Raw genomic sequence first — 72089 nt, 5'->3', positions numbered from 1 at the left:
GTGTCTCAGATTCCCAGATTCTTTATGTTAGGGTTTTTTCCAGATTTAACACTTTTGTACTAATGTATCAATTTCTTCTATCATATCTTCTATGCCTGAGATTCTCTCTGCCATCTCTTATATTCTGTTGATAATGACTGTATCTACAGTTCCTGTTCACTTACCTAGATTTTTCTTCTTCAGGATTCCCTCAGTTTATGATTCTTTTATTGCTTCTTGAACAGTTTTACTAATTTCCTTCAACTATTTATGGGAATTTTTCCCTTGGATTTCTTGAACTTCTTTAAGAGATTTATTCATTTTTAAGGACCTCTACAATCTTCATTAAGTTGATTTTAGGGTCATTTTCTCATGCTTCAACTGTGTTGGAATATCCAGGTGTTTCTATAGTAGAATATCTGGGCTCTGGTGATGACATATTGCCCTGTCTGTTGTTGGTTGTGTTTTTACACTAGCGTCTAAGCATCTGTGTTTGGGATAAACATAGGTCTAGGTGTCAAATTTTGAGTTTCTCTTTTCCTGATTAGAAAAACCAACAACAACACAGAATACTTCAGGAAAGTAATGGATTGTTATAAACAACTGTTCGTATATTTATATAACTCGCGATAGAGCTCGTCAGGTGAAGGTGCCGTTAACAAGCCCCACAGTCTGAGTTCAATCCTGAGAACCCACATGGTGGAAGGAGAGAACTGATTCCTTCAAGTTGTCCTCCGACTTCACTGGTGCTCTGTGGTATGTGCCCATGTATGTTCACATATATACATGAATACATAAAAAAGTAAATAAATATGTAGCAAAAGCATTTAAAATCATTCATAAATATTTGTAATATAATATATAATGTTTGTGGTACTGTAATATTTAAATAAAAGCCTTAACACTCTATGGATGCTAGGAACCCAAGTAAATATTCATAGAAGGAAGCACCTCGAAAAGCTATTATGGGTGATTTCTTTCTCCTATTCTCTTTCCACATAATGTCCAATGTACCTCTACTGGTTTTTAAATCAAAGAAAAGTTTAAAGGGAAAAATGAAGACTATTATCGTCCAGAAAAATTACAGAGAAAAAAAGTAAGTTCCTCAAAATTATTTAGCCAACTTCCTAGTGGGAGGGGCACTGCAACCACCCTGCCTGGCAGTCCTCTGTTAACTGCCTCCAAGGTACCACCCAGGTGGTTCTCGTGGATGGAAATCAGCCATTTCCCTGTTTGTTGACCACTAGGATGTTTCTCTGCCTCTAGGCTTTAACACACATACTTCCTTCTGGAAATCATTCTAGCATAACCTTAAGTTATCATGTGACATTTGATATTCATTTCTATAGCCACTCCCTACATGGACTCTTCCAATTTGTCCAACCAAACATAGATGTTTTCCTTATCTATCCTCCCTTCTCTGTTAGAGCCCACTTTGCCTTTTTGATTGTACATTTCCCTTCTGCCTTACCTCACCTCAACACACACTTGATGTCACGACATGGGCAATGATTTTTACCCTAGAAACAAGCTACCACAAAAGCAGTTTGGAAATACGATTTCTTCATTAGTTTTTAAGATGTCCCATTTTGTTAAGAGCTAATACATTTGCTGGGGGAAAGACATGTTGGAGTAAGTGGGAAAGGTTTCCACAGTGGAAGTGTTGCAGCTCTGAGGGGAAGGTTATCCAGGAAGTTGGGAGCCAAGTCACACTGCACTCTGTTTGGGGGAGAAATAGTAAAGAACTACGCAGGAAGCAGGCTTATATAGGATTTCATGGGGGGTGGAGTTTTCCAGGGTGAAGATTGCCAGGGGATTGGTAGTGTCTTAGTTTGGGTTTCATTGCTCAGGAGACACACCATGACTCGGGCAACTATTATAAGGGACAACATTTCATTGAGACTGGCTTATAGTTTCAGAGATCCAGTCTATTAACATGGCCAGAAGTATGGTAGCCTGCAGGCAGACATGGTGCTGAAGAGGGAGCTGAGAGCTCTACATCTTGATCTCGAAGAGCCTCAAAACCCACCCCCACAGTGACGCACTTCCTCTAACCAAGACACACCTCTTCCAATAAGGCCACACCTCCTAATAGTGCCACTTCCCATGGACCTAGCATATTCAAACCACCACAAGTGGGATTTGAAGTCCTGAGTTTAGGGCAATCTTGGGGACTGGTGGGTTTTCAAGCTTCGAGATTGGTAGGTTTTCAAGCTCAAGGACTGGTGGATTTTCAAAACTCAGAATTGAGCTCAGACTTTTTATCCTACAGCTAGAATAAAATGAGTGACTACCAAAATGAAGAGTATTCTCAATCGAGGCTGCACACCAAAAAGCAAATGTCTTTGAGCCTCATTAGCACACCACACCCCAAAGTTCTTCACGTTTCATCCTTCAAATCACTCTGATGTGTGCCCCACTCTCTCCAGTACGTCTCCACCGTCACGGCGCTTTGTGTCTGTTGGCTGTTTCCAGTTCTCCTTCATCTCTTCCTTTAGTCTGATCAGATGCCAGCTTCATTTGTTCTAACGGCCTCAGCTCCTTGTCTCACCTCAGTGGGGGAGGATACACCTAGCCCTGCAGGGTCAGGAGTGATACTTGAGGAGGGCCTCCACCCTCACAGAGGAGGGAGGGACTGCGAGAGGAGGAACAGGGACAGGGGACAGTGATCAGGATGTAAAGTGAAATTAATAATAATAATAATAATAATAATGATAATAAATAATAATAATAATAATAATAGTTAAGTGCATTTAATGGACCTTTAAAAAAGGAAAATAGCCTGAGGCTTACCTACAGCCCAATCTTATGGAGGAATGTTCTCAATTGAGGTTCCCTCTTCTCCAGTGACTGTAGCTTGTGTGAAGTTGACATAAAACTAGCCAGCATAAATGAATATCCTAGTAAGAGCACCAGTGGAAGGGGAAGCCCTTGGTCCTGCTAAGACTGAACCCCCAGTGAACGTGATTGTTGGGGGAAGGGCGGTAATGGGGGGAGGATGGGGAGGGGAACACCCATATAGAAGGGGAGGGGGAGGGGCTAGGGGAATGTTGGCCCGGAAACCGGGAAAGGGAATAACATTCGAAATGTAAATAAGAAATACTCAAGTTAATAAAGAAAAAAAGGAAAAAAAAAAAAACTAGCCAGCATAGACACCAACTGCCCTAATAAGAGATAGCCCCCACCATGGGGCTCCCCGAAAGTTCTGTAACACTAATTTATAAAGTAAAGAAACAGAGGACAAGAATCAGATTGTCTAGTCCCGGTTTAGTGTTCAGTGGTTGAGTTGCAAATGGGTATTTCATGAAAAGGGGGGGATGGGGGCACTTGTCAAATACCCAATAATCCAACATAAAAATCCAGTGACAATGTCTTCTCACTAGTATCCGACTCCACGTAAATAACCTTGATTTTTTTCAAGCTCCGAGGAAAAAGCTCATCATACCTGACATAGATATATAAATTTGTGCTGACCTTGACATTTTTATAGTACAAACCAACAATGATTTTCGCATATTTTCTGACTCGAAGTGAAATACACGGTTCAGCAGTAATCGAAATGCTATGAAAATTGGTAGCAAACACTATGGAACTTCTTAATTAATGATTTATTGATGCCTGTCAATATCAACGTGCTTTTTCAGCCATTACTTTAAAACTGCTGTTCAGTGTACCAAACTGGCAAAGGTATTCAATATATTTAATTTGGACAGACACCGTTCTGAAAATCATGGCCTCTGTTTTCCAAAAGTCAAACCAATTCTAACGCAGCTAGGCTGCTCTCATGCATATGGATGGTGTGCTCTTTTGGACCGTGCAGACGCAGTAGGCTGAAGAGCGGGAATGACCAAGCTGATTCCACTGCACACATCATGCACTGCACTCTCCTACTGCAGAGCAGACAGTTTTTAACTTGGTCTTTGCACGTTTATGAAAACTTATCATATGCTGACTCTCAAAGCAGTTTATATAATTTTTAAAGATGAAGATTACCTGAAGTGCATTCTAAAGCATGGGGACATTCACAATAATGAAAGAAGCAACAGAAATGTCCAATGCCAATGTAATGCTAGAGCACTTGGAAAATGCAGTGCTAGATGTGTCTTGTGTGATCCTTAGAGCAGGAAGTGTGAAAATACAAATCTACATATGAGAAATTATATCAAAGGAAAATATAGCACCCAAGTAATTTATAAATCCACAAATATGAAAACAGTGTATACTTGAAAAGTGACAAAGTTGTGCCTTTTTTCCCCCTAGAAAAAAACTTCAAGAGAATTTTTTTAAGTTTTATTGTACTTACTGGTGTGTGTGTGTGTGTGTGTGTGTGTGTGTGTGTGTGTGTGTGTAGATCACATGTAGAAATCAGAAAACAGTTTGTGGGAGCCAGTTCTCTCTTTTCACCATATGCATTCCAGTGATCAAAAACCAGGTCAGCAGGCTCGGCAGCAAGCACTTTTACCAGCTTGGCCATCTTGCTGTCCTACTTAGAGGGGTTTTTTAGATGTTATTTTCAAAGGCGATTGTTAAAGAATACTTTTCATGTGCTTCTTGTTAACTTTAAAATGCAGACTTTCATCCTAATAATATTTCTTGAATTACAAAAGGTAGACAAGCCCTGAACCTAGGTGAGTAGTGAAGTATTAAACCCGCTGGGTGGATTTTTCGAACTCCACGGATTTGTAACTCACAGGGTCATTCAGCAACATTTATAGACACACACACAGAACAGGACCTTCTCACCATGTAAGTGAAATACTAGGACTTTTTGTAAGATATCCTTTAATGGAGTAACTATTATGATTAATAGACGTAAACATATTTCCTTTACTTTCTGAATAATGGAAAGAAATTGCCCTTTTGCCTCTCTCTCTCTCTCTCTCTCTCTCTCTCTCTCTCTCTGTTGGTTTTTTTAGGAAGATAAAATAGAAACTAATTTTAGAGGGAGGATAATGAACACCTCAGGTTACTTGGGTTCAATACAGGAAGAAATAGGATGAGAAATAAGCCATTATAGACACTGACACTCAGTGTCACATTTGCACACTTGGTTCTTGTTTTTGCAAGGACCAAGAATGTGTGAATATTGCCCACTTGTTGGCTGATTTAAAAATACTGTGCTCGCAACATCCCCAGGAGCTTCAACTTTTAATTGGATGCTAAAAAAATAAAAAATCACTTGCAGTCTTCAGAAAGTTCAATATTATAAGTAAAAAGATAATAAGCAAGGAGCTTCAGAAAGCTATATTTACTTAAAGAGCGAAGGCTAAATTGGCTTGCCAGGGAGAGGAAAGTGAATTACCTTCCTCAGAGTACCATGTTCCCAATAAATTTGTTTCAAGTCAGAAATTGAAGTACAAGCTACATAACGCCTTTGTCTGTCTGCCTGCCTGTTTGTCTGTCTTTCTCTCCAAAGTGACACCTCTCCTTAGCTTTAGGAAGGTCAAGAAAAAAGATTCCTCTGTCTTTTCCATCTGAGCTTAATATTTCTATAAATGTTTGTCCTGGCCTTACTATGGCTAAAAGGTATTTTGTTGCCTTTTTAAGCTGCCCTGTCTTTTGGAAGTCAGCGTGATCATCTGCAAAAATATCTAGCTTTCAAAGTGAAGCTTAAACTGACATTGTATTACCCAGTGTACCCATAACACAACCTGTGAGGTCTATCTCAGTGTAACACGACCTATTTCAGGGGTCTATTTCAACATAACACAACCTGCAAAGTCTATCTCAGGGTAACACAACCTGTGAGATCTATCTCAAAATATCACAACCTGTGAGGTCTCTCTCAGCACCGCCTTGCCCAGGATCCTGGAATAACACTATATGCTATGAGTTCATCAGAATAGTTTTCCTGCAGGAATAACTGTCACTTTCCTCTTGGTTAGATTCATTTGCTTGCCATTCACAAATGTTGGAGGTTTGTCTGAAAGCCATGGTGAGGGTTTGCCTGCACTGGCCTCTTTCCTGACACTATATGTCCCACTCCTGCCCCTTGCTGCCAGGGTAATCATAGGGTGGAGCCCTGTGAATTATCGATCACCACAGGGAGATGAGGGGACCTGGAAACCAAAGGCCAAAGAACCAGCAAGGCATAGAACATTACTCTGCTTATAAGCACCTCAGAGGACAAACTGAATCAAGTGTCCACTGCCATACGAGGTGGAGGGAGCAGAGAAAATGGTCATTACTGTTGACTTTGAGTCAGGAGATAGTTATTGGAAATGGGTGTTGCAGTAAAAAATGTGGAGAGGTCATAGAAATGCCATGGGAGTGCTTTGTGAACAGCCTCCATTTGTACTAGAGCAGTAACAATGTGGTGAGCAATGACAGTGTCATGTCCCTTCATGATAAAAACCTAATTAAGCAAATCTGAGTCTTTTTGTTAGAATCGTGTACTTAGTCACCCTAATAACTCTGTGCTCTACGACTAAGATTTCTATATATACCTTTTCTGAGTGTTTCATGCAGAGTATAGAAGAGAGAGTTTTTTTTTACAAAATTTAATTCCATTGTTTTTTTATTTCATCTTAATTTATGGTTATGTGTAAATTGAGAGGGCTGCACACACATGTGTATGAGCTTGAAGAGTCCAGAAGAAGCCATTTGATCCCCTGGAGCTGTAAATACAGAAGGTTGTGAACCACCCAACATGGGTCAGTGGGAACCAAACTTCAGTCCTCTGCAGAACTGAAATCTTAAGCAACAGAAATCTTAAAGGCTGAGCCATCTCCAGCTTGTCAAGCCACTCTTTATGACCTCTAATCAGCTAAAATGTGTAGTGTGATTTATTTTAAAGAATCTGCACTGACTAGCCAACTAAATCTTTGGGAATGCTTAGCTGTTAGAACTGCTTGACTGTATGACCTTCAGTGCCAGTTGCCCCTTGGGCTTCTGGTAACAGGAGAGAATATAAAAAGCCAGCAGAGGCTGTCAACAGAAAAGTGGTGTAGTCACTAAGCAGTGTATGCCACAAAAGCTGTCAAAGTGGTGGCCAGCCTCTCCTTCCAGACCCAGCCTACAGCTTTGGTAAGATGTCCCCACAGGAGCTGTCCAAATGATGGCTCCTGTCAAAATGGCAGCATCAAGACACCTCAGCCAGAAGGCATTATAGGAGCTGTCCATGGTGGCACATCTCATTTCCTGTCTCAGCCTACACTGGGAAATAACACTGCAGAAGCTGTCCACAGTAGCCACACTCCTCTCCAGCATCCCCAAGCAGTTCCACAGGGATGGCATCTCAGCCAAAGCTGCCTGGAGCTGGGAAGGACTTCCCCTTTTAGCCCATTGGCCCAATGCAGGGAAAGGGGGCAGGAGAAAAGCCACCAATTCTTGAGCTCCCCAAGCTCAGGAATTGAAATCCATTAATCCTCAATCTGAAAAGCTCTGCCCTGAAAAGCTCTACCCTCTATGAAATCCTATATAAGCCCTACCCTTTGTCCAATCCCCTGTGGGCATTGGAAGAGGAAGAGAGGGCAGCCGTCCCAGGATTTGTCCCTCCACACCGTGGACCCTGCAAAAAGTCTTTTATGAGATTTGGTGCCTGGCGTGACTCTTTCATCAGAAGAAGTCAAGAAGCAATGAAGAGAAGAAGAGAAGAAGCAGGGCTGAGGCTCCAGATCTCCTCAGCTCAGCTGGGGACCCTCCCCTGGGAGCCGCAATGTCTCTGCTGAAGAGGCTTCCTTTCAGAGCTGTGTGATTGCTGAACTCCTATGTCTCAGGATGCCTTTCTTTCGGAGCATTGTCCCACTTCAGAGGTGTTAGGTTCCTGAGCTCTTGTGTCTCAGGGTGCCCTTCTTTCAGAACATTGTCCCACTTCAGAGCTGTGTGATTCCTGAGATCCTGTGTCTTGGGATTCCTTTCCATCGAGATACCTTCTCCTCTCAGACCTGTGCAATTCCTAGGACTCAGAAGCCTTTCATCCAAGCAGAAACTCTTACAGAGAACCAACAAGAAACTTATGGATACCAGCAAAATCTAGTTTGGTGAACCAATGAGGAGTTACAGGAGCAGACATTATTTAAAGACAGCTGCATCACCGAAGCTTATTGTACCACTGTAACGTCTCATGAAAGTTGAAAACCTGAAACACAGTGTACAACCTGCAGGAAGATCAATGGGTTGAAGCATGCCCTTTGCAGGTAGCTCACTTAGTCTGAGGATCCTCCAGGAAGCTTGGATTATCCCTCTCTTCCATGTCAGTCATCTTTACTACTTATATATGCATGGGGAGGGAAGAGCCTAGTGAACCTGGTCAGTTTCAGGAACTTCCTGAAGCTATTTTTGGTTACTTCCTAAGCTTAAGTTTTCCTAAAGTTCTAAATTTCCCCTTAGATGTTCCCTTAGCACATTAGTATTAGCCAAAATCTTAAAATAGCCTTTTCTGCATCCTCAGTTCAAGGGAAATGCTTTAAATTTTTGGTGTTCCTTCTCTACCTTGTCACTCAAATTTGGTCCTGGTAGCACTTACCATTTCTTTGACATACAAACAAGATACAGGACTCAGTTCTGCGAAAAGCATTATGAGGAAAATGAAGCAGATCCTGTCTTGGGGCATTTTTATTTACAAGTTCTGACTCATTTGATTCAGGTAAGTCTGGGTTTAAATTAGACATTCTCTGTTGGGCAAGTTATACTGATCCAAAAATGGAACAGGGAGAAGGGAGGTGTGACAGGCATGTACAATGATTCATCTCTGGCCACAATTAGACTTTCTCCATCACCCACCAAGCATTGACAGTCCTGAGTGTGGATCTGCACGGCCTCTGTTATAGGCTTCGTTGACTTCTGGTAATCTTCCTCAGTTACTGAACATTATTGATCCTATTTCCACACATCTCAATGTAATCGGCTTCTCCTCCACCGTCCCCATGGACACCAGAGACCAACCTGACCTGTTAAATAAGCAGAGTTGATTCCTGTTAATATTTTCTCTCTGCTAAGTTGAAGAGTTAGACACCACCAACTGAGGCAACTTTTAATTTGTTCTTAAAATAGGACACATGAATTTAGATGGCCTACCCCTATGGTTCCATATCATTGACAGTCAATCAGCAGTATAATTGGTTTCAAGAGGGATTATGGGACAGAGAGACTAGAGAAAAACTAGGCCAAAGGGCTCTAATATCATTGAATTTAAAGCCTTCAACTATCCCTTGTTAGGTACTTGGAATTGCCAACAAAAACAGGAGTACAAAGCACAAATATTCAGCCCTTTGTATATCCCTAATATGGACATATAAAAATACTATTTTTGGACATTAGTGGTCCTGCTTGTAGTGTTTACATAAGCCTCATTTAAAAATAAATTTACAATCCAAAATGCCTATAGGAAGATAACACAAAGAAATAACTCAGTTTACATGGTCTCACTTCCTAAGATGGTAGGAAAATCAAATTCTAGGTTGATAGAAGGTAAATTTCAACATTGTCCTTTCTCCCCTGGCATGCCATTGTATTCATATTAAATATGTCTTGTTGTTTTTCAACTGAGTCTCCTGCAAGTGCACAGACTGCACCCAGATTTCAGTAGAAACCCAAGGAATATCTACTGGTGAGAACAAACTCCAGAGTGTGCTGTCCCTAGGTGCCTTTAATATTTCTCGTGACAACAATATAAACTTTTCTTCTCTTTCTAGCAATGTATCTCCAGCAATGAGAATCAGATATTCTCCCTCTATGGCAATGTAGCACTGCTTGTATTTATATTCCATTCTTCTATATCCTGGGAACAAGGAAGTACCTTCAGATTTCACTGCTATAAACAGACACACAATCGGCACCATGTCTACAGCTACAAAAAACCTTCAAAAGACATCAGCAAAAGAAAATAGGTGGAAAGAACATTCTTGGGGTTATCCTTTGCCCTCCCAGAGTGGTGAGAAAAAAATTGCATAGTTATATATAAACACACCTTCCCTTAACAAGAATATTCCATTCCCCACATTCAAATTCCAGAACTGCTGACCTAAAACACACATCTCACCTAAAAGGGAATAACAGATACTTTATTCTGAACCACAAATGTCTACCCAGGAATACAGAATCAGGTTGGCCCAAATGAAAGGTTCCCACAAGTCCATAAATTCTTAAATCTCCTTTTTAGTCCTGGCATCCTCGATGTTGATGGTGCACTGGCTAACATACAGTAAGTCCTTTGTAAGTCCCTGTGTTAGCTAGGGTTTTATTGCTGTGAATAGACACCATGACCAAGGCAACGCTTTATAAAGGACATTTAATTGGGGCTGGCTTACAGTTTCAGAGGCTCAGTCCATTATCATCATGGAAGGAAGCATGGCAGCTTGCAGTTAGACAAGGTGCTGAAGGAGCCAAGAGTTCTACATCTTGATCTAAAGGTATCCAGGACAAGACTAACTTTCTCAGGCAACCGGGGGATGGGGGATGTTTCTTCCATACTGGGAGAAACTTGAGCACTAGGAGCTCTCGGAGCCCAGAGCCTGCCTATACAGTGACACCTCCTCCAACAAGACCACACCTCCTCCAACAAGACCACACCTCCTCCAACAAGACCACACCTCCTCCAACAAGACCACACCTATTCCAACAAGGCCACACCTCCTAACAGTGCCACTTCCCATGGGTCAAGCATATTCAATGCACCACAGTCCCCTTCATGCCCTGATCCTTCTTGTTTTAAAAACCACAAACTCCACTAATCCAATTCATCACATTCACCTTCAATCTCTTTAAATAAATATGTACCACAAAATGAAATAGCCTCTTTCTATTGCCCAGTCTCCAAAATGAGCACTTCAAACCTCACCTAGTAGAACGAACCTGTAATCTTGATTACTTAAAAGACTGAAGCAAAAGGATGACAAAGTTGAGACCATCTTGGGCAACCTCATGAGAGCCTGTCTCAAAACTAAAAGGCAACTGGAATGGATGTGTCTCAGTGGCGAAGCACTTGCCTAATTTGTCCCAGTACCTGTGTTTGATCTCCAATAACTAACACCCCCACACACACCAAAAAATTCTCTAATATCCTATTTGTCCCCCAGCCTGTCTTAACCAATGAGTTTTAATTCTATTTCTTTAAGACAACAGAAGCTACCAGGAGCAAACTTTCAAAGACTTGCCACCATCTCTACCCACCCACCGCACCAATCCTAAGTTGGCTCTGTCTTTCTACCTATTTCCATAGCTGAGAAAGTGTGAAGTCGGCCTTTACTGGGTGTTAGCTCAGAGCTCTAGGCAGCTGTTTCTTATTGCAAAGAGCTTGAAGAACTTGATAACAATGTGGTGACACAAAAGATTTTTCCCTCACTCATTAAAGACAAGCCTAAAAAAGAAGGAAAGATCTGTACAGCATCTACTACTGGAATCAGTTCTATGACCATGTGACTTAAGGATTCACGGTGAAGCATTGCCTCCTATACATGATACCATTGATCATACACTGTATTGAAGTCTGGATATCCAGTATCATGTAAAACATGTCTGGCATGAATTCTCCTCATGCTTCTTTGCTTGTTCTCCCTTTCAGATTTGTTCATTTTACATGGGGGAAAGGGATAAATCAGGGATTGTAAAGTGGCTTAATGGATAAAGGCACTTGCTGCCAAGCCTGAGTACCTGGGTCCCTTCCCCCGGGCCCACATAGTTAAGGGAGATTTTAAAAAGAGACGCCCACAAGTTATCCTCTGACGCCAATATGTGCTTCATGACACATGTGTGACTGAGAGAGGGAGGGAGAGAGAGAGAATATATATTTAGAAAATTAAGAAGGAAATAAATTGCATCAGTTCTCCTCTATGAGAGGTAGAAAAATATCAACCTCCACACCATCCCTAAAATATTCATGCTTTATTCCGAGAAACTGTAAGTATGTTCCTTTTCTGGAAGGGAAGGCTGTTTTATCAGATTCGATTAAAGAATCTGATAGGGAGCAATTGTTCTGGGTGTTCTGGTTGGCCTTGTGTAATCACAAGATCCTTCAGGAAGAAAGAGGAGTCAGGAAAGTGTATCTGCAGAAGAAGTCACGGTGACCGAGTGTGGGACAGACTCAACCCATGCCGGGACTTAAAGATAGTGGACCAATAACAATGACACTGGGCCGACTCTGTAAGCCAGGGGAAGGGGGATGGGGAATGAGTTCTCCCCTACAGCCTCAAGTACAGGAGCTCAGGTCTGCTGACCCCTTGATCGTGTATTGAAATAATACATTTGTAGTGTTCCAACCTATTCAATGCATGGCAATCTAACACCTATAAAGGAACTGAGAGACATACCTCCTACCCATAGCCACATGCCGTACCACAGCCTTGCCTGCTCCCGTCATAACCAAATAGCCACTTTCCACTTTAATCCTCCCATGGATTACAATAAGTTATAATTTTTTAACTTATTTATAATAAGTTATTATTTATTAATTTATTATGAAATTTTTGTATATTTATATATTATAATCTACTGTGAAATATTCTAATTTAGCATAAAATAATTGTAAAATTATAATTTATTAATTATTTGAGAAGACATTCCCCATTAAAATTCAATTGAAACTCTTCACAGAAATTGAAAAAATATAAATTTTATATGGAAACAAAAATGGCCCAGGATTGCCAAACTAATCTTAAACAACAATAGTAATAATTTTAAAAAAACAACTTCAGGAGATGTAAACATACCAGATTTCAACGTATACTATGGAGCTACAGCAATGAAATCTGTGTGGTATCAACTTTAAAACAGACACATTGATCAATGGAATTGAATTCATAACCCAAATATAAACCCACACTCCTACAACCTCCTGGTACTTTTTTGACAAAGAGGCTTATAATATAGTATTGGGGAAAAGGCATTTTCAAAAAATGGCGCTGGTCAAACTGAATAGCTTCATGCAGAAGAATGAAACTGAATCCTTAGCTCTCACCTTGCACAAAACTCAACTCCAAATGATCAGGTACCTCACCGTAGTCAGATACCCTGAATCTGATAGATGTGCAAGTAGGGGATGGGCTTGAACTCACCGGCACAAGCAAAAACTTGCTGACAGGAGCCGACACAGCTCATAAATAGGATATCATGAACTAAAAAATTTCTGTTTAGCAAAGGACCCCATCACTTGAGTGAAAAGGCAGCTACAGAATGGGCAATCATCTTTACCAGCTATGTATCCCACAGGGGATAAGCATCTGGCATAGGGAAAAAACAAAACAAAACGAAGTATAAACGAATTTTAAAATAGAGCAATGAACCGAAAAAGAAAATTTCCTACTTACGTAGAGTGTATTTTAGTTACACGCAGTCCCTACTCGCATGGCTTGCCCACTCCCTGAGTGAAGACTGTGATCACCAGTGGCCACTGAGGACCTGGGGCTGTGATTTCATTCTTCACAGCCTTAGCAGCCTGCAAAGGATATGAACTAGTAGTTTGCTACTGATGGCCACCTAGCCTGAGATATCCCTTTCCTTGTGACAAAGCCTTTGAGGGGTTTGGGGTTCTTGTTAGTGGTGGTTTATTGTTGTGGTTGTTGTTGATGTAAAAGTTGGTTCTATAGAACCTAGCGTGACCTCAAACATCGAGAGAGAGAGAGAGAGAGAGAGAGAGAGAGAGAGAGAGAGAGAGAGAGAGAGAGAGAGAGAGAGAGAGAAAATCTTCACCAATATATTGACACAGAGACGTTCAGGCTCTCAGTAGTTTCCCCTTCTACTTAGCAAAGAGTAACATTAACGCTTTACTATAAAAGTAACATTCTTGGTGTCTGGCCATCTGCCTGGAAAAGTAGGCAAAGGTCCATTTTTCACAAAGATTTGGGGGAAGCGTTCTCGGGAGAGAACAGAGGCACCAGTTAGTTGGTGGAGGAGGGGACAGGAGGAACCAGCCATGCAGCAGCGAACCAGCCATTCAACAGCGAACCAGCTACGCAGCCGCGGAACAGTAGCATCCACTGATCCCATGGGAGACTCCATGGTCATGTGGTCCTTCAGAAATGTAGCAGACTGAGCAAGCCCCTTATTTTCCATTTCAGTCCGTCATTTCTTAGCAAGTGATCATTTGCCTACGGAAAGAGGCAGTGTCCTTCGGCCCCTGGAGGACAAAGCAAAGCGATCAGATCAGGTGTGTGGGCCATCAGCGTCAGCCTCCATCTTCACTCCCTATAACCGGGAGAACATAATCGAGGCTACATCGCTGCGTTCCCAGCTACTATACAGCGTGGGGTTGTGGTTTGTCTGTCTACTTCTACTGCACTAGCCTTTCTGACGGGTTTGAAAACAGTAAATAATTGGAACAAAAATCTGCCCTAGTACTGACATTTTTAAAAATATGAATTAAAGAATGTAAAGTGACGCTGGCACCAACCTTTCAGCGCCTGCCAGGGATCTCATGAGTAAAGGCCTCTGCTGCTTGAGAATCTGGCTTCCGTCTCAAAACTCCGCAATGGAGAAAGGAGAAAGCTGGCTTCTACAAGTTCTCTTTCAATATGGGGGAGGAGCGGTGTTAAGAAAGGGAGGAGATAGGAGAGGGGAGACTGGGAGAGGGGGGAAGAGAGGAGAGGGAGGAGAAAGGCATACAAAGTAAGTAAACACGATGTTTAAAACATTAACAATAGCAAGCTGAGCACCAGTATTCACCTCTCTCACCTTCCTGACCACAAATGAATCGTGACCAATTAGCTTCCTGCTCCTGCCTTAGTGACACCTCCACCAGGATGGTGGTCAGTACCTTCAAACTCTGACCCAAAATAAACCCTCCCTTCCTGTAGCTGCTTCTGTCGAGTATATTGTCAAGCAGCACACTAGAGAGCAGACTTGATCCCAGCAGCCAACGCTTCCATGATGGATCCACTAGCAAGTAAGTACTAGGGTCCAGACTGCTTTTCTTTTCACTCTTAGAACACTGGGACCGTTGTCCACTTTAATATCCTGTGACCAGGCCAGAACACTAGAAGGCTATTTAGAGACCATCCCTATCCCCAGTTAGCAAGAGCTCATGGGCCTAATCAAATTGCTTATATGGGCAAAGATTAAAACAGACACAGAAGGAACACCCATTCAGAGCCTGCCCCACAGGTGGCCCATACATATACAGCCATCCAATTAGACAAGGTGGATGAAGCAAAGAAGTGCAGGCCGACAGGAACCGGATGTAGATCGATCCTGAGAGACACAGCCAGAATACAGCAAATACAGAGGTGAATGCCAGCAGCAAACCACTGAACTGAGAACGGGACCCCCATTGAAGGAATCAGAGAAAGAACTGGAAGAGCTTGAAGGGGCTCGAGACTCCATATGAACAACAATGCCAAGCAACCAGAGCTTCCAGGGACTAAGCCACTACCTAAAGACTATACATGGACTGACCCTGGGGCTCTGACCTCATAGGTAGCAATGAATATCCTAGTAAGAGCACCAGTGGAAGGGGAAGCCCTGGGTCCTGCTAAGACTGAACCCCCAGTGAACTAGACTGTCGGGGGGAGGGCGGCAATGGGGGGAGGATGGGGAGGGGAACACCCATAAGGAAGGGGGGGAGGGAAGGGGATGTTTGCCCGGAAACCGGGAAAGGGAATAACACTCGAAATGTAAATAAGAAATACTCAAGTTACTAAAAAAAGAAATTGCTTATATGAAAATTATCAATTTCCTTTCTCTCGTTTCCACGACTGGAGCCGGGGGTGTGGATAAAACACATCTCGGCATGTCCATGACCCAGAGTTCAACCCTCAGCAATGTAAAAGGAAAGCAAGGGAGGGAGGGAGGAGGAGAGAGAGAGAGTAGAGAGGGTGCTCCAATTACCATCTTACTTGCTATGCAAAGCCAACACCTCCACACAAACGAGGGTGGGGAAAGATAACATTGCTGAAACAGGGGCAGGCATTTTCATAACCATACCCTTCCTCACCTTCCTACACTCTAACAAGGCATCTGAATATTCGCTTTGTAGGAGAATAAAATAGTAGACACAAGTAGATCAATAGCATCAGAGACTCGACACGGTCACCTGCATAGCTCCAAATCTCGCTTCTTTTCTCTTGGTTCATGTTGTTTGATTGGTCCGTACTCTCTCCCAAATTCCCTGGACCCAGAAGCTTAGGGATTCAATTCGTTCTCCGCTTTTCCTACCTCATTTATGCCATTGTCTTGAGACACCTTTGCACGCAAAGTAAGGTGATAGATTCTATTCTGTGCACAGCTGATCATCTCCTGAGTACTGAGTTTCAGCATCCATTGTTTATCAGCTGCAATCGTTCTGTGTCAACTCACCACATCTACACAGAGATCTCGTATATCTTAAGAGGCCTTTGCCCCAAGGAAGTTGTGGGTCCTAGCAGGGTGTGAGCATCGCACCCTGATTGCATAGGTCAGGGGAGCTCTCCACTTGGACTGCTGTTCTAAGTCTGTGGAAACCAGTGCCCACGCCCTGGGCAGAACGCTATGCAATCTCTCGAAGAGCTGGGTGGAAAACCAAACACTGATTAAAGTCTATCCCCTGTTTTTCATGTTTGTGCTGCAAACCTTCAACCACACCCCTTAAAGAAAAATGATAATAAAATGTGGAAATGGGAGGTGATGACACACTTGGCTGCGATAGGTGGATTAAGTAGATCTGGTCTTCAAGAGTTGGAATGGAGCCATATCCACTCCACCACTGACTTGTGCATAGATAGGACAACTTCCTGGAGGGAGACACTCCTGGGAGGAAAGATGTGAACTGGATTGATCAGAGATGAGCTATGTCTGTCTTAAGCTTGCCCCTAGATGCTAGACTCGAGGCAAGGTATTTATTCAAAAGCTTGTGTGGCACACTCCTGACAAGTGTCCACTCCAGTCCACCTTGTTAGCCCCTCCACCATTTTCTGCTTAGTTATATATTGGGGTTCTCTAGAAAAATGGAACTTAGAGAATGGAGGTCCAAGATTCCAGAAGTTGTTCTGGCCAGGAGGCTGGATGTCTCAGCTGGTCTTCATTATATGCCAGAATCCTGAAGAGGTAGGCTCGAGTGCCAGCGCTGGGGTAGGCTTGCTAGTGAGACCTAGGGCAAGCAGGCAGAGAGCAAGCAAGTTTCCTTCTTCCATGTCCTTCACAGAGACTGCATGCAAGGCGTGACCCAGATTAAAGATGGATCTTCCCATCTCAAAAAAAAAAAAAATATATATATATATATATATATATTCTGGATATATATATATATATATATATATATTCTGGATATATATATATATCCAGAATAAAGGTGAGTCTTCCCACTCAAGATGATTTGATTAAGAAAAAGCCCCTCACAGGTGTGCCCAGGTGCTTGGGTTTCAGTTCATTCCAGATGTCATCAAGCTGACCTCGAAGAATAGCCCTCACAGTTATACTTGATCAGCCATTTTTCTCTAAGACAGAAATTAGTCCTGTACTCGTCACTATCTGTCCTGGGATGTATAAGACCAAGACCAAATGTTACCAGAAAAATTTGGGGTCCCCTTTCATGATTCCTTGGCCTCATTAATAAAAGAATTTAGAAAAGGACTTGGAAGGAAGCCTGAGGACAATTTTTCTTAGAGGGGAAAAAAAACAGAACAGGAAATTTGAAGTGTCAGATCCAAAAGAAACGAAGGGCAAATAGCTAACTGGTACTTTTTAGAATAGCACTCATGACCTGTCTCCTCTCAGCTCTCCTCACCCCACCCCTATACTAAACTTCTCCAGCCTGCGGGCTTCCTTTTCCCCGGTTCTTCATTCCTACACAACCCTGCCATTCTGCCCACACGCTCTCTCGGCCCCCTTTCTTTTGGTTCCCCTCTCTGGCTACCCCACCGCCACCTCCTCTCGTGGTCCGTTTTACTCTAGTAGCTGTGTTCAGCGAACTACTTTCTCTCCTTGCTCTGAACGATTCCAGACGCCCATAGCTGAACTCTCCTCCGTGTCTATAATAAAAACCTTTTCCTCAACCGTGCTTGACAGCACCTACCGAGGGGAAGGACATGGAGGCAAAGAGAGAAAGCCTATGGAATCAGGGTCTGGGAACGATGCCATATTCCGCAAAGGATATCAGCAAACTGTTTAGGGTGGAAGGGGGCGGGGTTTTAGAGAAAGATTGAGAAAGCTGAGAGTGTCATGCAAATGTCTTAGACTTTGACCACTATCAGAAAGAAAAAGAGATAGAGAAGGCAAAAAAGACAAGTTATGGGGTTGGGGATTTAACTCAGTGGTAGAGCGCTTGCCTAGCAAGCGCAAGGCCCTGGGTTCGGTCCCCAGCTCCGAAAAAAGGAAAAGAAAAAAAAAAAAAAAAAGACAAGTTATGCTTCTCTGAGTTTAGGGGGAGGGGAAGTGAGCGAGCTGAACGGCAGTAAATGGCGTCGTAGAAGATGGGCTTCTGGGAAGGATTAGTACAGATCTCATCAAAGGGATTCATTATCTTCCCCACCTATTTAGAATGTCGTTAGAGTAATCTTTAGGAGCAGACTCCTGGCCAGGTCAGGAGCAGATCAAAATGTCTTTCTCCACCAGGAGCATAGATTGCATTCTTTTGAACCCTGAGGAGGGGCAGTTAGAATGTTTTCTTTCTAGGGTTAGGAGAGAAGCAAAAGCCAATATCCAAAGACAGCCTCAAAAGAGAACCCAATTCTCAATGCCCCCAATGCTCCCAATCTCTGTCTAGACGGTTAATACAATCCCCACTTCCCCAGGCAATCTTGGTTTTTCCACAGTCTGCCACGTTCTCCACAACAAACAGGGCTCTCCACGTAGGCCAGGCTGTTCCATTCTTAGTCACCCACAAGTGATTGCTGAGTCTCACTTCCCTTCCTGAAGAGTTCGCATGTTCCTCCCTGTCTAAAACAAGCGCCAACCACATCTGTTCAAATCCTTTCCAGCCATTAGACCGAGGCTGGTGGCCCCTCTCTGGCTGCATTGTGCCCAGGCATCTCTGACCTCATCGGTTTCTTAGAGTGTTCTCTGGTGCACAGTACACCCCTTACAAGCAAGCAGCCACGCAGTGGCTCAACGTGGGCCCAGTTTCCCCTGTCTTGTTTTGTTTTGTTGTTGTTGTCGTTTTGTTTTGTTTCCTGGTTTTTGTTTGGTCACAAAACAAAGACTGATAAGAGATCGATGGCTTTAGAAACTCTGGAAAAAGAAAGAAGGATTTAAGAGTTTCAGAAGCATTCCCAGTGGTATTCAGCAACCATGGTGCTATTGTTTGTGGTGGTCCACCCTGACATAGGCTCAGTTTTGCTAAACCACTCTCAAAAACTAAAATTCGTTCTAGCTGGATGGATACTTCTGATTAATTTGAGTGTAATGTGAATTTTTCTTCATGAGGTTGTGTTAATTATCTAGACAGAGTTTTGTAGCCTTGGAAACTATAAGGAACACTGGGTAAATAGAAAACTACACATACATAAACAGAGCCATTGAGGAAAATATAAAGCACATACATAAATACACGCATACATATACATTATACATATACATGTATACACATATACCACCCAAATCATGCACATACATACATTCATACATATACCCACAAAATACAAATACAAACATGCATACACAGGTTTATCTATATACGTATGTACATTTACACATGCATAGTTATAGACACATATGCACAAATACCTATATACATATAATTCACACATACATATATACAGGAGAATACATACATGTACCTATACATAAACACACATATTCACATATACACATGCATATATATACTACGTACACACATACATACAAATACATATGCATACCCAAGTGCACACACATACTACATACACATATTTTTACATATACATACACATAGACACACATGTGTACATATATGTATATGACATACCTATTTTAAAATATACCTACACAAAGGCACACACATACATATGAACATATAATGTCCATATATATCTACACACACACACACAGTAAGTGCGGCCCCTTCTTTTGTTATAGATCTGGGGTTTGCTTTAGGGAGTGGCTGTTAAATGTCATTATTGTGAAGGAAGGTTATGGACATTGAAGGTCATTAGATAACAACAGAAATGAATGAGTAGTATGGCTTAGAGTGGGTGCTGAAATGAGTGATCTTCTAAATGATTAAAATTTGTGTGTGTGTGTGCGACTCTGTGTGTGTGTGTGCACACGTGACACACGTGTGTATGTTCATGTACACGCATGCTCTCATATGTGAAGGCCAGAGAACAACTTGTTAGAACTGGTTCTCTCTTACCCCATGTGAGGTCTGGGGACCAAATTCAGGTGGCCAAGTATGCACTGAGCTATCTCCCCAGCCTCCTTCAAGGAATATTTGAATAATACCAGAAAGTAATGATTTTTAATTTATCATACCATTTGGTTTGAATCCAATTTTTGTTTCTAAACCCAAAGTAAAGTTTGAGCCAATAGTTACTTTTGGGTCCAAAGATGCTCCCAAAATGGCACTGCTGGTGACAGTGTCCTATACCTCTCTTAAAGCCCCAGGTCAAACCCAATAAAGTGTATCTGCTCAAAGACCTTACTGACTGTCACATAAAATCTCGATTCTCCACCATTTTGCTCCTCTCTCTGACCTTGCGAGGGACATCCTTAGCAGTTTGATCCTCAATATCCTTTCTTTCTAACAAAGGAGTGGTCCATTGTAGATTCACTGTGCCTTTAAACACACTAAGTATTTTTGTTTTATGGGGAAAAAAAATGTCTCCCAAATGCCTCACGCTTAGGGCCATCTCTAGTTCTAACAATGGCATGAGTCTGAAGGTCAGTCCACGGGAATGTCATTTACCTAACCTTTGCCAGTTTGAACTTCGAGTGCACATGGCAGGACCATCTTCCCAAGACTTAGACCCTGAGCTGTGGCAACAAGGTTGCTGATATCCAAGAAGGTCGTGTTGTCATCAGAGAAGCCGGTCTTGAGAGACAACTCGCATGGCCAAGTTCAGGAAACTAAATGTATCATATTTTTATTTCTAAAATAACACCCCAGAACGTCTTTATTTACAGTTGTTTAAAAAGAAACAGTCATAAACACATAAATTGGAAGACCTGGAACAGCATCGTGTCTGTCTCACGAGTAAAGAAGCTAAGTCCCTACAAGCCAGGTGGGTTTACTCTAGGATTAAAATAGTAAGTGCACTGAACATCTGCCCATTGCTCATTCCCGATCTCTGGGAAACCTACCATGAACAAACAGCAAAGAAGATACAGGATCTCTCACATTTGACCACCAACGCCACCACTGACACCGAATCTAACCTGATACTCCGCCCCAAACCCCCAGGATCCCTTGGGCAGGGGCATGTCTGGATCCAGAGCCACAGAGAAGCCTGGGGGTGGGGGTTGCTCTGAAAGTGGACGACCCCACAAGCCGCCCACCAGCCATGGGCTAGCCAAGGAAACAGTACGATGATTTGCAACTGGATCGTGAAACTTGCTGAGGTAAACGAAAAGTCAGCCTTTCTGAGGTGAGAGGTTGCAGGTCAGTCTTTTTTAAAAGCCCGTTCATATCCACTTCCTGCATCGGCTAGTTTTCCAGCTTAGGGGCTGCTCTTGGTGGGAAGAGGATGTTACTTCATTCCAGGGACCTTTGTGCATCCTTCTCTCGGAGCCCTCTCCATCCCAGCAAGCAAGGCATGTCTGCAAAAATAAGCATCCAGGACAAGAAGGCCAGAACACCTGTTAGTGCAAAGAATGACTGCGACCATTTCTTGACAATTTAGTTTGAACCACACAATAGTCAAGGGCAGTGAGTGATTCTCAACCTGCCGGTAGAGACCCCCTTTAGAGCTGGACGACCCTTTCACAGGGGTCACTTAGATATCATGCACATTAAATAATTATATAGTTCATATCAGTAGCAAAATTACAGTTCTGAAATTTCAGTGCAATAATTTTATGATTGGGAGTCACCACAACATGTGAAATTGTATTAAAGGTCCGCAGCATTAGGAAGGTTGAAAAACCACTCTTCTAGAAGAATTATTTTCTTTATTCCTTACACCATCCTGGGAGGGATGCGCTATTATATCCTGATTTACAAAGGTGGAATTGCTTGAATACCACACAGTAGGAAGGCTGCTCCCTGACCTGTGTCATCCTGATTCCTGAATCCTAAAATGAGCTAAGAAACCCGCTCTGCTCTTCCGGGTTGGCAATTAAGTCTTCAGAATAACCCCAGTGCTCTGAATTTATGTTTATGTTGTTTTCTTCGATTGCTTGCTCAATAATCTTATTTCCATTATTGAATGAAACCTGTCTCCTTTTAAGTGCGCTGTCAAGGTTTTAACAAAGATACCCTGGAGGAAATCTCACTTAGGTCAAACGCCTTCTGTGTCCTAAGGCCTGCTTCAAGTGTGACCAGCAGAGGGCGCTATTCCGCTGCGCCCTCCATAAGAATGAGGTCCACCTGTTAGTCTTGCCCTGATGGGGTCTGTGGATCAGAACCCTGCCTGAAACAAAGCATCCAGGTTACCCATCTCTGTTCCCTCGCCGTGAGTCTCATGATAGAGCTCAGTTCTGTATTTAAACCCAATTTTTACCTGAGATGACGAGTAAAAAGAGCTTCCATGAAGTTGTGGGAGTCTATCCCATGCTGAATCCAGTCTTAATTCACTGACCACTGGAGCTCAGCTCACAGTTTAGTCTATAACCTTGCAAGTCCTTTGAGAGCTACAGTACTGCCTTTTCTGCATGGTTTCACCATGCTCCATTCTGGACTTCAAAATGTCAACTACTGTGACTTCCACATCCCTCTAGATCGATGCTTGCTTATTTGATCCCTAACTTTTTCTGCCATGGTGCCAACTACTCTTCCAGAGCCCTCCTGATACCATGCATGTCTAGGCGTAAATTCACAGGCCCCAATTACTGAGAAAATTCAATATGGACAAAGACACCTGCGGAGCATTCACCAGGAAAGATTCGAAACTCAGTTCGCCATCTACCTCATACGTTCAAAAATAGAACTGAAAAATCAAAGAACAATATAGAGTGGACCTCGTGGGCAGGTACACTCCCCAACCTCCCAGCCTTTCTCTAGTACAGATCTGAAATTTCCTGAACTCTGGCACAGTGCATTCCTTGTCTCATAGGCTGCCACTTTCTCACGACTAAGTAAGTGTACCCCAACAACTGGAGAAGGGGCCTCAACAACAGTCGTCCTCTCCAGAATGGCTGGAAAGTATTCCCAGATGTCTCCTCCTGTGGACAGGCTCTAAGAGGGTCACTGTCAACTGAGACCTTGCTAGAAAGGCCAGCTCTGATTTTCTATTAGGACAGATTAATTATATGTAATGGAGTTCGCTATGCCATTTTTCACCTGCATACAATATATTTTGGTCACATTCAACCATTCCCTTTTACTATCGTTTGACCCTCTCCTACGTCTTTTTGTTTATTGTTGGGCTTTTGTTCTTGAATTTGGGCTTCTTTGTTGTTTTGTTGTTTGTTTGAGACACAGTCTCACTATGTAGTGGTAACTAGACTGGAACTAACTCTGTAAACCAGGCTGGCCTTGAACTCCCAGAGATCTGACTTCCTCTGCCTCCTGAGTGCTGGGATCAAGGGCATGAGCCACCACACCTGACACCCCTCTTCCTCTCTGCTGATCGCTCCAACTAACGCTCCTTTCACCACTTCTCTTTTTCCGAGGTTCGTCTGAATTAGTGACAGGTTGCAAACCGTTCTACCACAGGTAAATCAAAGAATGACCAGAGTCAGTAAAAGTCAGCTTTTTAGATATTACATCCAAACAGAAGATTGAGAATTCAAGCACTGTTTGCCAGTCGTCTTACTTAGCTGTGCCCCGTTGTGACACAACCTAGGAGCAATCACCTGAGAAGAGCCTTAATTACCTAGATCAGATTGGCCTGTGGGCATCTCTGTGAGGCCTTGTTTTGATGGTTAATTGGTGTGAGAGTACTCAGCCCTTTGTGGACTGCACCATTCTGTAGGCAGAAGATCCTGAATGCTATAAGAGAGGAGAAAGCAAGCTGACAGCAAGCAAGCATCCATGTGTTTTCTCTCTCTGCTCTTGACTGTGTAATGATTCTTTAAGATCCTGTCTTGGCTTCCTAAAAAGAGTGAACGGTAACCTAACTCTGGAAACCTATAAACCACTTTCCCCTAAGCTGTGTCCTTATTGGTTTGCTTTATCACAGCAAGAATCTCTCTCTCTCTCTCTCTCTCTCTCTCTCTCTCTCTCTCTCTCTCTCCCTCTGTGTGTGTGTCTGTGAATCTGTCTCTGTCTCTCTGTCTCCGTGTCTCTCTTTGTGTCTCTCTCTATGTCTCTCTCTGTGTCTGTCTGTATCTCTGTCTCTCTGTCTCTCTCTGTCTGTCTGTGTCTCCATCTGTCTCTGTCTGTTTCTCTGTCTCTGTCTCTCTCTGTGTCTCTGTGTCTGTCTTTCTCTCTCTGTCTGTCTCTCTCTTTGTGTCTCTCTCTGTGTCTTCTCTCTGTCTCTCTGTCTCTCTCTCTGTGTGTCTCTGTCTGGCTCTCTGGCTCTCTCTGTCTGTCTGTGTCTCTGGCTCTGTCTGTCTCTGGCTCTGGCTCTCTGGCTCTCTCTGTCTGTCTGTATCTCTGTCTCTCTGTCTCTCTCTGTCTCTGTCTGTGTCTTCATCTTTCTCTGTCTCTCTCTGTGTCTCTGTGTCTGTCTCTGCGTGCCTCTCTCTCTCTCTCTCTCTCTCTCTCTCTCTCTCTCTCTCTCTCTCTCTCTCTCTCTCTCTGTCCTTTTCCCGGGACCTTATGCCAAAATCCTACACCAGCATGTCAAGTGTGTGGAATTTGTAGTGCAGGAAACTTTACAAGATTCTCTGGACTCTTGTTCAAAGTGGAGTAACTTTGCTCCCTCCACCAAACTGTTTCAAACCATTCCCTGGGCCATGCCTCAAAAAGGAAAAAAAAAGTAAAAGAAGTCAAGGCAAATGCCAGATGACGGAATAATGAGTCACACTCGGCTGTGTACGTGTGGAAGGGCCATGGAAACTTTTCCAAGACAAGGTCGGATACCACAGTGTTCATCCTGCACCTGCTGTAATTACTAGTGTCCCAGTTTCTGGCTGCTGCTTTGTAACTTAATCACCTCTTCAGGGTCGCCTAACATTTCTTTCCACCCAATTTTACCAGTGTAGAAAACGGTCTCAGGGGTCAACTGTGAATAAGAGGTAGTTGCCACATGTCCGCCCATACCTCTTAGGAATGATTCTTAGGCCCCACCTCACACGGGCGAAACGGGCCTGCCTGTTGTTTTGCGACTTTAATCAATCAATGCTTTGTGTCAGCTTTGGAGCTGCTGTAAGTGGCAAAATCAGTTCCCAAGAAGGAACTGTGCCATGCTTCAACAATGCACAGCCGTGAATATGGAGACTCACAGCTGCCCAGGCTGCAGAAAAGAAGCAACAGTAGTAGGCTCAGCTCTCAGTAAGACATCGACACCATCCTCTCTCAGTCTTGGGGAAGACTGTGGAAGAGTGGGTGAGGGTCTTCAAAATGTCATTCTCTAGGGTCTACACTAAACTCCACCAACTGCAATCATCGGCTCAGAGACCTGCACTTGGATAGGCCCTATCAACCATCAGTCATGGGAAGGGGAGGGATTCGTGATGCCCTACCCTTTGCCTCTGAACTACTGGCTATTAATAGATTCTGGGAGAGAGGGAATCATTGTCTTTAGTGACTGACATGGTCAGTATTCATTGCTCACATGTCCAGAACTGTCAAAGAACAGACTTAACTAGCAAGGAAAATAAGTGATTTTAAAGGGAATCAAAGTGTGAGAGCCTAGCAGATGGCTCAGTGCACTGTACCTCAGCACAAGTAAGGGCGCAGCATCTCTTCACCAAGGCCACAACAAGAGGTCTGGTCCTAGACACTCCACTGACACAGCTATCAGTTGTTTTCCATTTTCTTTTTTGCGCCGAACTACAGAGAAGAGTCTGGCTTCTGATAGATAGTCCTGCTATTCTGTTCCCTCTCATCCAGTCCCTGTAACCTGGAGTGGTCACCAGCATGCTCCCAAGAGGTTCAGTGACACATGCAAGTAAAGTTCCTACTGGAGTTTTCAATACTCACATTTTAGTCTCAGCGATTCAGTATTCTGGATCCATTGGCTGGACTCAATGATACCTTCTAAATGGAGCGAAAGTAACAGAGTTGACAATGGGTAGTGACATTGGCAAAAAAAAAAATCTATGGCTATTTATAGATCAATGTGCAAGCGGCCTAAAGATAATAGTGAGAAAATGAAACTGTAAAGAGGAATATCCAAATTGATACAGCCACAAAGGGTTGAATTGCTGTATTTCACTGAATGTGAGTGACCTCATTGTCTTCGCTTTGCTTTTTTAATAAAGACTAGTCAGTTAAGATGCCACCCATCTTGAAACTGATGGGCTGTGGTACTAAAGTCTGGCTTTAAAATAGTCATAGTCCTGAGAGACACAGCCAGAATACAGCAAACACAGAGGCGAATGCCAGCAGCAAACCACTGAACTGAGAACAGGACCCCCATTGAAGGAATCAGAGAAAGAACTGGAAGAGCTCCAAAGGGCTTGAGACCCCATATGAACAACAATGCCAAGCAACCAGAGCTTCCAGGGACTAAGCCACTACCCAAAGACTATATATGGACTGACCCTGGCTCCAACCTCATAGGTAGCAATGAATAGCCTAGTAAGAGCACCAGTGGAAGGGGAAGCCCTGGGTCCTGCTAAGACTGAACCCCAGTGAACTAGATTGTTGGGGGGGGCGGCAATGGGGAGGGTGGGGAGGGGAACACCCATAAAGAAGGGGAAGTGGTAAGGATTAGGAAGATGTTTGCCCGGAAACCGGGAAAGGGAATAACACTCAAAATGTAAATAAGAAATACTTAAGTTAATTAAATAAATAAATAAATAAATAAATAAATAAATAAATAAATAAAAATAAAATAGTCATAGATGGTGCTTCTCAATATATCCAGAGAGGCTATTCTCAAAGCTCTGAGGGATAATCTACTGGTTGAACAAGGAATTCTTAACAGATGTGGAAATTTTGGCACTCTACTTGTGGCCTGCAAAGACATAGTGCCCCCTTCAAAGTCTTTGTTACAGTCAGTAAGTGTGTTGTTATTCTGGTCCGAGGAAATGTGTTCTACTGGAAAGAGACCTAGATGTGGAGGATGGGCAGACTCTGGTTGGCATTCGTTCTGCTTCTAATGAGATGGATGGCATTGCGCGTGGATGGCATTGCACGCAAGTCACTAAATTCTCAGCTAAACCCCTCACCTGTAAAATGAGTAGGCTAAACCAAAATCTTATTTTTAACTCAACTCTCATTTCCCAGCTCCCACCTCTTATAAATCTCTGGGTACATCTCAGTGGTCCCATGTCATGCTACAATGTATGCGTGCAAATCCAAAATTCCCTCCGAAGGTAGCTTCTGCTGCCTTTCCATTTCAGTGCGATTCCTCACGTTTGTGAAATGAGAAGAGGGAGATTCATTTTGCTAAAAAATTCTGAGTGCTGGACTAGGGCATCCATCTTGGCGTGAGCAGAGACCCTGACCCTCCAGTGGCTACTAGAACGGACCTTACCTCTGCTGCCCTTGATTTCCCCTTCAGTGAAGATACCCTCATCCTCAGAGCATCCCTTATCTGAAAAGGAATGATGTGCAGTTAGTGGTCAATGGCATCCCAAAGAACAGACACATGGACCAGAACTCTGTGCCAAGCAACATGAGGTGACTCAGCACAGAACCCAGCCAGCAACCAGACAGACAAAAGTTGAAATGCGCTAACAGTGGTCCACAAGACCGTTTTCAAATTGTGGCCGTGGTTTCTGTTACTTTTACGAACATCTCTACTTCTCTGATCTCTTGGTCCTCTGCGAGCACAGAGAGTGTGGACTTCTTTTCTTTCTTCCTCATAGCTGATACCCTGAGCTGCGCTCACAAGCTCAGCAACCCTAGACTCACTCCAGTTAAAGTGATTTCACACACACACACACACACACACACACACACACACACACACACACGCCCTCCCGCTTGCCTCGGCCACACGGAATTGGAAGGAGCAATGAATGAAGAAAATTTAATTTACCTTGTGATCCATGATGGTACCAAACAGCAAGATGAAAAAGCCCTGTGGTAAATGCAACAGTACATGAGGTACAGCTTCTCAAATAGTATCCCAGTTTCATTGTAACCCTCCTCCCCCTACCCTTGCCCTTGCCGCAGCTAATTTGTGTGAGAGGTCATTGCTGTGTCTGTTTGCTTGCTTTAAAAGGTTGCTCTGTCCTGCCCGTCTGGTCTGACACAGTTTGGATCTGAACCCAAGCGCTTCACTGTTACATCAGTTGTATCAGTGAATAAAGATACTTTTGTGGGCTCAAACTTGGTTTTTGTAGTGGAGCATTTTCCACACTCTCAGACCCTACCAGAGAGAATGGAATCATTAGCTACCGGAATAACTTTCAGAGTGGGAAAACTAAGCATGATGAGTAGCTCGCACTTATAATCCCATCACTCAGGAGGCTGGGGCAAGAGAATCATTACGAGTTTAAGGGTAGCCTGGGCTAAAGAGTAAGATCTTTTCTCAATTTTTTTAAAATGAAACAGAGGGCCAGAGATATGGATCAGCAGTTCAGAGTGCTGGTTACTCTTGCAAAGGACTTGGGCACAGTTCCCACTGCCCACATAGCAGTTTCCAACCATAGGTAACTCTAATCCTGGGGATCTCATGCCCTCTTCTGGTCTTTTTGTGTACTGCGTAAATGCAGGCAAAATATCCATACACATAAAATAAAAAATAAAGGGAAAAAACTCTTTACTAATAGAACTATGAGGCATGCAGAGTATGCACATGATAGATAGATAGATAGATAGATAGATAGATAGATAGATAGATAGATAGATAGATAGATAGATAGATAGATAGATGCATGCATGCATACATATATAGATACATAGATAGATGATAGATAGATAGATAGATAGATACATAGATACATAGATAGATATATAGATACATAGATACATAGATAGATACAAAAATAGATACATAGATACATACATACATACATACATACATATATAGATATATAGATACATAGATAGATACATACATACAGAAATAGATAGATAGATAGATAGATAGATAGATAGATAGATAGATAGATAGATAGATAGATAGATGATAGATATTAAGTGGTGAAACATTACCAGTGCAAGTGGGAGAAACTATACTCAGACAGCCTGAAATATAGGAAGAATATTTGGTACCTTTTAATGATAATAAATCATAACCATCCTTTGATGTCTAGCCAGAAATACAAAGCAAATCCCCCTCCTAGTACTTACCTGGAAAGCATTGAGCAAGGCGAAGATTATGTGGAATACCAGGTGAGTGCCTTCTAGCAGGGTTGTTAGACCGAAACCCCAGGTCAGTCCCAGAAGTGGGGTGAGGATGGCAACATTTTTGCTGATTCTGAAAACGATGGCCATATCCTGAGATTTTGAACTGCCAATCAAGGGCCTCTGTGTGTTGATGGCAACTGTCAGAACCACAAGGAGATTCACAGCCACAATGGCCAAGGCTGGGATGGCAAAAGCAAAAAGGGCTTTGGTTTGGTTCCAATTAAGCCAGCAGGCATCTCGTCTGGTGTAGCCTTCCCCAGGCTCTGTAACACTGACCGTGATGACGGCGATCACAAGGGGACACCCGTAGCCAATGGCAAAGCCAATGGCCATCATACGAGACTTCATCATCCTGCGGAAAACGACCAGTATTCCATAGACTATGAGCAGGGCTTTGAAGAGCATCCAGAAGAACAGGGAGAGGAAGAAGAAGTGACAGAAAAACGTCACGGCCACACACCACTTGTGATCCTCCTGAGCATTCGCACTGAAGTTGGAGCCAATGATGAACCACACATTGGCGGTCAGGAGGGACACTGCAATGTTCACGATGCACACGTGGCGCATGTAGGATATCTCTGTCACAACCACCCGGGACCAGACGATGGCTTCGATGACCAGGCAGAGCACCAAGCTAAAGATGGAGACGCTGAGTCCGATGAAGGTGATACGGTTCAGAATCGTGTCCTTCACCGGCTTAGAAGACATGAGAATGGAGAAGGACATGACAGCTTTGTTGTGTCTGCACCGGCATTTCACTGTGCTGTTGATGTCTGACATCACTGTGCATGAGCTCTCGTCCCACTGCCTTTCCTCAGCATCCCAGCTGACGCACTGGCCGCTGGCGCTCTGGGATTTGTTGATTTTATCAAAGGTGAGTATGATTTCGTTCAGACCTTCTGGCAAAACCAGTGATAGGATCAGATCATTTATGGGCTTTTGGAAACTGCTATTTGGCTGGTGGACTTCTTTTAGAATGGCCCCCAAGGTTGGAAACGCTACGGCAATGGCTTGGGACGTATTGGACGACAGCTCCTGTAATGCTTGCCTGGGAATTTCGATCAGCACTAAGACGTCTTCTGTAGCATTGTACCTAGGTACGGAGAGACTCAGGCTGTTCTCTGAGGTACTGTGAGAGATACGGGAGCCTTTGGTCTGAATGAAGAGTTCATCTACAACGCTTTCAGATTTACCGTGGATTTGGAGTTTCTTGGCGAAAGAGTTCACTGAATCCAACAGATCTGAGCTGGCATTTTTGTTGGAAATGAAAGCCCAATTTGAAATGGCAGTGGGGCCAAGGATGTGGTTGGCCATTTTTCCATAGTTCTGCAATGGAAGCAAGCCTGTTAGTGAAAAAGGTCAATTTCTAAACTCTGAAACTTGGGCAGATCTCATTATTTCATCTTATTTGATACCTGCCTCTTTAAATTCGCTATTTACAGCAAATATGTTTCAGTCAGGCTAATGGAAGAAAATTAAAAGGCTATAAAGGATATGTTGTCCTAGTCAGTGTTATGTCAACCGGACACAAGGTAGAATCATCTGAAAGGAGGGCACCTCAATTGAAAACTGTTCCCGTAAATCCAGCTCTTAGTTAGTGATTTATATAGGAGGGCCTAGCCCATTGTGGGTGGGGCCATCCCTGGACTGGTGGTCCTAGGTCGTATAGGAAATAAGGCTGAGAAAGTCATGATGAACAAGCCAATAGGCGGCATCGCTTCATGGCCTCTGCATTAGTTCCTGACTCCAGGGTCCTACCCTGTTTCCATTCCTGTCCTGGCTTTCTTCAAACGATGGACTCTGATGTGGATGTGTAAGTCCAATAAACCCTTTCCTCCCCAAATTGATTTTTGATCATGGTATTTCATTACAGAAATAGAAATCCCAACGAGGGCAGCAGTTGAGGGCATCGTCTGCTCTTGCAGAGGTCCCAGGATCAGTACATATAATATATACATGCATATTATACATACATGTATATGAAACATATAAGATAGTGTATCATATATTATGTATACATACGTTCATCTCGTTGTTATTTTTGCATCTGAGAAAGATCTTCACAGTACAGAATGTAGAACTCGAGTATCATAAAATGTGAATGATTGTCTTAATGGAAGAAAGTGTCTGTGTATTTCATGATGAGTTTAAGAAATACTACATACATACCATATCTCTACATCCCTCCATTTAGTAATAAACTCTAATGCTCTCGAGTATTCTCAAGTCTCTGCGAAGCTGACCCGGATCATGCTGGAATAGCTCTCAACTAGGAGTGCTTTACTAACATACATGTACTTCGGGGTTTCATTCCTAATGCTGCAAAGACCAGATGGAGTAATGCATGTCTGAAATCCCAGTACAGGGAAGGTGGAAGCAGGAGGATCAGAAGTGCAAAGTCAGCCTCAGCTATAGAGGAAGTCTGAAGGTAACCTGGGCTACATGAGACCCTGTCTCAAAAATTGACACCAAAGGACCCATCCTAGGGGAACACAGTTAACTTTAAACACACAGCTTCTAACTACTGTAATGATAGACAACTCCCTTCTAAAAATGAAAGTCAAACAACGTGATCTCTAGGGTAGACCTGGTCTGTGGCCATTGCTCTGTATTCAAGTATCTTACATTCATAAGGAATGCTGAACAGAAATGTCTGCTGCTGTTGTTGTGGTTGTTGTACATTTTACCCTGAAATCCGAAACTGTTAAAAATTGATAATTTAAGAAAAGTCCTTTCTGTGTTTAGTGAGATCAATTTTTTTAAGTACCTTCATTTTCTTCCAAGTCACACTAGCATGCATTCCATAAGTTTGCAAGTCTGAAGAGATATTTTTTAATAACTCTACTACGAATGCGATATTTCCAGATGTAACTGCAGAGGATTTCACAGCATCGACAATGCAGAAGTAGTCCTCGGGGCAGTACTTTCGAATTCCTTCAGATACATTCCCAATATGAACTGGTGCCGTATTGCCAATTAAGTTCATGGGGAAAACAGAAGATGACGCCAAGGATAGGCCATTTGCAGGATGTGTGCGCTGTGTAAAAAATAAAATATTATAAACCAACATGCATTAGATGAAAGGAACTAAACAACACAACCCCCATGGGAAAAGCAGGTAGCCAAGGAGGAGGCCCTAAAAGGCATTCACTTGCTGGTAATAATTTAAGGCAGTCACAGAAGGCCTGGCTATCGCCGAAATTCCCAGAGCTCAGACTAGTGACCTAGTGACCCTCTTTAGAATTTGCTTTCAGAATAATGGTTTAAACTGAAGTGTGTGTGTGTGTGTATGTGTGTGTGGTGAGTGTGTGTGTGTGTATGTGTGTGTGGTGAGTGTGTGTGTGTGTGTGTGTGTATGTGTGCATGCTCATACTCTCGAACACATGCAAGTGTTATGTATATATGGACATGTTCATGTGTATGCAGGTCACAAGGTGAAGTTTGCCATCACGTATGTATGCACATACGGACATCAAGAGTCAACATCAGGTTTGTTCCTCAATCAACCCCACTTAATAAATTTTTAAGATTTATTTTATTTTTAATGATGTATACCTATGTACATTTTTGTGTGGGTAGGCACACATAAGTGCAGGTGCCTGGGGAGGCCAAAAGAGAACACGGGCTAGAGTCACAGGCAGTCATGGGCCTTCTGACCTGGGTGCTGGGAACCAAAACCTGGGCCTCGCTGAAAGGGTGGTGAGATTTCTTAACCTCTGAGTCGTCTCTCTAGCTCTTTGTTTTTTTAAGAAGAGGTCTCTCGATGAACCTGGAGCTCCTTTGTTTACTAGGCTGACTGAGAAGCAGACACAGATCTCCCCAGCACCTGAGTTACAGGTAAGGAGGGCATTTACAGAGGTGCTGGCTTCTGAAACTACACCCTCGTGGTTGCTGGCATGGTGAGTACTTTACCCACTGGCATGGGAAGCACTTTCTCCCCAGCCCTTTAAGACAAATTCTACAGAAGTCGGGGAAGGAAGATGCAGCTGGAATTTCGAAGGAATGTTGTTTGGGAAGGTTAGCTGTTCGAACACCACATACTAAAAAATTGCAATTTCTAAAAAAGAAAAAGGACATTTTTTTTCCAATTGTAAGGTAGTTGGCCATTTGCCTAAACTCCTTCAGAAAGTGACTTTGAATAAGCAAGTGCTTCCATTCCCTCATGCCTATCTCTGTAGTTACAGGGGCTTCCCCATGATTGCCTATGCTGTGAAAGCCATACTATCGGCAATCCTTTTATAAAGCCATCACTAAATACGAAGTGAGGAGATCCATCTCCTTCAGTGGGATAGGAGAGAAAGAGAGAAAACTGGGTGCAGAGGAGAAGAAGTATAAGTATATGAGATAAATTTTTATCCTAACTAAGAAAAGTAGGGGCCATTGAGTTCTTATTCCTTCTGCATTGTTTTAATTAAAGGATTGAAAGCATTAGAAAAGAAGCCATGTTTGATTTAATCCAAGACAGACATAGTTGACTAATTAACACAAAGGGCACATAAAGCTAAGCTGACAGTTCTGAGCCATCATGGGCAGGTAGTTTAAGAAACTGTTACTTGATTTGTTTAACCTCTCCTTTCCAAGGTTTGGCCACAATCTCATTTCCTGGCTGAACTTCTCACCCAAGGCTAGAACTGATTCTTTATGAGAGGAAGAGGAAGAATGTCAGGAGAGAGGTGAATACATCAGTGTGTAGGTAAGGGAAGACGCCATGGGCGCCACCAGATAGCTTTCTCCAAGTCCAAGCCTGAGATTTATTGCCATTCAGAACAGATAGAAATCAAAGAGCACCTCCCCCACCCCCACAACTCTGGAAGGGGTCACGCCTGTCAGAGCATCACCTGAAACAAGGCCTCCACAGAGAGACTTGTGCATGTCTCAATTGTTTTCTGCCATTTGTTTTGCTTACAGGTGAATACAATTTCTCCACGGAAGTTCCAAGCACAGCTCTGGTTACAGCTGGAAGAGGAGCTGCATGGTCCATCACATTTACCTGAAAACAGGAAGAAAAGAAAAGAGGAAAAAAAAACAGCAAGTCAGAGGTAAAATTACCATTTCCACACTCTGACAAATGCATCTAGTTCATTCTGGGACCTTATGAAGAGTTGGCCAAGAAGATGACGTCAAGTTGCCTTTTCAGACACAAGACAAAGCTCTGTGATCAATGGTGAAGCTAGTGTCCAGACAGAGTGAGCAGGAAGCAGAAAGGGGGATGACCTCAGGGACTTCCAAGTCCCTATTGAGAACCCCCTTGCCTGGCAGGAAAGGAAGAGACAATGGGGAAGAGCACCAAACTAAATACTACAGTGGCTAATTGAGAAATGTTCCCCAGTGAGCTCATGTGTTTGAACTTGGTCCTTAGTTGGTTGCATTGTTTGGGGACATTATGGAATTTTTAGGATGCTAAGTGTTACTGGCATGGAGGGCAGGCATTGAGAGTGCATAGCCTTGCCCGATTCCACGTTGCCTTCTCTGATTGAAATTGTGACCTCTCAGCTCCCTGCCTCCATACCTCCACCACCATTATGGACTCTCCCTCTGGAACTGAAAGTCCAGATAAACTCTCTCTTGTATCTGTGTGTTTCCTGCTCCTGGAATAATGTCTCGAAGACTCAAATCTATTTACAGATACCTAGGCCAAAAGCGTTGGCTGTTCCACGACTAGCTCATGAGTTAATCATCCCATTATTCTAAGTTCTGCCACATGGATGGTTAGTGATCCTCAGGTTTTGGCTGTTGTCTCTCCATCAGCATTCCAAGACCAAGCTCTCACTGTCTCTATCCAGAATCCTCCCCCACTTCTCTCTCTCTCTCTCTCTCTCTCTCTCTCTCTCTCTCTCTCTCTCTCGCTCTCGCTCTCGCTCTCGCTCTCGCTCTCTCTCTCTCTGCCAAAACTCCCACCTTCTAACTTCCTGCCTAAGCTCATTGGCCAATCAGCTTTTTATTGACAGGTAAATGCTTTTACACAGTACACAGGAGATGATACCTACACTTACACTCTCTTCCAGAAGTTGCCATTGGCCATGGTTTTTTTATCACAGCAACAAATGGTAACTAATGCCAACACTGAACAGAAAACATGATTGTATTTGTAACTGAAAGAGAATTGATGGTTGCACAGAGCAAGCATCAGTGAACTTTTCTGTGCAAAGCTATACAAGTAGAACTGGTAGGCAGGCAACGCTCATGGTCTTAATTATCCTTTAGGAGCAGTCACTTGTCATTAGTCATTGAGGTTACTTTCTAGATATTCACCATGAATACTGAATTAGCAAGTACTGATCTACTGTTCTAGAGGAAGATGGGTCCTCTGGAAAAGCACCCAGACCTCTTAACCACTGAACCATCTCTCTAGCACCTGCAGAGTAAATATTTGCAGCTTTCCAGCTCTTGGTCTCTGTGTCATCTACTCAACTATTGTTTTTATTGTGAAAGCAACTAAAGACAACAGGAAAGTGAGTGGACATTGCCATGTTCTGATAAAACTTCATATTTATGAAAATTTGTGGTATGTCAACTTGGCTCATGGGTCAGTATGGGTTATAAGCTTCAGAGTTGAATGGCAAAGTCATCGACGGACTTCTAGAAGAATTTCCAAAGGACAGTGCTCATAGAACAGAAAGAGGAACATGAGAGCCCTACATGGTGATGTACCCTTGCAATTTCAGTACTTGGGATGGAGAAATCAAGAGAATAGTCCTGAGTTCAGGGCCAGCCTGAGCTACATAGTAAGTTTAACTTCCAAGCTACATACCAAAAGCCTGTCTCCAAAGAAAAAAGAAAAGGAGATCGGGGAGAAGTAGTGTTGAGAACTATTACAGTGTTGAAATCAGTAAAAAATGGGAAAACAATTTGTAGAGAATTAAAGTGTACCACCATGTTCATAACCTGGACATCTCTAGCTATAATCTACTCCCTGGCAAAGGAAGTAAGTGGGTTTGTATTTTTCCTTGACATCTGCCCAGGATACTTATTTTGTCCAGTTCATAAACTAGAACAGTACTTAATTTCTTCATCCACTGGTTGGAGATGGTGCCAGGGTATTGTTGCAGACATGTAATGGGGCAACATCTTGCAAAGCACTTAATGTTTGAATACCTAGCAATCGTTAGCTTCCTTTCTGTCCCCCTTCCCTTCCCAAGACCACATTTCTATCAATAGATGTACCACTGGACTTAAAGACGATGCAGAATAGAATGACCCAAAGTGTTTGGGTGGAGTCACATGACATTACGATGTTAGTAATGAGAATGTTCTCATTCCTCTACTTCAGGAGTGTGACCAGTCTTACCACCACCAAATTGCTTTGTTTTCTTTTGCTCCATGTTGCTTTACCAGAACTCAGCGCAAAACTGCTGCATACATTTAAGAACGCTGACTATACCTTTGTTGAAGGAAAGAACGGTGCCCTCTTGTCCTGTTTTGAGTTGAGCCAACTTATTTCCCCTCTAAGTTCCTAAATGGAAATTTGTCTACTGTTTTAGAGCATGTATGAATATTTGTCAATTTGTTTGATTGGTTTTTGTGATGGAAGAAAATCTACCAATGCTGGTGAACACGGAGAATTTATGAGGTGTTCTTATTGCACTGGAGAGCCTGAGATCTGGAGACATTCATCTCTTTGCTTGCTCCATTTCTAAATAAATGAGGGCTATTGTATAGCTATACATACCTTGTGTTGGCCTAAACTCATGCTTCTGTAGAGATATCTGAAATTTATCTTCATCCTGAAAAATATAAATTCCCAGAACAGTGTACTGTGAGACGTTCTCTCTCAGCGCAACTTAAAGGATCTATGTACACGTAAAGAGGAAAGGCATTCAAGACTAGGAAGGAAACTATGGCAGACTCGTGGGATGGTTCTAAGAGAAGTTGCTAAAGAGAGCACAGGTGAGGACGCACTAACCCCTAATGATAGCTAACCTGGAAATCACTTGAACCAAGAAGGTCAAGTTAGTGATGGGGTACATCTCTTGTAGTTTTAAGGATCCCAAGAGAATACAGAAATGGTGATTACACTATCAAGTCTCTGCCCGTCTTTACTGCACGGATGGAATACAACCAAGGAGAAACCCTGAACACTATAAATACATCCTTAGAGGGATGAAAGGAATAAAAACTTAGAACATCCATTGGGTTACAATAATCAAATCATGAATCTTTTACACAAGTAAAGGAGTATAAGTCGCACCTTGAAGTATAAACTTTTGATAAGATTTTAAAAATTACATACATACCTCTGGGAGGTATGTATAACTCCCAGAGTCAGCAAGCCGTAAAGTAAGATCTGAATCTAAATCATTCTGCTGCCAGTTTTGGTCTTTCTCCTCTGGACAACTACCTGTATGCAATCTCTGTGACTTCCAAAGTGATTGCCACACTGAACTGCTGCCTCCTGGACCATTTCCTGTCACCTCTTAACTTTTGCTGTTGCTTTTCTTTGTTTTGTTTTGTTTTGTTTTGAGACTTGTTTTGAAAATTACTATCAACAGGAGTAAAGTTAGGATCATCTAAAAATGTATTTTAATTGTCATGTTAGATACTTATCAGATATCTAGGCATCTCAGGGAACTGGGGGTTTCTCTTGGAATCACAAAGGGAGAGATTAAAACTTACTTTTCTGTGAGTCTTGGATTTGGAATGAGAACATTCAGTTGTCAGAAAAAACACTAAACAGCAAAGCATGGCAATCCAGGGCTTCATTTTTCACACACGGGGATCTTAACCTGCAACAGAAAAGGAAGAAGGTAGATCTGGCTGAGAGTGACAAACTCACTTGGCCTACTGAGCACACGGCCCAGGGTGAACCACTTTCTAAATGTGTCAGAGTCACACTGGTGTGGTCAGAGTCTCGGGGAACAGGAAAGTCAACTGAGAAAATGACTCCATCAGGTTGGCCAATGGACAGGTCTGTGGCGTTTTCATGATTGATGATTGATAGAAGACGTCCCAGGCCATGGTGAACAGCTCCACCCCTGGGCAGATCCTTGGTTTTATAAGAAAGCAGGCTCAGTAAGCCATGGAGAACAAGCCAGAAATCAACCTTCCTCCTGGCCTCTGCTTCACTTCCTTTCCTTGCCTTTTATCCCCCGCCCAGGTTGTGGTAGACTGTGGTTGGGAAGTGAAAGGCAGATAAACCTTCCCATCCTCAGTTGCTTTTGTCCAGAACATTTATCAAAACAATTGAAAGTAAACTGGGACATAGGTCAAATCAGCACTCCCTAGGAGAGGAGTCATACCCATTTGCAATTTAATTAAAATGCAAAATTATGTAGCAGATGAGCAGCTTGGTCTTCCTGTGGGCCTCCCAACAACTGCGGCAGGGCTGTCCCTGAATCAGTTGCCTGCCTGTGGATCCCTTTCCCCTAACTGGGCCACCTATTTAGGCCTGCAATGACATGATGTGCCAGGGTGGGGTGATACCCAGGGGACCTCCCCATTCTCACAGGAAAGAGGGAGGGAGATGAGGGAGGAACTTCTGAGGGAGGAACAGGGAGAGAGGGTGCTGCAACTGGGATGTAAATAAATAAATAAATAAATAAATAAATGGAAAAAAACTTTTCTCTCTCAATGATCTTTCTACTGCAATAGACAAAGGAAGCGTCTAAAAAAAAAAAAATGCACTGAACTGAGAATAGGACCCCGTTGAAGGAATCAGAGAAAGAACTGGAAGAGCTTGAAGGGCTCGAGACCCCATATGTACAACAATGCCAAGCAACCAGAGCTTCCAGGGACTAAGCCACTACCTAAAAGACTATACATGGACTGACCCTGGACTCTGACCTCATAGGTAGCAATGAATATCCTAGTAAGAGCACCAGTGGAAGGGAAGCCCTGGGTCCTGCTAAGACTGAACCCCAGTGAACTAGACTGTTGGGGGAGGGCAGCAATGGGGGAGGGTGGGGAGGGAACACCCATAAGGAAGGGGGGGGGAGGGGATGTTTGCCCGAAACCAGGAAAGGGAATAACACCGAAATGTATATAAGAAATACTCAAGTTAATAAAAAAAAATAAATTAATTAATTAATTAAAAAAAGAGTAAGTGATACACCATAAAAAAAATGCATGCTCAGCAAAGCTCCCATCCACAGATTCCTTTAAAACAATATTTATCAAGTTTTCTAGGAAGTCTAGGAAGATGGCTTGGTCACACCTGTAATCCCCAACCACCGGAAGGCTTACGGGCCAGTCTATCAAATCAGCAAGTTCCTGGTTATCGAGAGACCCTGTCTCGAAGATAAAGTACAAAGTGACAAACAGAAAACCAGTATCATCCTCAGGCCTACACACACTCACACAGAGAGAGAAAGAGAGAGAGAGAGAGAGAGAGAGAGAGAGAGAGAGAGAGAGAGAGAGAGAGAGATATCCAACTACTGTACACAAGATCTCTACTCACTTGGAGGCATAACTTGAGGTAAATTAGAGTACAGACTTATCAGCTACTAGGTCAAGTGCTGGGACTTGCTCTAGCTAGTGAATAAGCTACTGTACACACAGACTGAAAGCCCCAGAAAGTAGTTATCTCTTCTGTGGCCATGTCTGCACTTCTTGCCTTTTCCTTAGCAACCTTTCAAAGTCATATCCCCAACAAAGTAGCAACACAGCTTTGAAGTTTTCCCACAACACTTCCATGAGGCAATTCAGACCCCCTCACTTTCAGAAATTTTTCCTTAGAATTTTTCTCTTGGAGGTGCAGACACAGAAGAGCAGAAAACCAGCCTGGATTTGGGAGCAAGAACTGGGTTCCAATTTCCCGTGTACTGTTTCTAAGCTGACCTTACCTAGCCTGTTCTCCCATTCATCTGTTTTAAGGTAGTGTAGATTCATCCTACCAACCATCACTTAACCTATTTGCCAGAATCTGCACCAGATGTGAGAGAGTAAAAACAAAAGAGACTATCTGTATTGGCTACCTTTCTGCTGTTATGAAAATACGTAACGACCAAGGCAATAGAAGAAGGAATTTAGTTGGTCTTTGGTCTCATAGGGAGGAGTCTATCATGGCAGAGAAGTGTGACAAAAAGCATTTGGCATTGGAGTAGGAACAGGAGCTGGAATCTCATGTCTCAATTGCAAGCAAGAAGCAGAGAGAATTAACAGGAAGTAGGGCGATACTACAAACACTCAAACCCAGTCAGGTACTTCCATTATCAAGGCCACACCTACATAAACCTCCCTAAACAGTGTCACTAACTGGGAACTAAGTGTTCAAATGTTGTAGCCAATGGGGATGGGAGAGACAACTCTCATTCAAGCCACTATACTGATTGTCCTTTCCTTAAAGGATGCAGTGGGGACTACAGTCAAGACAAGACGAGAGTAAGATCATGTACATCCTACAAATCTGGGTAGATACAAGCTCTTGGCAAGTATCAGAGCCTTTATGCTCGGCTGCAGCTCTGATCCATTGGTGTTCTTGAGGCAGTCCATAGCCTGGGAGCTGACGAAACCCAGTAATCTGGTTTCGAACTTGCCTGTGGAGATTGAGCCCAGCATAGGCTTTTAGAAATCCTGGGATGGGATTTCTAAATCCCATCAATGGAAAGAAATCTCAGGTACTTACAGACATGTTTCCACATTCTTACAGTTTAAAATTCCAAACCAGGAAAGGGAAAAGTACTTTGGCTTATAACATCATCTTGGAAAGCAAGTCTGACTTGTGTGGTAAAAACTTTAAGAAAAAAATAATGGAGAAAAATATCAGAAGATAGAATGATCTTCCAGGCTCATGGATTGGTAGAATTTATTGTAAAAATGGCCATCCTACCAAAAGGAATCTACAGATTCAATGGAATCCCCATCCAAACTCTAACACAAATCTTTATAGATCTGGAAAGGACAACTTTCAGCTTCATATGAAAACACAAAAAACCCAGGAGAGCGAAACAACCCCAAATAACAATAGAACAGTGGGAGGTATCACCATCCCCAATTCTGAGATGCTCTACACAGCATTGAAAACACAGCATGGGATTGGAACCAAAACAGACACATCAATCAGTGGAATTGAATTGAAGACCCAGACACACCCATGGATACCTGATTATTTTTATAAAGAAGAAGAAATAGATACTGGGGGAAAGAAAGCATCTTCAGCAGATAGTGTTGGTCAAACTTGATGTCTGCAGGTAGATGAATCCAAAAAGATCCATACCTGTCACCCTGCACAAAACTCAACTCCAAATAGATCAAAGACATATATACATATACATACATATATATATATATATATATATATATATATATATATATTGAACCTGATAGAAAAGAAAATGTGGAATAGTCTTGAACTCATTGTCACAGAATGTGACTTTTTGAAAAGAACACTGTTCGTTGAAGGAATCAGAGAATGAACTGGAAGTGCTTGAAGGGGCTTGAGACTCCATATGTACAACAATGCCAAGCAACCAGAGCTTCCAGGGACTAAGCCACTACCTAAAGACTATACATGGACTGACCCTGGACTCTGACCTCATAGGTAGCAATGAATATCCTAGTAAGAGCACCAGTGGAAGGAGAAGCCCTGGGTCCTGCTAAGACTGAACCCCCAGTGAACTAGACTGTCGGGGGAGGGCGGCAATGGGGGAGGGTGGGGAGGGAACACCCATAAGGAAGGGGGAGGGAAGGGGATGTTTGCCAAATGTACATAAGAAATACTCAAGTTAAAAAAAAAATAAAAAAAAAAAAATAAATGGCCACATGCCAAAAAAAATATAAGCTTAAATAATTTCAAGCAAAATGATACATATGTCTCAATTGCATAGATATAATGAGCAAGGGCTTAAAATCATCATAATGATTTTAAAATAGCTTTGGATTTCTCCATTTTACTCACTGAAACATTTTCATTAGTTAAAGGCAGCCATCAGACTAGGAAACAAAGAAGAAAGACCCGTGCATTTATTTTATAGATGGACTACTGATACAATTGAGACTGTTAAAATCATGTTACAGAAATGCGAACAGGGAGGATTTTAAAATTGGATTTAAATATATCTACAAGCGAAATGTTCCTTTAATGAAAATGAGAGATCCTTGCAGGTCAAGCTGACTCAACCTTCCAAATACCCAAATGATACTGCAACTAGCAACCAAATCATTTATCGTTGGACAGCAAGGTACAGATTTGAAATCCTCAATATCTTTCATTGCTACTGCACAGGCGTCTTTGTCTTTGTCTTAAGGACACACATGAGGAGAAAAATCATCGAATTTTTGGTACTTAGGAGACGAGACCAATACAATTACTGAAGAACTGAGTATTTATAATAGCCTCTTCAACAAAGACTGAGAATGGGCTGGTTAATAAAATGTGACAATCTAGAAAAAAAAAAAAAAAAAAAAAAAAGAAAAGAACACTGTTAACACAGGCACTAAGATCAACAATTAATAAATGTGACTGGGGTTGGGGATTTAGCTCAGTGGTAAAACGCTTGCCTAGCAAGCTCGAGGCCCTGGGTTCGGTCCCCAGCTCCTAAAAAAAGAAAAGAAAAGAAATAAATAAATAAATGTGACTGACTGAAACTGAAAAGCTTCTGCATGGCAAAGGACACTGTCATTCAGACAAAGCAGAAGCCTACAAACCAGGAAAGGATTTCTTACCAATTACACATCCAATAGAGGACATGTGCGTGCGTGCGTGCGTGTGTGTGTGTGTGTGTGTGTGTGTGTGTGTGTGTGTGTGTGTGTATGCATGTACATGTGTGTCCAAAATATATAAAGAACTCAAGAACTTAGATAGGAAAACAACCCAGACAAAATTTGGGAACAGTAATAAACAGATAATTCTCAAAAGAGGAATTCAAATGGCTAAGAAGACATGTTCTCCTTAGCTATCAAAGAAATGCAGGTAAAAACTACTTTGCAATTTCGTCTTACACACATCAGAATGGCTCTTATCAATAGAAACAGGTGACATCTCATGCTGGCAAGAGTGTTGAGTAAACGGAACACTCGTTCATTACTGATGGGAGTGAAAACTCAACCAGCCACTATGGAAATCGGTGTGGCGGCTCCTCAGGAAGATGGGAATCGGTCTACCACAAGATCCAGCTATACCACTCTTGGGCAAATACTCAAACGACGTTTCATCCTACCAGAGATGCTTGCTCAACCATGTCATTACTGCCCTATTCATAACAGCCAGAAATTGAAAACAACAAAAAAAAAAAAAAAAAAAAAACCCAACTAGATGTCCCTCACTAGAAGAATGGATAATTTGCACAGTGGACTATTAATCGGCCATTAAAAAGAGTGAAATCATGAAATTCACAAGTAAATAGAACTAGAAATAAATTATCCTGAGTGAGGTAACTCAAACCCAGAAAGACAAATATTGTATTATTTACCTATATGGATATTAACTGCTAAGTCAATAATAAACAAACCATAGTCTAGAGAACTGCACAGGTCAGGTATAGAGTAAGAAACTGAGGTGGACAGATAAATCTTCTTAGGAAAGGGACATAGAATAGATAGGTATGGATGGATATGGGGATGCTGGGAAGGTGAAGGGGGGAGTTGGAGAGGAGAAGGGGATGGAAAAGAGAATATGAGGAGAGACAACTAAAATTAAGACGCAATTGAGGGGTAGTGTGGAATACACTGCCTAATACCTAATACAGCAGACGCTTCCTAAAATAGATACATGTGTGCAGGTGACCTAAATGAAATTACCACATAACTGGGGAGACCAAGCCCCAACTGGACATCTCTTGTCACCAAATAAAGCTTCCAAGATTGCCATTGAGTTACATCTAATTGCATTGCTGGCCAAAGGGGTCCACAGGAATCCTCAAACAACCCAGACTGTAGGCAAAACTATAGGTTGCTCTCCACAAACTGACAGCAAGTCCCCACTGCTGAAGACAACGCCTACACAACTCATCGAACATGGAGAAGTAGGGCTGGCATCTACATAGAGTCTTTACCCCTACAGGACGGTGTCTCTGGTACAGGAAGTTTGCATACTCTGCATGCTCTCAAAAGAGAAGCATAAACACCAACTCAACTACAAGCAATGCTATCCTACCTGCAAGATCTCCGAGGGCAACGGTGGTACGAAGCTTGTGGATGTAACCAACCAGTGTCTGACTTGACTTGAGGCTCACTCCCCAAGATAGAATCCATACCCAATACATCTTGGGTGGCCAAGAATCTGAGACTAGAAAGCTCAGGAACCTAGGGTAAAGCTAAGTGCTAGTGTTCTTTAAAAAAGGGGGGACACTAAAATGACTCCTAATGACATTCTGCTGCAGTCATAGATCAGTGCCTTGCTCATCCATCATCAGAGAAGCTTCCTCCTGCAGCAGATGGGAACAAATACAGAGACCCACAAGCAGACATTATGCAGAGGGCGAAAGAGTATGTAACACTCAGCCCTCAAGAGAATTTCTCCATCAAATCCCTCCCCCTCAGGGCTCCTGAAACCCTGTGCAAAAGAGTGTAAGAAACAGAGGGGATGGAAGGCGCCAAGAAAACAAGGCCTTCTAAATCAACATGACCAAAGCTCATATGGACTCACAGGGCCTGGGGCAGCCCGCACAGCCTGAGATGCCTGCAAGGCTCTGCCCCAGGGGCTCTGTGTTTGTGTCATGGCTTCCGGCTTGGTGTTCTTAATGGACTCCTGAGTGTATGAACAACAGTCTCTGACTCCTGTGCCTTGTCTTGGGCTCCTTTCATTCCATTGGTTTGTTTTGTCCAATTCCAATGTGTTCGTGTTATTTCTTAACCTTATTATATTTAGTATTATTGTCTATTTTATTTTTATCCCCTAGAAGACTGTTTACTTTCTACTGAGAAACAGAAAGGAGATGGATCTGGATGGGAGGGAAGGTGAAGAAGAACTGAGAAGAATGGACGGGGCAGAAACCATAGTTGATTATGGAGAAGCATAGTTCATTATGTGAGGGAAAAATTATTTTCAGTAAGAGAAAAAATAAAGTCTGATCAGGGACACAGAAACAGGAAGAACAGCAGCAGAGGAGGAGTAAAGGATTTGCCAGGGCCCTGGAAATATGTGTGCAGAATTCTCCACTTTAAAATGTGGATCGAAAGGAGCCCCCATGTCCGATTGGGTGTGACGCACTAAGCAGGGCCATAGTAGACATTGTGGTGATGTCAACCACCGCGAAACAAAATTCCAGAAGAAGCTGGATAAGTCATCCTAAAGTGCCCACACATTTCACAGACACACCTCTGACTTTCAGATTGTGTTACCGTGACACAATAAGAAACAGCATACATTAGGAGTCATTATGCACATGCAAATCTAAATATGCCCACAGATTTCTAAATACAAAGCTAAAGAAGAGTATTTATTTTTTGCGTTAGACATTTTGTATAAAAACATTCTACACACATATACACACAAACATACACTGCCAGGTACCCTGACGTATCCAGTAGGGTACATAGGCTACTTTAGTCTACCAGACACCTTCTCAAGCACTGGTTGTGACCCACGATAGCAAATTCATAAGCTTCCAACACAGCTTTTACCTGACTCCTGTCAGATGAAAAACAGACAGTTTTTTGTCTGTCAGGTTGATTGCCATTGTCAGGGTCCCCTTCCACTGGCGTGGTCATTTCTTTTTTTTTTTGGTTCTTTTTTTCGGAGCTGGGAACCGAACCCAGGGCCTTGCGCTTCCTAGGCAAGCGCTCTACCACTGAGCTAAATCCCCAACCCCGGCGTGGTCATTTCTAATTCTTCCTCTTTTACTCTTCTTCGTGGCTAGTCTGAAACCTCCCTCCCAGGGTATGTGTATCAGAGACAAGATACTGCCACTCGGGACCAAATGTGTACGACAAGTTCTGAAGATGAAACAAAGTCTCCTCCCGTAGGAACAAAGAACGAGAAATGTATGAATAGGCAAAATGCTCAAAGGGACATTTGCATATCGTGGCACCAGCATCTGAGCCATCATGACAAGGGCGCTTTCCCTACACCATATAGGAATTTTGCCGAAAGCTAACCATGCTTCCCGGGCCTGGTGCTGCACACCTGCGTTCCTGACACCGGGTCTGCTGAAGCAGGAGGATTGTGAGTTTGAGGATATTACACAGGAAGTTCCTGGAAGAAAGGAGGGAGGGAAAGAGGGAGAGAAGAAGAATGAAGAGGGGGAAAGGGAGAGGGAGGTAGGGAAGGAGGAGACAGGGAGGGAGGCAGGGGGAGGCAAGGAGGAAAGGAGGAAGGGGGGGGGAGGGAGGGAGGGAGAGAGATTGAACTCCTGGAAGAAACTTAGGACAGTGATATGATTTATAGGCTCAGCAGAAGTCAGGCTTCTGCATTCACAGAGCTCGTAAGAGTATTGGGGTCAATAACAACAGATTTAATGGTACAAATCATCAAGGTCTTTGAGAAACACTGAGAGGTAATGATATATGTTCTATATTCCTGTCAACTACACAACTACACTCTCTCTCTCTCTCTCTCTCTCTCTCTCTCTCTGTGTGTGTGTGTGTGTGTGTCTGTGTGTGTGTGTCTGTGTGAGTGTGTGTCTGTGTGAGTGTGCGTGTACATGAATCCATAAGCATGACTATAAGGCTATAAGAAACATGAACTTTGAGCTCAGCGCGATCAACTGGGCGGTTTCAATCATTGTGTTGTTGTAGCCTGAGACATATGGTGGCTTATCATTTGGTATGATAATTATATGTTAGGTTTTCCAGTTACATCAAATACTGGAAGAGAATTTGGAAGCTATCATGCAACAGAAGCTATAGCATTCTAATTTTTGCCTGCCCTGGTTGGCAAGGATGAACCATCTTGATGCTATCAGTTTGATCTCCATGGGGTTGGTTTCGGGTCTTAAGCTTACCTCCCTGTAAAGCAGTGAATAAGCTGCTAGAACGGGGATTAAAAGATAAAAAGAAGTGTTGTCCACAAAGCTCACATCCAGAAGTCAATATTTTAGGCAATGGGGTGGGAGAGCATTTAGATGTATTTGCAATTTATACCTTCTTAGATTTACTATGGATAAATACTTAAAGTAAATTAAGAGCTAGTAGTGGCTCACCAGATAAAAGCCTACATTTCCAAACCTAATGACCAGGTTGAATCACCAGCACCCATTTAAAGAAAAGAAAGAGGGAACCACTCCACAAAGTGGTTCTCTGACCTCACATGAACACTGTGACATGTATACACACACACACACACACACACACACACACACATACACACCATAAACACATGAGAAGTGTATAACACTTAAAGTGAAGTTTATACTTTGCATGATTCCAAACTGAAACGCTTCTACAAATGCCTTAAACCAACCACCTCTCCAGTCCTCAACGACATCTTATAGGCTGTAGGTTATCTCTTAATAAGATATTTAAAAAAAAAAAAACTAAGTAGTACATTAAACGCAACCAAAAGAAATAAACAGTTCAAAAGAGCAAATCACATGAAAACCAAATGAAACCTTTGGACACGGCTGTGTCACCTGGCTGGATGGTTTGGGGATTCTCGGTGATGACTGAGCATCAGACCTTGCTTTATGTGAATACTAAGGGTTGCTGCACATAAACAATGTTCAGCTCTGATCAGCAATGTGTACAGCTTGCCGGCAAGGTTGTGTGCATTCTTAACTCTATTGCTATCAACCATGGTCATGGTAACAGAGAAACTCCCAGTAGGAAGATAGGTCACAGGCTACTTAAATAAAGACCCTAAGCTAGGGATGGGTGTATAGTTCCGTGGACAAAACACCCACTTAGCTTAGGAAAAGCCTTGGCTTCAAGCCCCAGTGTATGACTGAGAGACAGAGACAAAAAGCCAGAGACAGAATGAGACCCTAGTACCCTGTGGGAGAAAACAGAATAAGCAGGGTTCTAACTGAACGGTACCATAAGAGTATTTATGTATATCTGGGACAACTGCATATTATCCACCAATTATTTCCCAACCATTTGCAATGGGCACTAAGTGTGAAAGAAAATAAAAATCCTTAAATTTTCTTTGACATTTGCTGCCTGCTTTCCTTTGGTAGGCAGTGTAGGTTTTGTTGTCTATTGGATCAAGTGCTTTAAACTAGGATTCTGTGAAACATTATTAGCTTCATGATATATAAAGATGTTCTACCATCAAGTCCATTTAGGGAACAATATATACTACCCCAGACTCCCTTTTGCCCTCAACATATACAGGGGCACGCACACGTACACACACACACACACACACACACACACACACACACGACCCCAAAATTCTTTCAGTAAAAGCATTGACTCGCCCAAATTTTACCAAAACTACTTCAGCATCATTCAAAAATAAATGCTTCTGGGGCTGATGAGAGGCTCAGGTTTTAACTCAAAGGCTAAAAGCCCTGGCTGCTCTTTCAGAAGACCCAGGTTCGATTCCCAGCACCCACATGGCAGCTCACAAGCCTTCTGTGGCTCAGGTCTCAGGGATTCTCTCTTGGCCTCTGCAGATACGATGCACACGTGGTGCACAGACATGTGTACAGGCATAGTCCCCAAATACACCCTTCTAAAATGCCTCGAGGGGATGTGGAGATGGCTCGGGAGATAAGAGACCCTACTTCTCTTTCAAAGAACTCAGTTCAGCTCAGGGTATCCATGCCAGGTGGTTCACGACTGCCTGTAACTCCTGCTCCAAGGAATTTGTCTTTGTGGATACTGTACCCATGTATACATTCTCACACACAGACACACACATAATTAGGAACGGAGATAAATCTCTTTAAATGCCTTTTGATATATATATATATATATATATATATATATATATATATATATATGCTTGGAGGAAAGTACGCTCCACTATCTGGACTTGGAGCCCAAGTGCATTTGTTGGGCATCCAGCCAATGTCCGTGGCGATACCTAAATACCGTTATGTTCATGGGAGGCACTTGTCCCTTTCACACCAAAGCTCTGGAAAAACACAAGGAAGAGGGGCAGACTCCGAAATGAAAAACTGAAGAGTAAACAACGATGCCAGCGAGCTCTAGTGTGAGGTCCTCTGTGGCCATGACACAGATAACTATCTACTTGTCGTTTGCCACGGACCACTCTCTAGCCCCACAGTGAGGGCGGACCTGCGCCTTATTCCCAGAGTGAGTAGTGCGAGGTACCAATTTCAGCCATGAAAGCAGCTGAACCACCTCGTGCGGCAGTTTCTCGGGATGGACAAAAGTAATCGAAGCACACTCGAGGTCTCTCCTTCCCTCCAGAGCGCTCGCCTCTCTCTCTCTGTACTCCCTGACAGAAGCATAAATTACCTCTACGGTCCACCTTTGCTTCTCACGCAATAATAAATGGCAATTCTAGACTGCCAAATGCAGCCAGGCTCCTGTTGTAACCTGGTGATTACAGCGAGAAAATTACACGTACTGGCCTCAAAGGCTTAAAGGGAAAATGCAGCTAAATTTACTAGCCAGCCCAAAGTGGAGTACCGAAATAACTACCCTACCAATTTACTGTCCTGAACATTGTGCATCCTCTACAGCTCAGCGCTAATCATGGTGGGTCAAGAGAAGCTGAAAGAAAGCAAGTCACACCTAAAAGGGAAAAAAATAGAACGAGTTGCTATTAGTCCAGAGGTAGACATCTTTCTCTCTCTTTTTTTTTTTTTTTTTTTTTCTTTTTTTTTTTTTTTCGGAGCTGGGGACCAACCCAGGGCCTTGCGCTTCCCTAGGCAAGTGCTCTACCACTGAGCTAAATCCCCAAGCCCCAGAGGTAGACATCTGATCCATCTCTATCTTCAGCCAAGTCAGCGTCCATTCAGAGCGGAAAAACACTCATTGAATAAACGAATGAGTGAATGAATGATTCTGCAGATTGAATGGGTGAATGAAGATCCTGGCCCAGCATCTGAGGGTTTGGCTCTAAGATCAGGAGGAAACTCCCCTGTCCTCAAGAAACAGATGAGTATACAGGTGCCCTTCAGTAACCTCCTCCAGACAGCAAACTCCTGACATACTTAGGTCTTTACTAGAAACTGGCGTAAGCACTTGCACAAAACCTCTCCCTCGCGTGACACCACCCCAAATGCTTTGGAAACGGCTGTTACTCCACGGCGCTGAGGAAGTAATAATGACGGCACAGCTGCATGTGCTCGGTACAGACACGAGGCTCTCCCCTGCAGCTTCTCTGCCTCTGACTAAAGACGTGGGAGTGGAGCACACGGACACAAAAGGCCGTTCGTATGAAACTCTCAGCACTTACTGGAACCTGCTGCGTTTGGTAGAAACGTTCTCTCTCTCAACGAGCCACCATTTTTGTTGCACTACCTGGGCCCTGATTTAATGAAGGAAAAAAAAAGTTCCCTGAAGTTTCATACAGGAAGAGATATTGGGGGATAAAGGAAAGAAGAAAAGGGAGGGAGGGAGGGAACAGAAAGGGGGGGGAAGCGAGGCAGGAAGAGAACACAGTAGCGCTGACTATGCCTGTGTCTCTGGCTGTGCTATCTCCATTTTAAGTTAGGGATTGTAAAACCCTGACCCCCTGCACAGACCAGAAGAGCCCTGTGTTCCAGAACGCTTTCTCCCGCTCGTTCTATCTTCTCGGTACACAGGCCCAAGTTTCTGAGTGACTTGTAATTCCGAACGCTAACCAGTGTGCCTGGGTTCCAGAACCAGCACCTGTCACTCAGGGGATGAAGCTACAGGATGACTCACGTACACCAAGGTACTCCTCGCCGGTCTCAACACGCCTGGCGAGAGCTGGCATCGGGCTCCCAAGGGAAATATGAAAAGGTCAGGCTGAGAACTGTGCTGTAAACCATGGTGAAGGATGACTTTCTGTCCTGTGAGCTTTCGCTTGCCGATTCTCTCCCCTCAGGGAGAGGGTGCACAGGGTGAGAGGGGCACGCGTTTCTGCTCATATAGACAGCCATTGGCTTCATGCTCCTTGACCAATCCTACCGTCTTAGGGGAATGACTAATTCAGAAAGGTTAACTGGAGGATGAGGAGTTCAAGAGTGAGGGGTGTGTGTGTGTGTGTGTGTGTGTGTGTGTGTGTGTGTGTGTATGTGTGCCTAATTCAATAACCGTATAATCTACTCTAGTCGTGTAATTAGAACTTTGATTATAACATCAGATGGCCAAGTGAGTTGTTTATATCTTGACCTCAATAATTGAATCTCACTTTTACTGACTTACTGGTTCTTTTCAGCATGGATGAGGTGCAGAGCCTTGGTGAAAAGACAACTACAGAGAACTATTAGAACAGAATCCGAACCATCTCCCCTTGATTGTTTTAGATGATTTGCCTCCCCGTGGCTTTGTAGCTGGATTCAAATGCTGACAGCTCCCAAGAGTCACAAATGTTCAGAGTTGGAAGGCATTTTCATTGCACCCACTGTCTTAATTCTTTAACAATTATAACATAATTATTAGTGTGGTAATGTCTCTGTTCTGTGAAGCTCACCGGAGCACTACTCTTAAACCTATAGCCAAAAATAATAACCCCCAATGAGTCAAGAGCCCAAGCGTCCTGTAGTTTACTGAGTCCAGAGCTCAGGCCTTTAAGCAGCCCACACCGACCACTCGGACCAAGGTGACGCTTGAGGAAGGGTTCCCAGCAGTAACCGGAAGTAGTGTTTTCCTTTACCTCGCTGTAAGGGCAATCTGGCAGATTCGCGAGAAGAAGAAAACAGAAGGTTCAAGCTTGGCATTCCATCCGAAGCAAGGGAGCTGAAATTTATCTGGCATGAAGTCAGAGTGGAGGTAGTAAGTTTGGTTGCCAAGTTCTAAAAAGTATTTCGGAAGACACACCGCAGAGTCACGCGTTCTAGAAAAGCCTAGCCCACACCACCTGTTTCCCCCACTCTGGAACGGGTGCAGAAAACAATTAACTCTTTTTTTAGGGAAGGCTGACGGCATGGGCCATGTACTTACGCATCCAGGAAGTAGATCTAGCAGCCCAGAGACCGACAGTCACCTGGCAGGAAAGTCAGCAATGAACTCCCTACCATGGTGCCTCACCATCACGCGTCCACTGCAAATCCCTCCAGCCCCCTTCAGTGAGAGCGGCCCGACTCCATCTTTTGAAAAGGAAGTTCGGAAGGCCCCAGTGAGAAGCAACAGCCCTGTCCCGAGAAGCCAATCTGGCCACTGCACAGCAGCCCACAGCTTCGAGGATTGTGTAAGGCTGTGATTCAGCCCACAGTGGGTCTGTCAAGCACGCCTAAGAGAAATTACAGGTTTCTCTTGTCTGAAGCGAATCCATTAAAGTGAGTCACTTGTTTGTCCTTCGGCTCTTCACCTTTATCTCAGATGATCACAGGAGAGTCTGTGTTGTATCTTCCCTGGTGTAATTAGAACAGGGGTGACAACATGCAAACTTGTGCCACCATTGTTTATGGTTTTAAAGGGCTATTGTTGCACTTTACCTATACCTATGAATTTGGAGAAAACCATACTGAGAGAGTGGCCAGGAAATTATGAGCTAGTCTCTACCATGGCGCCGGAGGGATTTGTGGCTCGCTCTCTCTTTCTTAATTTATCTGTCTGTTTATTCATTTGTGTGCCTGGGTGCCAAGGCACATGTGGAAGGTCAGAGGACAACTTGCAAAAGCCATGGGACCCTGGGATGCAACTCAGGTCCTCAGGCCGCTCAGGGTGACAAGAGCTTTTACGAGCTGTCTCAGTAGCCCTATTTGCTTATTCTGTTATTTCTAAGAAATGAGATAAGAACTTCTTTTGCAGCCTCTCCATGCCAATGGGTGAGCCAGGAAGTATTGTCACCTGAGAGAATTTCACCTGACCCAGCTTCAGTTTAAATGGAGCTCCTCACTACCAGGGTCCCACATACTCGAATCCTGATGTCTCCTCTCTATAAGCCTTCTTCTTCTTCCAAGGGCTACTGTATGTAATTCCCCACTTAGAAGTCATAGTGGGGCAGGGTGGGAAGGTGGACAAAGAGAAATAAGTGAGAGGCAGTTGTTTTATGTAACTTACAGCAATGCAGGTCAAGGAAGCAACATTTGTAGAAATGGGTCAGTTCTATGTAGGTCGCTCATTAAGTACTGGGTCATTTGGGACTGGGGTGGGGGAAACAGTCTCAAGCGGTTGTGTAATCAAAGAGTTTTATTGGACATACATATTTACTGAACATATTCTATGTGTAAGTCACGTGATTGCCCTATCAGCAGGCAGAAGGACATTACAAAGTGGTTATCAAATGTAAAGCCGATCTGTGTCTGAAGACTCACAACCATAATTGGGAAATAAGAGGAACACAAACAAACCAAAGAAACTCTATAGCACAGCCACCACTAATGGAAAGAGGGTAGCAGAGTTTATAAACGTTCTAGGAAATTATGTTGGAGAAATCAGTCAGGGAGGACCCCTCAGAGAAGGCAAGAAGTAAAGCCAGGCTTGGGAACACCACAGAATGAGTAGAGCTGCACGGTAGGCACTCTTCTTCAAGAGTGAAACGATGCCTTCCAATTGGCAACACTGGATTAAGAGGCTCATTTCCCTGAGCCGCCATAGGTCTCCTGGCTCACAACCCTGTCACACAGACAAAATCAGATGCTCCCTTGTTTTATTTAGAAGTCAATGAACTTGTTCCCGTGAGGAGATCATCATTCAAACTGACGTCAGAGGTCAGAGTTGTATGTTTACTTGTGTGTGTGTGTGTGTGTGTGTGTGTGTGTGTGTGTGTGTTGTGTGTGTGTGTTCACAGGCACTCTGACAAAAGCAACCAACATTTTGGTGAGCAATTTCCAAGTACTAATATAAACACTTCATTGTTTTTGAATTGTCACAATAACCGTAGGAGGTAGACTGACTTGTCCCTCACTTACAAATGAGGAAAACAGATTCTAAAGAATTAAAGTGATTTTTTTTTCCAAGGAGGGCCATGTCATGAGTGTTCATTCAAGCCACAAAAGTGCTTCAGAACAATGTCTCCTTGAGCCGCCTGGCCGTATCACATCTCTGTGAGATGAGAACAGAATGTTGCCTGTGTCTCTCTAAGGGTCACACAAGCCAACAGCTTGGGCTAGGCATGTCCATTGACTTCTTTCAAGATGCCTGCAGTGTAGATTTGGGACTGAGCATCCCCTGGCCTTTCATCCCCTGGCCTTTCTTCGTTAGTGGTAAACCTCCTCCTGTCACACAGAGTGAGTGTGCCTGAGTTGAATGCTTTCAAGCCACACGCATCTGCTCAACACATGATACAAAGAAACGATGATGCTCCCCCTCTCTCCCTGCGCTCAGAAGTTCTCATCCATACGTGGAACAATACTTTTGTCTTCACACATGTCAGTTCTTCACCCATTGAGCTGCATGAGGCCTTGGCTTCATGACATTGACCCTAAACAAGTGACATTTCATGATGTTGCAGTATCTGCCCCGAGGAAAAGTCAGCAGCACTACGACTACACCATCTCCTTTAGTTCAAGAGAGCAGGAGAGATGGTGGAGTCTGGCTAACTAAACTGGCTCTGACACAGGAAAGGGATGCTCTGTCCCAACATAAGCCACCCCACTGGAATGATGATAACTCTTTTCCCCAGCTAGGATATCCTTCCTGTCTCCTAGTTGGTCTTCCCTGGACCTGAACCCTCTCAGCCTTCCCTACTTAGAGGAAGTCTTCTTTTTGCTTTTGTTAACTGTGCTATGGATTGGCTGGGGAAATGACTAAGTGGTAAGAAAACTTCTAGAAGCACGAAGACTCGACTTTGAATCCCCCAAACACACATAAAAATACAGGTAGAGCCATACCCACCTGTAGCCTGTAGGTGGCAGCAGATACAGAATGATTACTGGGGTGGCTGGCTGCCAGGTTCACTGAGAGACTTGCCCAAGAATAAAGCAGAGAGTGGTGGAGTAGGAAACCAGATGTCCACTCCTGAACATCTAGGGCGCGCGCACACACACACACACACACACACAGGAGAAAGGGCTAGCTATTCATCCACAGAGTGAGCCTCCCTTTCAGTTTGTGTTTTGGTTTGGTTTTAGTTATGATTTTGCTGTTGGTGTGTGTGTGTGTGTGTGTGTGTGTGTGTGTGTGTGTGTGTGTGTGTGTATGAGCACACAGTTTTGTTTGTTTTGTTTTTATTTATTTTATGGGAGGGGTGCTTGATTGCTTTATTAGACAAGATCTTACCCTTTAGCTTTGGACCATTTACCACTAACCATGTAAACTAAACCAAGGTGGCCTCGAACTCACAGCAGTTCTCTGAGTCCCTGCATCCCAAGTGCTGGGATTCTAATGGTGCCCACCATGCCTAGCCTCCCATCTGTAACAGAACATCGATAATACTGGCTTCCATGGGATGGCTTGGACCATATATCTGTGCCCCTTTGTCCTTAGCCCCTGCTTTCCTTCAGGGGCAGCTGCCTGTGTACTTGCTTTGGGGAGGGCTTCTACCCTCCCCCCACCCCGCCAGCATTGTTCTCTGTTGGGTGACATCTGCTTTGGATGCGGAATGTGTTTACATACAGCTAGGAAAATGAACAACAGCACTGTGCTTGAAATACAATGTTTTCTCTCCCACATCCGTGTTTCAGAAACCTCCCACGTCTGAAAACGGAAGCAGAAAACCCCTCAGAGGCCCTGTGCTCTGGGAGAGAAAATGGAGCGCTGAAAGCCAATAGAGTTGGCTGAGGACAGCAAAGCTGTGGTTCACAGTTCCCAGGCTTCCGTCTCATCTTAAAACAGGCGTCATGTCCAATTCAAACACGCTACGGTTTTCCCTTGGTTCACCACCAAAGGAGCTGCATCCACGTCCGAGCCAGGCTGACCATCTAAACAATTGCCCCTGACCAGTAGTGAGCTGCTTAGAGTCAGTGCAACCGCTGGCGACTCTTCTCTGGGAGCCTCCTTAGAATCCCACACAGGGCATCCTAGGCCACCTTTGCTGGGATAAGCAGAACTCCCTCCCTGAAGATCAGTTTGGCCCAGCAGTGTAATGATGGAGGCACCTGTGAGAAAGACCTCGTCGCTGTGTCCCACTTTGTCTTCTTGTCCCTCGAGGATGCTTAGTGTGTCGGATATAGATTTGCAGTTGGTGGGCAAGACATGAGTAGAAACACGGAAGAGCTTAGACAGAGAGGCCTTCGTGCTTTGCGCATGTCACCCCTGCCTCCACCAGCGCTGCAACGTGGGAGGTTTCCTTCAAAGTGCCCAGGGGCAAGAGGACAGGAATTAAGTGCATGCTTCCTTGGGCACTGCCGTTCCAGGAATGAGCAACCTTGTCGAGAACAGAAAAAAAAAAAATCACAGCTTAAATATACAAGTCCCAAGACACAGACGCTTCACGCTTGCATGCTGAGTTTGCTCTGTAGAAACCCCTTTGGCAGAGGCCAGCTGCCAGGTGGACAGTTGCTTCCCCGTACACTTCCGTGGAACACAGGAAATTGTCTTGGTCTGTCCCCTGCAGATACTGAGCTGTAAGCCTTGCTTTGTCTAACACGATCTACTTCACTCTGGGAATGGGGTGAGACAAGATCTCAGGTAGCACAGGTTAGCCTCAAACCTTTTGTGTAGTTGATGATGACCTCAAACTCCTGATCCTCTGGAGATTATAGATGCCTAGGTTGTACGCTACTGGACCCATTGCCTTTGAGATATAACTCCTCTCAGAAAAGAGCCATTTCTTTCTACAAGGCCTTGGGCTCCTGTCATGGCCACAAAGGCTGCTAACTAGAGCCTGGGTGTGTGCAGTATGGGGTGGGAAACTCTCTTTACGTACCACAGTGCCTCTCTCTGCTTCTCTCTGTTCCTCAGGCCTCTGAGTGAGCCTTGGGCTGGGTGTACATCGTCCTTTCTGGAATTCTGCATTTCTCTGGGCTCCCTAAAGACATCTCACCCTCTCAACATGTACCTCCCATCTCTGTGAGTCTTCCCACGGATATAGGTACCTCAACATGTTTGTCTCTGTCTTCTACCCTGTTCTCGAGCCTGAGCATCTCTCTAATTGGCTCTCTTCCAAACCTGAGTTACCCTGCCCCTCCATGTGGCTTTAAATTAGTTTCTCCAGTGGCTCGTTTCTCTAACATTAGTCCCTATGGCTCTGTCGAGCTTCTATATCCCAACCTGAGGTCTCTTCCCAATATTGTCAGTCTTGATCTTTTACGACCAGAGAAAGGAAACAGACCACAGTAGGGGATGTGGGGGACATTGCTGATTTGAGATGTCTGACTGTGGAAAATGAGAAGAAATGGAGCAGAGGAAGACTATTCAGCCTACTTAACCCTCCCCCAACCTCTGCCACCCGGGTCAAGTCATAAGTTTCCTCAGACATGCCTTATTGTTTTATGGAACAAAAATTTCAGTAACCCAAGAATTTAAAATTGTGCCTTAACAAGACAAAGAACAAGAATATTTATTCCTCATTGTAATCCAAGAAATGTCGTGCACACGAGGCATACTTAGAGTCTCTCTTGCTGCAGGCATACTTACCGCCCGTGTGAGGGGTGCATCCTGGTTTGTTAGCTTGGCCCTTTGGTAGGATGACAAGAGAATTCAGAAGAAAGGTCCTGTTGAAGACAAAATATAATCGCATTCATCATTACCAGTCAGTCTTCGATTGTCACAGTGATTCCAGGTGCAGAGCAAATCTGAGGAAAGTGTTTTACCCTTTCACATCGCCCCCTCCTTTCCTGATCATATTAAAACTAATAACATAGTAACAGACAAGTCTAAGGGTTCCTTCTCCAACAGCATCTGGCATAAAAAGTTCACTATGACAAGAAGAAGAGGGGAGGAAAGGGGGGAAGAGAGAGAAGGGAGAAAGAGAGGGGGAAGGAGAGGGGGAGAGGAGGAGAAGGAGTAGGAAAAGAAAGATGAAAAGAAGATAAAGGAGAGGAGGAAGTAGAAAAGGAAGAAGAGCATGAAAATAGAATCAAGAGGATGGGAGGAGAGGAGAAGAGAAGAAAGGAGGGGAGGGGAGAAGAGGGAAGAGAGGAGAGAGAGGGGAGAGAGGAAAGGAACTTGGTGTCCTATACTCTTTCTAACAGCTGAGCTACTGAAATCCTCAACCCTAAAATCCCCCGACCACACCTTTGTGATGCTCACATGCCAAAGGATCTTTGGGGTATGTTTTAGACATGTGTTCTCTAAAGAGACAAGATATTTGCACCTTGCTAGATCTGTGGCTACAGGAGCATAGGCTAGCTCATCTCGTCAGCTACAGAATAAACACAAGCACGTATGTTGTTCTGCGGGGTAGGGAACTGGGACTGGTCCTATCCAGGTGGGTACTCTGAAAGGTAGATGAAATCTGGGCTGTAGAAGAGTGTTACCGGGGATGAAAGGCCTTCAGAGCAAACGAGAAGAACATGGTAACTCTACTTCTGTACTCAGGTAGAGGGATGAAAGCTCATGGCCTAAAGCTGATGAGCAGAAGGAATAAAGGACTGCGCGATGAAGGGTAAATGTGTGTTGAACTTAGGTCAGAGGCTCTAATGCTTGCCACATACTAGAATCACTGCGGAGCCTAAAATATGATGGGCTCAAGACTCAAGAGTTTCTGGTTTGTTTTCTGAGTGAGGCCTGGGCTGTGGTTTGATGTGTTTTGGGGTTTTTTTTTTTCTCTCTCTCTCAAGATGTTTCTCAGGTATAGCAAACATCAAAAACCACTGACCTAGACCATCAACAACCATAAAGAGATGGGTGTCTTTCTGACTTATGAAAAAAAACAAAACCCAGAGATGTGAAGAAAATGACTGCTTTCTTAAGCATCGAAGGCCAGAATTTCCCTACGGTGGCCTGAATAGATCGTTCTGAAAACACACAGGGAAAGGACCAAAGCCAGTACTTTGGAAGGGATTTGAAATAATCAGGCCAAGTCAGAAAAGAGAGTCTGTGGTGGTTTGAATGGAAATGGTCCCCGGCGGGCTCATAGATCTGAAAACTTGGTCACCACGGAGTGGCACTAAAAGGATTAGGAGGTGTGGCCTTGTTGGAAGAAGCATCTGTGCTCAGTAAATTTGCCCCCTTTTTGAGCTGGGAGAGAATATAGAGAAGTCAGGTACCACTTCCAGGGATGTGGAAGACCAAGAAGTAAGAATGTGACCGATGCTTGTCTAAGAGTAAAGAGGAAGAGAAGAGGAAAAGAGAGGAGAATGAGCAGGAGGAAGTGGGGTGGAAAGTCAGATATGGAAGTGGGATGCCATGCACTCAGCCATGGGTGCGCAGGTGCAGAGATGTGCAAGGCCAGGAAGGACCGATGCTCAATCGGAGATGCAGACCCCCTTCTGCTGTTGGGTATGTTCCCGAGTCCCTTTGGCTGACACATAAACATGTCCAGGTCTTCCGTCACTCTCAACAACCCTGCATCACAATAGAACTTACAGCTCAGAGAAAGAGAAGAGGATTTAAGGGCATGGCACAGTCCAGTTCCCACGGGATGGCTGAAGTGTCTCTGCCACATTCCTGAACTGGCCCCTTTGCCCATTGCTGCTTAGGTAACCATGGTAACTGCATCCTTGATAATAAAGCTCCTGGGAAGTCCTTGGTGGAGAGTCTCAGAGTGTTCCCCTTGGATTTTCACACTTTGCATGGAACCCAACTGGCCAGGATCAGAGAGAACCACCAGGATGCTGTGGAAGTCTGAGACCCTTCATCTCCTTTCACCATTTCCCCTCATCATTCACTTCCTATTTCATGGTTCATACCCACAGCACCCACCACGTTGTCACCCTCTATACATTTAAACTGACTTCCATCTTCATATGTGGACATCGTACTCCATAAGGATTCTGAACAGCTCAGGGAGGTACCCACCCAGGAGAAATCCACACCAAAAACTTGTACACTGTTACCTTGTCAAATTAAAACAAAAATAAATGTTTACCTCTGATACTCTGGAAATCCATTTAACAGATGTTACTCGACTCTTTAAGGCTTCTCTTATCTGGAAATTTAACAAAAAGAGTTCAAATTAAACCTTTAGAAGAAGTTAAGGAGCTTAGACCTGACAATCAGTAGTATGGTGGAGAGAGCTAGAGAAAACTGAGGGGGTGAGGAGGGACAGGAGAGATGCAGCTCATGAAGAAGATACATGTCCTAGGTCTTAAACATGGACCCAGTGGCTAGGAAGCAAGTTCACACAACCTCACAAATTCTAACGACAGCCTTGGTATTGTTTGTTGAGCCAACAAAGGAACTCATCACATCTCCTTGTGTGCCAATTCTTCAAGTATTTTATAAAGGAGAAAAATGTACTATACAACGTATCAGTGGCTTAGAACTAAGAAAATGATGATGATGATGATGATGACGATGGTGATGGTGATGGTGGTGGTGGTGATGATGATGATGATGGTGATGGTGATGGTGATGGTGGTGGTGGTGGTGGTGGTGGTGGTGGTGGTTTTATTACTTTACAATGCTTTTCCTACGGATCATCTCATTCTACAAAGTAAGTGACCTTAAAAGGTATTACTTATATATTACTAACAATATTATATTAACTTATATTAACAATAGATATTATTGCCCCCCTTCGTAGGTTGATGTTGTTATGCAGGTGAAGGCAAACACAAGATAAAAATGAGGCCTGTCATTGGATGAGAAGGAAGGGAGGCGGGAACAGAAGTTTTAGAAAAAGGAGAGACAGAAAGGAGGAGAAGCAACAGGGAGGCAGACATAAACAATCCTCACCATGCACCTCTACATAGATACAGGTTATTATGAATATTTCTTTAGAGATGGATTTCTAAAGGTCAATTTATCTTATCTAGGTGAAGGTTTATATCTTTATCAATTGGTTGTGAGTTTATTGTGTGGATGTATTATGGATGGAGAATTTAACATATTAATCTGATTGCTGAGTAACAGTTTATTGAGTCATGATTTCACCAGGTGGTTGGGAGTTTATGCTTCAACTACCAGGGGGCAGTTGTTGTGAATGTGGGCAAAGTCTGTGGCAGGGAGTCCATGCTGGAATTATAGAGCCCTGGTTTTATCAGGTAGCTGGAACCAGAGAGTTCTCCACTAGCAGAGAGCCACCGGGAGAGATACTAACCAGAGATAAATTATGGTTAGTTCCATATGGCCCTCCAGTGCCAGAACTAACTCTAGGAACCATCGTGGCATGCTGGGACGACTCTCGGGCCGCCTGGGTCTGAGAGTTCTTGGGGACAGCATGGAGTCACTGAGATAAAAGTACCCTGCAGTGCCACATGGCCCTACAGGGGCTGGCACTAACGCAGGATAAAAGGTTCCCTGTTTTTTAATATTTACCACAACACCCCTTAATACTCCTGAAGAAAGTGACACTCCAAGATTCAGTAACATCCAAAGTCAGTCAGCTACACAGATAAAGACCCAGGACTAGGATTCATGTCCATCAGCTGTAGGTCATCCTGGCTCCCTCCCCAAGTCTCTCTTGTACCCTTTCCCATTTTCACTTCTGCCAGGGAAAGTGCTTCTTTCTAAGCCTTTGCATATAATGCATTTACACTAACACCTGCAAATGCCCTTCAGCTCAGGGAGACCTCACCCCTCCCTGAAGACGCAAAGTCCTTGCTACAAGTTTATAAGGAAGGGAACTGCTCCCGGGGTTCACTGGGATCTGTGAAGCTGTACCATTCCCTGACCTGATTCTTTTTAAACCCTGTGTTTCATAATGCACATAATATTTACTTTAAACACTAATAGTAAGTGCCTTTTGGAAGTCATGCTCAGCCTTCCGCTGATCTTAGGGTGTCGAGACTCCTTGTTTATATTCCTTTGCATCCATTAATCGTGTCTGTCCCTGTGACACTTTTGCATCTGTCCCTTACACTGTACTTTTAAATGAGGAGATTCTGATCTTGACGAAGGCTGCATAGCCTGAAACTGGGCTTCTCACAGCACCTAACTCTGGCACGCAAAGTAAGGGTCCTGCTGTTATTTGGCTCTGTGTATTAGCTATGGTATCACAGTTACCAGACATGCAACCCTGTACTTATGGCTGTGGGGTAACACAAATGCTTCCTGCATGTTTCCACTTATAAAGTTGCTTTATAGCATTTAAAAAAAATCTGGGACTCACAAGCACTGTGGAGCAGAGCTAGCATAGATGTTCCTCATGGAAGGGGGCTTGCATCAACAAGCCCATTTAAAGCTGAAAATAGCTTAAGTCACAACTGTACTCGGTGTACTTATCTGCTGAACACCACAGTTGGGTAACACCATGGAGCGTCGGCTGTTTACCATGATAAGCTCATGGCTGACTCCAAGCTATGGCTCGATGCCACTGCCCAGTCTGGTGAGCGACTCCCATGCACATAAGGCTAGCCCAGAGAAAGTTTCTGCTGAATGCATACCATTTTGCACAGTTATAAACGCAAAGGTTTAGGAGTTGAGCTGTTGTAAGCCTGAGACGGTCTACACATAGAAACATCAAATATAACTCTGTTTCACCTCTCAGTAACTTTTAGGTTGGCAAAGAACCTTGGTCTGTCAGTGAAAGGACTATTTTTTTTTAAATCCTCCTCCCACAAATCTTTGATGGTAACTTTACTAGCATTGATGGTTTACATATATAATACCTAAAGCGAAGACCAATATTTTGCTCTCAATTTTGTTTGGTGTTAATCATCTTTCGCTATTTTTTTAGCGTTTAATTCTTGTATTTCAGTTTTTTACTTTGTGGATGAGGATTGTTTTCCTGAAGATACGTCTCTATACTAGGTGTATGTACTGCCCCTGGAGGCCAGAAGAAGGCGTCAGATGCCTTGTAACTAGAGTGACTTGTGGGGCCAGAAAGTTGTGCAACCAGAGCCAGTCCAGAGCAAGAGGTCAGCATGTGTCCAAACGCCAAAATTCTTGTCCTGAGACCAACAGGAGTGAAACAGCTTCCTCCCTGCTCTGGGCCTTCATGTTGCAGTGTGTGTAGCCCTGGGACCTCTCCCTCCTCCACCCTTGAGGTAGTCAGATAGCCTGGTGGGCAGGTTACAGGTTAAACTTCCTCTCTCCTTATAAGTACCTGGAATTCCATCATGCAAATGAAGTGTTCTCAGCACCTTGGCTCTAGCCAATAACATACACTCACCCAGAAAAACCCCTGTGCACTCCCCAAAGTTTATATAGCTCTTGTCCATCTCCGTCATGACCTAATAAAGAGAGCCGTTTCACTGAAAGCCATCTCCAGAGAAGGCTGTTTATCCCACACTCATGCCCAACCTACCCATCCTGGCTAAGCTTCACTCCTTCCAGTCCAGCCTGGTGGGCAACATAGTCGGATACCCCAAGGGGAGAAGTCGACCCTGGGTAGCAGTGACCGATGTGTGAGCTTTCAAGTAAGTGCTAGGAACTGACCCCTTGGCGTCCACCATTGAGCACTTGTGCTGTGCATTGGGGGCTATTCCTGGTGTGTAGCCTTCAAATCCAAGAGACGTCCTCCCCAGATAATATTGAGAGCTTTAACTAATTCCATTTCTGCCACAAGCTCCTGAGCAAGCTGTTTCTTTGTCCTGAGTCTCCTTTTCCTCAAGTCCCCTTGATTGTTTTAAGGCTTAGAGCTGAAGTACATAAATGTGTATCCTCAAAAGAGCTTGAAGGTTGGTGAGAGTGACATGCATTAAAAGAACAGCGATGGCTAAGAGCACTGGCTGCTCTTCCAAAAGACCGGAATTCAATTCCCAGAACCTGTATGGAGCTCACAACCTCCTCTAACTCTTTCAGGTGATCCAGCACCCCCTTCTGGCCTGTACAAGCACTACACCCACATGGTGCCCAGACACTGTTTCAGGCAAACCCTCATATACCAGGAAAAAAAATTAATAAAACCTCAAGATACTTTTTTAAAGACTGATGATCTGTTTTAGGTGATTGCACCGATGACTGAGGTCAAAGGTCAGCGTGTTCTCCACAAGTCAGCATTTCAGGCCAAGTACTCAATACAGGAAATCCAAGAATGGTTTGCATACCGTACCTTTGGATCCAGGATTGTTCCAAACAGCAGGATAAAGAAGCCCTGTGAAAGAAGATCCAGTTACAATATTACGGTGGTAATAAATAACAAATGCCAACATTCCTCACGTCCCTTCTATTCTGGCCATAAGAAAACAACTCTATCCAGTCTTCTTGTTTCCTAGTCTAAAGACACAATGTGTACACACTTGTTCAACGAGCATTGTCTAAAACAATGACAGAAAACAAAGACTTTTGGCCTCGGCTCTGGCAGCTGCAGAGAGGAAGCAAAGCCTCTTGCTTTACGCAGGGACGTGGGGGAAACTTCAGGTTTGACATGAAGATGTTCCTCACTTCTCAGCGGGTTTTTCCCTAGGGATGTAACGATTCAACAAAGATGTGGAGGAGATGCTAGGCCAGGCGGGCATGCTGTAAAGACACTTCCACAGCGCTGAGAAGAGCAGGCGTACTCGGTTCCTCATAATCTCCTCACGTCACGCATGCAGAGGAAGACCCTGTTGGCCTCAAGATCTGTCTGTACGGTTGCAGATCACCTCTGAATCCAGCTATCACAGTGACGCCACCCATAGGCGACAGGGACCTGCACATTGGTTGCCATGGCAATCGGCATACATTCCCAGAATCCACTTCTCACCTCTACCTGCGAGCGATTACATCACAGCCTGAATAAAAGGCAGACCCTTCCTGATCTTTGCTCTTCTTCTCTCTCTTTTCCCCCTCTTTCTCCGTTACCCCCTTTGCCCTTCCACCACCACCACCCCTCCCCCCAATAAACCTCTCTCATGTAGAACTGTACTGGCCTGGTGTGGTCTGTCCGGGCAGGAGCGGCGACGCTATCACAACATTGGTGCCAAAAACCCGGGATCTCTAACAGCTGTGCCCACCAGCTTTGGTGGTCGCGGTCACTGGCAGGGACCATGACCAACCATCACTGCACCGCCACGTGGACCAAGGGGCTGGAGGTGTTCCATGACCTCAGCTGCCGTGCATATATGCATGGTGCATGGGTTCCGACTGCCGCTCTCCCACCACCGCCACCATGCCCACCATGCTCCGTGTCTGCTGCCACCCGCAGAGGCAGATGCTCCCCTGCCACCATGCGCAGTGAGAGGCCCCCCCACCACGGCCCTGCCACATCCCCACCATCGCTCACACTACCCACACCACCACTGCTCAGCCACTGCCCCACCGACACTGCCACACAGATTTCTGCCACTGCAGCTGCAAAACACCACTGCCCACGGCTGCAGGATTCACAGACTTCCACTACGTGAGCTGCTGCCATGGAGTGGCTTACTCATTCAAACGAGCCCACACCAACCATACAGTTTCATGTTTTCTGCTACCAGACTGCTAAAATTCTCACACAAACATAGGTAGATTGGTAAGGTTTTTCCTCCAGTCGGCAGGGAGGACCCCGATTTCCCAAATAGGATGTAGCCAGCCTATATGGGCTAAGGAGTGAGCGTTTCATAGCCATGGTCCTTATGACCAGCCTCCTAACTGATGTATAAGATAGGACTTCGACTCTTGGATGACTACCCCCTTGAAAGCAGCTCTCACACATTCCCCGGCTCTGGGCTCTTGCAGTCATTCAGGAAATCCTAGGCCTGAGTAGAGATGCTTACTGGTGTGCCCAGGATTCACTGTATAGCCTCTAGAGGGTCCAGGTGATGACTTAGACATCTAGCCTGGCTGAAATCTTGCTATTGAATTATTCTTGGGAGGCCGGTACGAATAATCCAATAACTCCCCAGTGGGTGCTTCATTGTTTTCCAATGTACCTTCAAGCTCCCTACTGGGATATCTCCCGGAAAAATCTCAAATCTCTGAAGTTAACGTCAGACTTGAGGGCATCAAAGCTAATATACCTCTAATGGGTCTGGATTCAGTACCTGTTAGACAATGGCTCCAAATGTCCACCTAATGGCACATTGGATCTAATTTACGGGATCTTCATGCATACTGCCAAGGGTCTGGTAAATGGAAAGAGGTCCCCTATGCCCAAGTGTTTACTTATCTTTGCTCCAACCCCTCCCTGTGTTCTTCTTGTTCCCCAGCCCAACTTCTCTTAGCCATGAAACCTCCACCAGATGTCACTACAACCCTTGATCCAGTTAACGAAATGCCTCCTTCCCACCGCAGACCTGTTTCCACGCCTCCAAAAAGCCAAACCTCTACCTCAGTTTCTCCTTCTCATTAGGCTACCCCGGAGCACCCGTGCTCGACCTCTCCAGATGCCCCTCCCCTCTTCTATGCCAGCTCCAATCACCCTGCATCGGCACCAACCTTCACCCCTCCCATCACCGCTCTAAGGCCACAGCCAAACACCCAAGTCTTTTTCCCCACCCCAAGGAACACGTGACCCACCATTGGTCCTTCCCTTAAGAGAAGTTGCTTGGGTAGATGGCCTTACCAGAGAACATGTTCCTTTCTTGCTGAGTGAACTTTCTCAGATAGAAAGCAGACTGGGTTCCTATACCTCAAACTCCTCCACCTTTATTAAAGATTTCCAGTACACTATTCAATCTTAGAGCTTGACTATCCACGACGTACATATGATCCTTACTAATAATTTACTTCCTGATGAACGTAGGTGAGTTTGGGAACAGGCAAGAACATATACAGATGAAATTCATCAAACAGATAGAACACGTCCAGTCAGATCTGAGGCAGTACCTGACCAAGATCCTTGATGGAATTATAATTCTGCAGGTGGTATATTAGCCAGGGATAGACTCATAACCTGCTGGCCAGTCTCTGTAGGGCAGCCTCAAAACTAGTAAATTTTGAAAAACTTCAAGAAGTCATCCATGACAAAGAGGGAAACCCATCTCAATTTTTAGAATGCCTCACAAAGGCTTTATTCCAATACACTAATCTGGACCCTGAAAACACAGAAGGTAAGCAACTTCTAGTGACCTACTTCTTTTCCCAGAGTTGCCCTGACATGAAAGCCAAACTAAGAAAGCTAGAGAGGGGACCCCTAATTCCACAGGCAGAAGTGTTAGCGCTGGTCTTCAAGGTATACCATGAGAGAGATGAAAAAGCCCACAGACAAAAATACCATCTGCTGGCAAAGGCTCTCCGACCAACCCCAGACACTGCCCTGGACTCCTGGTCTTCTAAGGCTCAGAGATCACCAGGCTCCTGCTACAAATGTGGCCAACAAGGTCACTGGGCGAGGGCTTGCCCTAACTTCAGCAAGCCAAAGGGGCCATGTCCTAGGTGCCATCAGGAGGGACATTGGGCTGTTGATTGCCCTCAACAACATAGAGGGACTCCCAAATAACCCTCCAGCGAATCTTCTAGGCTTGGCTATGGATGACTGAAGGGGCCTGAGCTCCCTTGACACGGCCACTGCATTCCTAGCAGGGAGCCCCAGATAGCCATCATGGTATGTGGAGGGCCCATCTCCTTCCTCTTGGACACAGGGGACACTTACTCAATCCTGATGGAGTTTTGGGAACCCACTTCTCCCTCTTGTTTTCCTGTTGTCAGGGTAGGAGGACAACCTTACCTTCCTCACCAGACCCTACCGCCTAATTGCATTTTTAGGGGGTATACCTCCCACCCGTTCCTTTTCGGTAGTGCCGACATGTTCTGTCCCCTGTTGAGGAGGGGTCTTCTAGCTAAGTTGAGAGCCTCTATTTCCTTTGCTCCCCCCATTCGCCTAAACCCAAATTCACCAGCAGCCCCTCTGCCCCTTCCTTTAGCCAGTCAACCTACTAACGGTAACATGATGTTTTCTATACCAGCTTCTCAGGTAAACCCTAGAGTCTGGCACATCCAGAACCCCTCTGTTGTTAAACATCATTCTCCTGTTGCCATCCAATAACTGTGAGACCATCTACTCACCCCATTACTTTGCCACCTCCACTCTCTCCTATGAAACTTTGCTGACCACCACCTACCATGGCCACACACTGTCCCCTGTCCACTGCCTGTCAACATTGGAGACCAAGTTCTTCTATTCCCTCCAGACCATTGGTTCTCACCCCTCTCTCCTAAATGGCAGGGCCTTTTCAGGGACTGTGCTCTGTTAAGCTCCAGAGACCACCCACCTTTTCCCCAATCCCAGAAAATGAGACTCCACTCCAGCAGCTGCACTCAACCCCACTGGATTAGACTTGGGCTTCTCATCCTCCCCCTGCTGCTCATGTCCCTCCAGAGTAGGCCTTATACCTGGAGATTCAAGGTTCAAGAAACCCCCACTGATAACAGTCTTTCCAAATAGGGTCGGGAAACTGCTCCATAGCCGGATGCCAGGAACCAATCCAATTGTTGTCATCCCTGTATTGGTTATTCCATTTAAATATTATGATCTCTTTGCTTGCTTTCTCTTTGACCAGACAAAAGATGATTGTAAAAAAAAAATGGCCAGACGAATATGGAGGCTGTCCATATTGGTCTTATCAGATATATATGCTAGGGTCACAGATCAATCACCACTTCTGTCAACAACACAAGACACTCTTTTTCTACATGCAAGATCCATGGAATCGCAGGTAGAAGACAAGAGTTGTTGGTAAGCTCTACTGTAATAAATCAAGCTGGGTCCCCAGAAAGTACTATCTGCATCCAGAGAAAATATGTCTCAATTGCCCAACCTCTAGATATCGGAAAAGTAGGGGATGTAATCAACTTTTCTGAGGTCCTTACCTCTTTGACATTCCCCCTCATAAATGGCACTAATTGTCATTCATTGTTTGTTTCAGACCTTGACCTTGGCATATCAACTCATTAATGTCACCCAGCCTGGTCACTTTAAAGATTGCTGGCTTTGTGTACCCCCGGGAACTAGTTCACAATTGCCACGAACAGCCTCTCCAGTGATACTGCCAAATAATGTTACCTCACCTTTATCGACTACCCTGACTCTGATGTCATCATGACTCCATACCTTTTCTCTATCCCTCTTTCTGGTGTGGTAAACTGTTTTAAGACCTCTGGGACACATTCTGTAGGAACACTAAGCTCGCTAGACTGCAGTAGAACCATGACCCTTGATACCTTCATCTCTACCACAGTGCCCTGCTGTCCAAAACTCATCAATTCTTTGTGGCACTCAGGTATATCATCGCCTACCTGCCAGGTCAGGGGTTTGCACGTTGGTACTCCTTTTCCCTGAACTAGGAGTGATTCAGGGGAATGAGCCCCTGCCAATCCCAGCTGTAGATATGATAGCTGCCCCACATAAGAGGGCAGATCAGGTTGGGTCACTCTTGGTCACTGCGGGAACAGTCATAGATGCTGGTACTGGAACTGCAGGGATAACTACTTCCATGACCCAATATAATGAGTTCACTTACGAGCTTAACAACAGGTTTCAAAAAAATGTCTGAAACCATGCTCACCATCCAGAAAAAGATCAATTTTTTGGCAGCTGTGGTGCTTCAGAACCAATGGGAGCTGGATGTCCTGACAGCTTAAGAAGGTTGTCTTTGCCTGCTCCTCCAAGAAGAGTGCTGTTTCTACATCAACCAATCCGGGATAGTGAGGAATAAAGTCCAGGTGCTACAATCAGACATGCAGAATTTCAAGGACCATGAGGCCTCCGATTCCTGGATCTTCGAAAACCCTATATGGAAGTGGATACTCCCTTTCATAATGCCTTTCTTAGTCATCTTCCTGGGATTACTATTTGCCTCCAGCCTCATTAATCTTGTCTCTACATTCCTTCAGCAACAGATAAAAAAAATTCTAACCAAACTAGTAATCAGTTCCTGTCACAGGATGGCCAGCCACTGTCCACAGAAGAGCCTGATACAAACGTTTACCACGTGGACCCCGACTGTGAAAGTCAGCTACACCCTGGAACTGATGGCACCCCTAGACAGCAGGAAGCAGTGTAAGAGACATGACGCCCCTATTCCCCTTTCACCAATGGCTTCCCCCTCCCACTTTTCCCTTCTCTTTACGATAAGAAAAAGGAAGATATGTTGGCACCAAGAACCGGCTTTACAGTCAGGAACCGGCTCTATAGTTGCAGATCACCTCTGAATCAAGTGATGTCAGTGATGTCACCCATAGCTGACAGGGACCCACAAATCTGTTGCCATGGCAATTGCACTTCCCACATCTACCTGCGAGCGATTACATCACAGCCTAAATAAAAGGCAGACCCTTCCTGACCTTCACCCCTTCTTCTCTCTTCTCCCCTTTTTGTCTCTGTCACCCCCATGGTGCTCCCCAACCCCCATAAACCTCTCTCACATGGAACTGTAGTGGCCTGGTGTGGTCTGTCTGGACACGAGCCGTGTTTCCAACACAACAGACTGCATCTGCAGAAAGACGACCATTCTCCCTCCACAGCTACAATCCATTTGAGGTTTGCCTTTTCTATTTTCCACTTTGCCTTTTCACCTTTCCACTAAGAACAACACGAAACCTCCCAAGAAGAAGGAATTGCAGGCAACAGCCCTGTTTTTCCAATGAGGAGAAGGAAGTTCAGAAACCCGACTTTTAAAATGCTGTAGACAGCGAAGCCCCTTAGATTCCCTTCTTGGATGCTGAATGGCTTGGGTGGTGGATAGAGAGGGAAGGTCAGAAGATGTCCTTCCCTGAAGGCACTCCCTTAGGAAATCGTTCTCAGTTTCATAAATGAGGGGGAGCCCAGTCAGAAGAACACACAGGCACCATGGGGATGTTATAGCCATGTGTTGAGCAGTGAGAACAACAGCCTATTGCCACCACAAGTTGATGAGAACACAGCTGGCTGGCAGAGGGTGACTGGAACCAGTGTGAAGCCAGGCAGTTGGTCAAGCCTGGCCTTCATGGAGATTTTATCAGATTGTACGTTTGTGTGAACTCTTCTTTTAGAAATGTTTATGATTGTTTAATTTCACTTGTTACCGACGTGTGTGTGCGCACATGCCTGTGTATGTATATGTAGTTTATATACATGTAACCAGGGATGCTATGGTACACACGTGGAAGTCAGAGAATTGTTCTGGGGGGGTCAGTTTTGGCCGTTCACGTTGTTGAGTCAGGGTCTCTCTTACTTCTGCCATGTAGCATACTCCATACCAGCTGGTCCATGAGCTTCTGGCCAGCTCTGTCTTGATCTCCCATCTTATGGGAGGAGTGCTGGGTAACAGATGCTCACTGTTCCTTCTGGCTTTTTACATGGGTTCAAGGGATGGAACTCAGGCTGTGCACGGCAAGTGCTTTCACCTCCTCACTTACCTTCACACTATTAAGCCTACAATGGCCATTAACCCTAGTATGAATATGTCAGTATCGACACGAACCATTAGTCTATAAGGTATTCTTGTAAAGATGCTTAGAACAGACACATCCCATCCTGTCTTGGTACTACAGGTACATTTGAAAAATCAGAATATTAATGAAATTGGCCCTGGAGCTGTTTTTCTTTTTAAATTTAGTGTGGAAGTTTAAATGAGAAGGGCTCCCAAAGGCTAATTGGTTTGAACACTCTGTAGAACTGTCTAGAAAGGATTAGGAAGTGTGGTCTTGTTGGAGTAGGTGTGGCCTTGTTGAAGGAGATGTCATTGGGGGTGGATTTGGAGGTTTCAAAAGCCCATGACAAGCTCAATTCTCAGTCTCTTCCTACAACCTGACGATCAGGATGTAAAGCTCTCACCTACTGATCCAGCACCATGCCTGTCTGCCTCCAGCTATGATGATATGGACTAACAACTATAAGCAAGCCCCCGATCAAACACTTTCTTTTAACAGTTGTCTTGATCATGGGGTCTCCTTGCAATACTAGAACAGTAACTAAAATATCTAAGAACCACAGTTGTAGAATATTTCCTCTCTATAAATTTGTGGCATTTTGTTTTTGTTTCGCTTTACTGTTTTTGGTTTGGTTTTGACTGAAGGACAAAACAAAAAATAACAAAAAAAAATTCAAACCTCTCTTCATAAGAGTTTTAATTCATTTGGGGATTGCTTTTTATATATTTGTATA

The 72089-nt window shown here is 44.0% G+C and overlaps 1 protein-coding gene across 1 annotated transcript; it reads right to left on the bottom strand.

The window, feature by feature from the left end:
- Window positions 1–20859: 20859 nt before the first annotated feature.
- On the bottom strand, window positions 20860–52416 carry Adgrf4 (adhesion G protein-coupled receptor F4). The gene is made up of 10 exons (XM_032899471.1): window positions 52172–52416; window positions 37925–38034; window positions 36981–37035; window positions 34150–34301; window positions 32079–32348; window positions 29255–30637; window positions 27996–28037; window positions 27489–27548; window positions 25988–26044; window positions 20860–21558 (listed from the first exon to the last, which is right to left on the bottom strand). The coding sequence occupies exons 2-9, from the start codon at window positions 38009–38011 to the stop codon at window positions 25997–25999; spliced, it is 2097 nt and encodes a 698-aa protein (XP_032755362.1). The 5' UTR covers window positions 38012–38034; window positions 52172–52416; the 3' UTR covers window positions 20860–21558; window positions 25988–25996.
- Window positions 52417–72089: the final 19673 nt, after the last annotated feature.

Source organism: Rattus rattus, chromosome 4 (genome assembly GCF_011064425.1).
Source record: "Rattus rattus isolate New Zealand chromosome 4, Rrattus_CSIRO_v1, whole genome shotgun sequence".
In the NCBI taxonomy this organism is placed as follows: Eukaryota; Metazoa; Chordata; class Mammalia; order Rodentia; family Muridae; genus Rattus; species Rattus rattus.
The sequence above is the reverse complement of the archived record's forward strand: the minus strand, read 5'-3'. Positions and strand labels throughout refer to the sequence as shown.

Coding starts and splice junctions, on each gene's coding strand:
- Adgrf4 (XM_032899471.1), bottom strand. CDS start 38,011: ATGAAGCCCTGGATTGCCATGCTTTGCTGTTTAGTGTTTTTTCTGACA. Junction 30,638..32,078: donor TGACTTGGAAGAAAATGAAG/GTACTTAAAAAA, acceptor CTTCCATTGCAG/AACTATGGAAAAATGGCCAA. Junction 26,045..27,488: donor GGAAATCAAGGGCAGCAGAG/GTAAGGTCCGTT, acceptor CGCTCCATTTAG/AAGGTATCATTGAGTCCAGC.